At 41.8% G+C, this 68,867-nt stretch overlaps 1 protein-coding gene and 1 long non-coding RNA gene across 5 annotated transcripts; one reads left to right on the forward strand and one right to left on the reverse strand.

Annotated features, from left to right (window-relative positions):
* Positions 1-30,347: 30,347 nt before the first annotated feature.
* TFRC (transferrin receptor) lies at positions 30,348-59,086 on the forward strand. 4 transcript variants are annotated; one of them, XM_036444777.2, is made up of 19 exons: positions 30,348-30,403; positions 36,628-36,687; positions 37,464-37,671; positions 38,162-38,360; positions 39,334-39,483; positions 39,629-39,731; positions 43,591-43,704; positions 44,282-44,380; positions 45,234-45,373; positions 47,854-48,017; positions 49,617-49,736; positions 51,614-51,699; positions 51,865-51,928; positions 52,909-52,976; positions 53,749-53,807; positions 54,005-54,086; positions 55,017-55,238; positions 56,373-56,513; positions 57,557-59,086. In XM_036444777.2, the coding sequence occupies exons 2-19, from the start codon at positions 36,652-36,654 to the stop codon at positions 57,797-57,799; spliced, it is 2,298 nt and encodes a 765-aa protein (XP_036300670.1). In that variant the 5' UTR covers positions 30,348-30,403; positions 36,628-36,651; the 3' UTR covers positions 57,800-59,086. The 4 variants fall into 4 exon arrangements, with proteins under 4 accessions (XP_036300670.1, XP_036300671.1, XP_045439830.1 ...); XM_036444778.2 differs by lacking the exon at positions 30,348-30,403 and having other exon boundaries at positions 36,629-36,687; positions 47,860-48,017; XM_045583874.1 differs by lacking the exons at positions 30,348-30,403; positions 57,557-59,086 and adding an exon at positions 55,738-55,795 and having other exon boundaries at positions 36,629-36,687; positions 56,373-56,484.
* Positions 58,696-60,692, reverse strand: LOC118722786. The gene is made up of 2 exons (XR_004989125.2): positions 59,898-60,692; positions 58,696-59,765 (listed from the first exon to the last, which is right to left on the reverse strand). It is a non-coding gene; the product is annotated as an uncharacterized LOC118722786 (long non-coding RNA).
* Between the last annotated feature and the right edge of the window lie 8,175 nt (positions 60,693-68,867).

Raw genomic sequence — 68,867 nt, forward strand, 5'->3', positions numbered from 1 at the left:
AAATGGTGGTGGGTTTGATTCCCGGTCAGGGCACATACCTAGGTAGGGAGCAACAGATTGATGTTTCTCTCTCACATCAATGTTTCCCTCTCTCTCTTCTTCCCTCTCCCTCTCTAAATCAATAAAGAACACCCTCGGGTGAGTATTAAAAAAAGAAAAAAGAAAAGCTAGTTTGATATTTAATAAAGTATATGTACAGAGGAATGGTTAACATGCTACCCTATTTAAGTCGTAAGCACATTCTAGGTCATATACAAGTAAAGTGAACACATATGTGATTCTGATGGGGAGTTGGAAAAAATAATAAAATTATGTTATATCAAAATAAAGTCAGTCTAATCTTAATAGCTAGGATAGTTTAATGCGTGAAACTCCATCACGCATGATGTCAATTGGAACTCAGAACATTTCTCATCTGACAACAGGTAATCATGATGACCTTGTCAATAGATCCAGCACCAGATTCCTCTAAAACTAGAGGAAGCTAAAACTGGCAAATAGACCAGAGGAAAGTGAGCCATTTCCACAGAGAGGAGAGCCTCTCTCACCTGCTCCTCCACTTACTAGCAGCTGCCCTGCATCCCCAATAATATTTGGGAGAAAATTTTCCCAGTTAAATAACTATTGCCACCCCCAAAGTGGTAAAATATACAGTTGAAGACGCACTCACACTTTATGTGTGCACAATTATAAACTGGGTCAAGGACCTCTGAGGTCCCTCTTTAAAAATCTAGGATAGTTGCCTCTGGTTCCCATAAGATTTATTGTGTTAACCAACTCCTCCCAAACGAACCTATAGAGGCATTCTTTTTAAATCCCTATAGCTGGATCAGTGACCTGCATTCTTTTTAATATCTATACCTGAATCAGTGGCTTGCAACTTACCCAGGAGAACAAGCATGAGTTTGTGTGTTTTTAAGGCTTAAGCCCTCGCCGGTTTGGCTCAGTGGCTAGAGTGTTGGCCTGTGGACCAAAGAGACCCAGGTTCGATTCTGGTCAAGGGCACGTACCTTGGTTGCAGGTTCCTCTCCTCCTGGACCCTGGTTGGGGCGTGTGCAGGAGGCAACCAATCAATGTGTTTCTCTCATATCGATATTTCTCTCTGTCTTTTCCTCTCTCTTCCACTCTCCCTAAAAAAATAAAATAAAATAAAATAAAATAAAATAAAATAAAAATAAATTAATGAAAAAATAGCCTCAGGTGAGGATTTTTTAAAAAGGGGGTGGGGATTAGGCTTCATTTTGCAAGCTGGATTTGACACCTCTATGTGTGTTCTCTCTCTGTGTAAGTCCCTGAAGTTAGAGCTCCATTAAGAAATTCAGCATTATTAACATCTACAATCTTCATTAGCCGTGAAGATTTTTTAACCCTTTCTTAGAACAAAAGGCTTTTTCCTTTTTGCTTAACTTGAGACTTCAGGGGGAAACAAAAAATCCCAGTTTTGACTAAAGAGCCTCTCAGGAGGAAGCAGCTTCAGTGCCAAGTGCTTCTGAGAAGCAGGATTTGGATTGTTCCTCTTTAATGGTTTGTAGGATTTCTTCTTTTTTTATTCCATCAGTGTTGGAGGAAACATTAAGATTTCTCTGTCTCCCCCGCCCCCCTCCTAGTCTCTAACTTCGATGAGCTTCCATAGATGACCAAATCTACAGGCAACCCTGAGGAGACAGCCCCTGTCAGGGGACCAGGAGGGTACATGCCCATTAGACTGTCAGAAATGGGGCCACTTAACAATCAAAGCTTACAACTGTTGCAGGCAGGGTGCCTGGGACACAGACCCAGAGGGAACTGTGTCCCCAGAAGTTGATTAGAAATGCCCTCTGAATTCACCCGTGTGAGGAGGGAGGGCAGCAGGTGGGCCTGGGTGGCAGGTTCAACACCGCGTCAGCTGGTCCTAAATGACAAGCTCTTGGCTGGGGTAACTTTTCCCTCAGGAGGGCCTGATGTTGGGTAAGGCAGGTCTCTTTAGCCTCGGTGCACCTTCGGAGACAAGTTTCTCTTGTCCTAAATCCATCCTAACAGGCACCCTTCTGATTACATTTCCAGTTTCCTCCGTTTGTCTGACAGGGACGTGGGAAAAGCCTGGAACACCTGAGAGTTTTATCTTTATAATCGCTTTTATCCCTGTATCATTCCACACGTGGATTTGAGGTGGCAACAGAGAGCAATGCAAGTTTTAAATTCTCACACGGGCTACCATTTATTGAGTACTATTGTAAACTGTATACTGGGCTAATTGTTTTACATAGATTATTATTCATCAGAACAAACCCTGAGAGGGAGTTACTGTTATCTCGTAGATAAGGACGCAGACTAGGCTTCTTGGCTTGGGTCGCACCGTTGGTTAAAGGCAATGCAGAGGGTGGGACTGGCTCCCCGCCTGCAGTGTTAACCATTCGGCCCCATTGAAGATGTTAAACCAAGGAGGGCAGGGCCCCTATCTCGAAAATGCACGCCTTGAAGTCCTCACAGTTGCTGGAATTGGGCCCCAGAACGGATTCTGACTTCCTGGGGCTGCAGCAGAGAGAGAAACACGACCAGGAGCCAGAGTCCCAGCAGCGCTGTGCACTAAAAGCAAACCTGTAATGAGGGAACTGTGGTGGCTCCTGGGTGCTGCAATGTTCTCCGCTGTGAGCCAGGAGGTGCAAGCATGTACGAGCAATTCAAAAGTTGTACACTTAAGTTTTGTACTTCAGTGTGTTATACTTCTGTTTAAAAAAAAAAAAAATGTCATCAAAATTGTGTTGCCCTGCCGAAACTGGTTAGGGTGGATAGGGTGTCGGCCTGTGGACCGAAGGGTCCCGGGTTCGATTCCGGTCAAGGGCATGTCCCTTGGTTGCGGGCACATCCTCAATAGGGGGTGTGCAGGAGGCAGCTGATTGATGTTTCTCTCTCATCGATGTTTCTAACTCTCTATCACTCTCTTCCTCTCTATAAAAAAAAAAAAATCAATAAAATATATATTTTTTAAAAATTGTGTCAAAAATAAAACAACCTAATTGGTCAGGCGGACAGCCTTTTCTGGTACTGAAACCTTAGGAAAATCCCCAGCACCTCGTAAGCTGGATCATGTGTGTGATGTGGTCATGGCCCTCCTCCTCAATAATGCCTTCCTTAGTTACATGTGACTTTTCATTGTTGTTCCTCAATGAAGGCAGATGGAATGATGCTTAGGAAAATTCTAGTGCAGGCTTGAGGTGCCAGCAGTGTGGTTGGCAGAGCTGCTTTCTTCTCATTATGGTTCTGTTGGCACTCACAGGACCAGTGTAATTTCCTCAGGGGGACTGCTCTCTCCGCGGTGGCTGCGTGCCCGGGGTTGTCCTGGGTCCCTGGCTTCCCCCACACTGGGGCACAGGGGGTTCGGTGGTTGGGAAACCTGTGTTCACTTGTCCCGCCCGAGCCCAGGCCGCCTGCCAGGACACCCCTTCTCCTCCCTCCCTTGGGACAGCCCCCCCTTATCTCACAGACTGCCACCAGCCACCTTCCTCTGCACGGCACAGCTCTGGGGAGCACCACTCTCCACTGCGAATGACACAGTGACCCTGTCAACAATGGCCCCTTGTCCCCCTCTCCACTCTCCTGCGAGGGAGGGAAGGAAAGGCTTCCCCCCAGCCTCATAGCTGGACTGGTGGTTGGCCTGCGTGGTCGCCAGGCGGAGTCGCTCGGACCTGATCACTACTCTTCTGCCATAACTCTGAGTCTTGGCTGCTAACCCACACCAGTCAGCCCTCAGGCTCCGGGTTTCATCGTACCAAAGGTCAACATGGCTTCGGAGTCAACATACCTGGGTTCAAATTTGGACTCTACCCCTTACCCATTGGGCAAGTTCCGAGTCACTCTAAGTTTTCCCTGGTGTGAAAGGGGTGTGATGATTACATTAGAGCCCACTTCATTGAATTATTATGAAAACTGATTGACACAATATATGCACAATGTGTAACGCCTTGTATGTGCTCAGTACGCATTAGCTACCTGTTATCCATTACTAGAGGACTGGTGCACGAAATTTGTGCATGGATGCAGGGGGGTGTCCCTCAGCTCAGACTGCACCCCCTCCAATCTGGGACCCCTCAACGGATCCCACCAGGATCTGGTCTAAACAGGCAGTCAGACATCCCTATCTCAACCCAGGACTGCTGGCTCCCAACTGCTCACCTGCCTGCCTTCCTGATTACCCTTAACCACTTCTGCCTGCCAGCCTTATCACCCCCTAACCACTCCCATGGCAGCATGATTGATGTCTAACTGCTCCCCTGCCAGCCTGTTTGCCCCCAACTTCCCTCCCCTGCTGGCCATCTTGTGGCGGCCATCTTCTGTCCACATGGGGGCAGGATTTTTGACCACATGAGGGCAGCCACATTGTGTATTAGAGTGATGGTCAATCTGTATATTACTCTTTTATTAGATAGGATAGAGGCCTGGTGCATGAGTGGGGGCCAACTGGCTTGCCCTGAAGGGTGTCCTAGATCAGGGTGGGGGTTCCCTTGGGAAGTGGGGGGCCTGAGCGAGGGGTCTATGATGGTTTGCAGGCCAGCCACACCCCCTGGCAACCCAAGCAGAGGCCCTGGTATCTGGAATTTATTTACCTTCTACAATTGAAACTTTGTAGCCTGGAGTGGAGGCCTGGGCCGGCCAGGGTGTGCAGAAAGATTTGCTGCCTCCCACTGTGCCATTTTTGTTTGGATTTGTTTACCTTCTATAGTTGAAACTTTGTAGCCTCGAGTGGAGGCTTAGGCCAGCAAGGGCAGGTGGAAAGCTTGGCTTCCTCCATTGCGTGGGAAACCAAAGCCTCCCTCCTGCTCTCTGTGGCCATCTTGGTTGGGTTTATTTGCATACATGCTCTGATTGGCTGATGGGCATGGCTGGTGGGTAGAGCAGAGGTATGGTCAATTTGCATATTACTCTTTTATTAGGTAGGATTATCTGTATTCTGTTCAACATAGGATGGTGTTTCTGTTTTATTGGGATATATTTCTAGAAGTGGTATTACTGAGTCAAATGGCAGTTCCATTTTTAGTTTTTTGAGGAAACTCCATGCTGTTCTCCACAATGGCTGCACCAGTCTGCATTCCCACAAGTAGTGCAAGAGGGCTCCTTTTTCTCCACATCCTCGCTAGCACTTGTTGTTTGCTGATTTGTTAATGATAGCCATTCTGACAGGTGTGAGATGGTACTTCATTGTCATTTTGATTTGCATCTCTCAGATGATTAGTGACTTTGAACATGTTTTCATATGCCTCTTGTTCTTCTGTATGTCCTCTTTTGAAAAGTGTCTACTTAGGTGTTTTGCCCATTTTTTAAAATTAGATTGTTTATCTTCCTTTTGTTAAGTTGTATGAGTTCCCTGTAAATTTTGGAGATTAAACCTTGTCCGAGATAACATTGGCAAATATGTTCTGCCATGCACTGGGCTTTCTTATTGTTTCGTTGATGGTTTCTTTTGCTGTGCAAAGCTTTTTATTTTGATGTTGTCACATTTCTTTATTTTCTCCTTAGTTTCCATTGCCCTAGGAGCTGTATCGGTAAAGATATTGTTACGACATATGTCTGATATATATATTTTTAAATATATTTTATTGATTTTGTACAGAGAGGAAGGGAGAGAAATAAAGAGTTAGAAACATCGATGAGGGAGAGTCATCGATCAGCTGCCTCTTGCACACCCCCTATTGGGGATATGCCCACAACCAAGGTACATGCCCTTGACCGGAATCAAACCCGGGACCCTTCAGTCCCCAAGCCGACGCTCTATCCACTGAACCTAACCGGTTTCGGCATATGTCTGATATTTTGTTGCCTGTGAATTCTTCTAAGATTTTTATGGTTTTCCATTTTCTATTTAAATTCTTTATCCATTTTGAGTTTATTTTTGTGTATGGTGTAAGTTGGTGGTCTAGTGTCTTTTTCTTTTTCTTTCTTTCTTTTTTTTATGTATTTGTCCCATTTTCCCAACACCATTTATTAAAGACACTGTTTTAACTCCATTTTTGTCAAATATTAATTGAGCATAATGGCTTGGGTCAATTTCTGGGTTCTCTGTTCTGTTCCATTGGTCTATATGTCTGTTCTTGTGCCAGAAACAGGCAGTCCTGAGAACAATAGCTTTGTAATATAGCTTGATATCTGGTATTGTGATCCCTCCAATTTTGTTCTTCTTTTTCAAGATTGCTGTGGCTATTTGGGGTCTTTTTTTATTCTGTATGAATTTTTTGAGAGTTTGTTTTAGGTCTATGAAATATTCTGCTGGTATCTTAATGGGAATTGCATTGAATTTGTAGATTGCTTTGGGTGGTATGGACATTTTAATGATGTTGATTCTACTAATCCATGAACATGGTATATTCTTCTATTTGTTTATGCCTTCCTCTATCTCTTTTTTTCAATGTCCTGTAGTTTTCCAAGTACAAATCATTTACCTCCTTAGTTAAGTTTATTCCTAGGTATCTTAGTTTTTTTGTTGCTATGGTAAATTGTTGTGTTGTTTGTTTTTTGGGGGGGTTTGTGTTTTTGTTTTTGTTTTTGTTTTTTTTAGTTTCTCTTTCTGTGAGTTCATTATTGGTATATAAAAAAGCCATAGATTTCTGGGTGTTGATTTTGTATCTACTACCTTACCAAATTCATTTATTAAATCTAGTAGTTTTTTTATGGAGTCTTTGGTGTTTTTTATGTACAATATCATGTCATCTGCGAATTAAAGTTTTTTTTTCCCTCCCCTTTTCATACTATTTGGAAGGAAGTCACTGCATAGCCTATACTTTAGGGGTGTGGAGTTATGCTCCATCTACTTAATGGAACAATATCTACATCCTGTATATTAATTTGGAATTCTTTTGTACAGGAGATTATTTTTTCCCACTTATTTCTTTAGTCTATCACTCATTTATATCAGTAGGGTCTAATGGATGTTTATTTTATACTTTTGGTTATAATCCAATATTATGCTATTTACTTTGTTGCTTAAACTGTTCCAGCTTTGGCCATTGGGAGCTCTTTCAGTTAGCCCCTGTGCCATACACATATCTCATGATTTTGCTCTTTGTGCACTTCTGGAACTAGCAGATGCTCCAGACTCACCTTGTACAATAGATTCCCTGCTCCAGCCATTTCTCCAAGAAGCCTGGTTTCTTTTTCATCAAAGAATGGTCTCAGAAATGATGATCTGGGCACTGGGTGTGCTCATTGTACTTGGGTGTTGTTGCTTCTAGCACCTCTAGGTAAACAGAGCTTGGAAATATGGGTGTGTATACTAATAGTTTCTAATGAAAACTGTCTATATACAAAATTATACTATCTGCAAATAGGGATAGTTTTACTTCTTTTACAATCTGGATATTTTTCACTTATTTTTTTCCTTAGCATGCATTCTGGGATAAATATCATTTGGTCCTGGTGCACAACTCTTTTTATGTGTTGCTGATTTCAGCTTATTTGTATTTTGTTAAGGGTTTTTACATCTATATTCATAAAAGATATTGCTCTGTTTTTCTCTTGTAAAGTCTTTTGTTTTTATATCAGGTTAATACTAACCTCATATCATAGAATGAGTTGGATAGTATTTCAACCTGGGCTGCTGGGGAGGGCAGTTAGGGGCAATCAGGCTGATAGCAGAGCAGTTAGGTGTCAATCAGGCTTGCAGGGGAGTGGTTGGGGGTGATTAGGCTGAAGCGGTTATGGACAATCAGGCAGGCAGGCGAGTGGTTGGGAGCCAGCAGTCCTGGATTGTGAGAGGGATGTCCGATTGTCCGTTTAGATCCGATCCCACTGGGTCCCAGATTGGAGAGGGTGCATCCTCTGAGGGACACAACCCCCCCCATGCACAAATGTTGTGCACAGGGCCTCTCAAATATATATATATATACAGCTGTATCTATTTTAAGCTAAACTCAGGTTCATACTGATAATTCCAACCCTAATCTAGTATTACATGATTTTTCTAGCTTTCCCCCTTGCTTATCTGTAACTACATACTCCAAGAATGAGAAGTCTGACTCCCACTATCTGCCATTCATTTACTAATTTACTTATTTACTCAATCCCAGTATACATGAGTAGTAGTTTCAGAACTGTTAACCCATACACCCATGGGAAACAACTTTACCAATTAGAGCACAGTGCTTTTGTCCAGTTCCTTTTGTCTTTAGTCTTATAGTCTCCATTTATTTCCAAAGTCATTTAGGCCAACATTTTCCCTCCACTCCCTTCAGTGAGATGCTATCATACATTTTAATAACAGTTGTTTGTTTGTTTGTTTTTTGCAGCCCATATTCTACTCTGGGATTCCCTCAACTTCTTACTTCATTTTTAAAAAGAATTTGCATACCATAAGGTTGGTGGTTCTTTATGCTGTAAAGTTCTCTGGGTTTTTATAAATAATGTCATGTGTTATACAGATTAGTTTTACACCCTAAAAGACAGTTCACCTATTCAACTCTCCCCAGAGAGTCCCCAAACCTCTTGCAACCACTAATGTATTTTTTAGCTATATAATTTCCTCTTTTTTAGAATGTCACATAAATAGAACCATGCTGTATATAGTCTTTTTTAAAATTTCTTTATTGATTAAGGTATCACATATTTGTCCTGAGCCCCCCATTCCCATCCCAAACCCTTCCCCATGTAAGTAGTCTTTCTTTTAATAAATATATTTTTTTTGATTGCGAAGAGGAAAGGCGGGGAGAGAGAGACAGAAACATCAGTTATGAGAGAGAATCATCCATCAGCTGCCTCAAACACCCCCCCCACACACACACTAGAAATCAAGCCCACAACCAGGGCATGCGCCCTGACCTGGAATTGAACCGTGACCTCTTGGTTAATAGGTTGATGCTCAACCACTGAGCCACACTGGCCAGACTGTATGTAGTCTTTTAAGATTGGGTTCTTTCACTTAACAGTATTTAACGTATTTGGTCATATTTTTCATGTTTTTGCATGGATTGATAGCTCCTTCCTTTCTATTGCTGAATAGTATTCCATTGTATGGATGTATCACAGTTTGTCCCCTAGAATTTTTGGAATTCACCACATTCACCTTTTGAAAACTATCTTGGTTTCTTCCAGGTTGTGTGTGTGTGTGTGTGTGTGTGTGTGTGTGTGTGTTTTGGGTTTTGTTTTTGTTTTTTTGAGATTATGAGTAAAGCTGCTTCAAACATTGATGTGTGAATTTCTGTGCCCATAAGTTTTCAAATCAGCTGAGTAAATGCTTAGGAATACGATTGCTGGATTGCATGGTAAGATAATTTTAACTTTATAAAGCGAGCGTTTCCCCACCCCCCACCCCCAACATCCCGTATGGTTCAAGATTCAGGTTCAAGGGTATGTATGGGGGGGGGGGGGGCAATGGTAAGATATGTACACAGATAATAATTTATTTATTTATTTTTAACATTAATTTTTTAAATTAAATTATTATCTGTGTACATATACCATTGCCCCGCCCCCTCCCATTCATGCCCTCCTTCCCCAGAGTTTTGTGTCCATTGCTTGTACTTATATGCATGTATACAAGTCCTTCGGTTGATCTCTTATCTCCCCCAGATCTCCCTACCCTCCCTGCTGTAATTTGACAGTCTGTTTGTTGCTTTACTGTCTCCATATCTATCTTTTGGTTCTTCAGTTTATAATGTTCTTTATCATCACAGATAATAATTTAATTAAAAAAGAAAAGAATGATTCAGGTTCAGGTTCAAATTCAGTGTTCGGGTTCTGGAGGAGGCTGCACACAAATGAAAGAGACAAGACAAAAAAATACGAATTTGGGAATTGGGGGCCAGGAGAGAGGACTCCGCTTCCCTCTGGCCTTTCGTAGATCAGGCTGGCAGAGGAGTGGTTGGTTATGTACAGTTTTGTCTTTAGTCTTATAGTCTCTATTTATTTCCAAAGTCATTTAGGCCAACATTTTCCCTCCAATCCCTTCGGTGAGATGATATCATACATTTTAATAACAGGTGGGTTTTTTTTTAATTCAGGTTTGGGATACACCCTTGGCCCTTAGGCAGGCAATTCCAGTAACAGGCAGAGCATTTTATCAGTAAGAATTTATGTAAGACTAAAAGGTGGAAGTTGCTTCCGCTACCTTTGTCTCAACTAAACCATGGGCGTCTGGCTCTGCCCTTCGCCAGAGCTCAAGGTCTCCAGCCTTCCGGGTTCGTTGTCCATACCTCTCTGCTGGTGAAGACAGTGGGCGGCTTCTTGCTTTATAAGACACTACCAACCTGTCTTCCAGAGCGGATCTACCAGTCTGCATCCCCAGCAGCAATGAGTGAGAGTTTTTACACACTGCAGGACTTTTCAGCTAGAATGACCCAAGATCTAAATTTATGGCCCTCTGCTAATCTTGCTCTTTATTTCTCTGATGGATCCAAGGCCATGGGAAACCATAGGAAACTAAAGGTGTGCCTGGGAAGGTGATAAGAACCCATTAATTAATTTTGCCAGATGTCAAGGACATTATATCCTGCTAATAGTAAAGGACTGTCACACAGGGGAAGGGTTCTTTTTGTGAACTGGAATGGCAAAGCCTCTCTAAGGGGTTTTTCCCAGGCCTTGTGTATCTTGCTCCCCTTTCCAAAAATCCAGATGGTACCATTTTATAGGGCACTACAGATACTCGGTTTCTCATAAAATGCTTAGCTATTCCTGTTGATTTTGCTGTTTAAAGTAGGGAAGCTATACATTTGAGTTGAAGTGTCATAGATAAGATGATCCCCTTATTATTATTTTTCGAATTATAAGAGGTTTATTTAGAAAGTCACAGAGATAGAAGAAGTAAGCCATAAAAGAAATGAGCTTAGGAAACAAGTTACAGAGGCCAAAGAAGGGGCGTTGGAGCTTAGGAGAAAGAGAGGCAAGGAAAACGTGCCTGCGGGAAGAGGGTAGGGAAAGGCACGGCATGCTCCAGAGAGAGAGCCACCACGGTCCCTTTATTATAAATTCTGAATTCCAATTGGATGTAAATCTTAAGATATAGCTGTGACACAGGCAAATGAATATGGCATTGGGATTGTTGGTGTTAAGGAGACCTAGAGGGACTGACTGGTATTAGGACAAGGGTGGGAAAGAGGGATAGGAAAGAGGGATATGGAAAGAAGCCACCATATTCTTCCATTTAGTGGGTCTATTTTCATTTAATTGGTGGTTTCCTTTGCTGTGCAAAATCTTTTTAGTTTTCTGTAGTCCTATTTGTTTATTTTTTATTTCCCTTACCCGAGAAGATACATCAGAAAAAAATAACTCTAAAAGAAATGTCAGGGATTGTACTGCCTAGATTTTCTTCTAGGATTTTTAGGGCATTGAGTCTTACATTTAAATATTTGGTCTCTTTTGAGTTTATTCTTGTATATGGTATAAGGAGATGGTCTTGTTTCACTTTTTTTTTTTTTTTCATGAATCTGTCCAATTTTCCCAATAGACTTTACTGAATAGACTGTCTTTACTCTGGTATGTTCTTGCTTCCTTTGTCAAATATTAATTGACCATATAGGCTTGGGTTTATTTCTGGGCTCTCTATGCTGTTCCATTGATCTATATGTCTGTTTTTATGCCAGTATCGTGCTGTGGCCTTGTAGTATAGTTTGATAACTTTGTTCTTTTTTCCTCAGGATTGCTTTGGCTATTCAGGATCTTTTGCTAGTCCCATATAAATTCCTGGATTATTAGTTCTATTTCTGTGAGATATACCATTGGTATTTTTAAAGATTTATTTATTGATTTTTAGAGAGAGAAAGGGAGGTGGGGGACAAACATTGATTTGTTGTTCCATTTATTTATGCATTCATTGGTTGCTTCTTGTATGTGCCCTGACTGGGGATCAAGTCAGCAACCTTGGTGTATTTTGACGATGCTCTAACCAACTAAGTTACCCTGTCAAGGCATATTATTGTTATTTTGATAGGAATTGTGTTGAATCTATAGATTGCTTTGGGTAGTATGGACATTTTTACAATATTAATTCTTCCTATTGATGAGTACAGTATATTCTTCCATTTATTTGTAGTTTCTTCAATTTATTTTTTTAATTAAAAATACTTTTTTTCAATTGCAGTTTACATCAATATTATTTTGTTTTAGATTTAGGTGTATAGCTTAGGCAATTATATACTTTATAAAGTGTTGCTCCTGATATTTCCAGTATCCAACTGGCACCATACATAGTTATTACAATAGTATTGATTGTATTTCCTATGCTTTCCTTTACATCTATTTTGTAACTAACAACCTGTACTTCTCAATCTGTTCACCTTTTTCACCTAGTCCTCTAACCTCTCTACCTTCTTTAATTTCTTTAATTTCTTTCTTCAGTGTCTAATCATTTTTGAGTATAGGTCTTGTGTTTTTTTCTTTTTCTTTTTTTTTATGTTTTTATTGATTTTAGAGAGAGAGGAAGGGAGAGGGATAGAGAGAGAGAAACATCAATGAGAGAGAAAAATCATCAATTGGTTGCCTTCTATATGCCTCCTACTGGGGATGGAGAATGCAACCCAGGTATGTGCCCTGACTGGGAATCAAACCAATGACCTCTTTGTTCATGAGTCAATGCTCAATCACTGAGCCATACAGGCTGAGCTTAGTATAGGTCTTTTAACTCCTGGGTTAAACTTATTTCTAGGTTTTTCCGATTTTTTTAATGCAATTGTAAAGATATTTTCTTAATTTCTCTTTCTGGTAGTTCATTATTGGTGTATAAAAATGCAGCTGGTTTCTGAATCTTTATTTAATTTAAAAATATATTTTTATTGATTTTTTTACAGAGAGGAAGGTAGAGGGATAGAGTTAGAAACATCGATGAGAGAGAGACATCGATCAGCTGCTTCCTGCACCAAAGTACATGTCCCTGACCAGAATCGAACCTGGGACCTTTCAGTCCGCAGGCCAACGCTCTATCCACTGAGCCAAACCTGTTTCGGCTGAATGTTTATTTTGTATCCTGATAGTTTGCTGGATTTATTTATCAGTTCCAGTAGTTTTTTGGTAGAGTCTTTAGGATTCTCTGTATGCAGTATCATGTCATTTACAAATAATGACAGTTTTACTTCTTTCTTTCCAATTTCAGTTCCTTTTATTTTTTCTTCTTGTCTGGTTGTGTGGCTAGTACTTCCAGCATTATGTTCAAATAAGAGTGGTGAAAAGTGGACAGCTCTGTATAGTTTCTGATCTAAAGGGAAATGCTTTTAGTATTCCCCATTCAGTATGATAGTAGATGTGGTTTGTCATATATGGCCTTCATTATGTTGAGATACCTTATCTCTATTCCCACTTTGCGGACAGTTTTTATCATAAATGGCTGTCAAAAGCTTTTTCTGCATCAATTAACTAATTATATAACTTTACCCTTTATTTTATTTATGTGGTATATCATGTTAATTGATTTTCTAATGCTATCCCAACCTTGTATCCCAGGAGTGAATGCTTTTAATGTTTTGCTGAAGTTGGTTTGCTAATATTTTGTTAGGATTTTTACATCATGTTCATCAGGGATATTAGCCTATAATTTTATTTCTTTGTAGTGTCTTTTCGTGGTTTTGAGGTCTGGCCTTATAAAATAAGCTTGGGAGTCGTCCCTTCCCTTAAACTTTTTGGAATAGTTTGAGAAGGATAGGTGTTAGTTCTTCTTTGAATGTTTGATAAAACTCATCTGTGAAGCCATTCAGTCCAGGACTTTTGTTTGTTGGCAGTTGTTGTGTTTTTTTATTTTTATTTTTTATTACTGCCTCAATTTTATTAGTTCCAAATTGTCTGTTCAGATTTTCTGTTTCTTCTTGAATCAGTCTTAGAAAATTGTATGTTTCTAGGAATTTATCAATTTTTTTCTAGATGGTCCAATTTGTTGACATATAGTTGTGTATAATATTTTCTTACAATTACTTGTATTTGGATTCTTTTTGCTGCTCTGACTGGGTGTTTTCTGCTACCTTGTCTTCCAAATCACTGATTTGATCCTCTCCTTCATCTAGTCTGCTATTGATTCCTTCTAGTTTACTCTTCATTGCAAATATTGTATTTGTTATTTCTGACTGGTTCCTTTTTTATGGTCTCTGTGTTCTTTTTTATGCTTGATATTTCTTTTTTTTTAATATATTTTATTGATTTTTTACAGAGAGGAAGGGAGAGAGATAGAGAGCTAGAAACATCAACCAGCTGCCTCTTGCACACCTCCTACCGGGGATGTGCCCGCAACCAATTCACATGCCCTTGACCAGAATCGAACCCGGGACCCTTCAGTCTGCAGACCGACGCTCTACCACTGAGCCAAACCGGCTTCGGCCATGCTTGATATTTCTTTGCAAAAGATGTCACTAAGTTTCTTGAACATTCTGTAACAATTGTTTTGAACACTGCATCTGCTACATTGCTTGACTCCATTTTATTTTGTTCTTTCTTTCTTTTTTCTTTCTTTCTTTCTTTCTTTCTTTCTTTCTGGGGATTTCTTATGTTCTTTTATTTGAGACATTTTGGTTGCCTCTCTGTATTTGTTTCTGTGTATTAGATCTGTTATGTCTCCCAGTCTCGGTAGGGTGGCCTTATGTCATGTGGGCCGAGTGGTGCAATCTCCCTGGTCACCTGAGTTAGTTGCTCAAGGAATGTTCTTGTGTGGGCTGATTCCTCTTGCTGTAGTTCAGTGTTGATTGCTATTGGCTTGTCTGTGGTGGGGTTCCCCTTAGGCTGCCTGAGTGTGAGGATTAACCCTGTCCACAGTGCCTGAGCTGCAGTGCGGGGGCTGAGCTCACAAAGCAGAATTTGCTCCAGAGTCTGGTGCCGCTGAAATCTCCCCTTGAGTGTGCTGGAGTGGAACTAATCCAGATGTGCTCTGGTCTGAAACCAGCCCCTGGGTGTGTTGGTTCGGAGCCTCTTGGGAGGTACTCCAGTGTAGATCAATGTCAGATGCTCCCTGTGACCAGTCCTGGGCTACCTGTTAGCAGCTACAAAGTGATCGAGCCATCGTTAGTACCTTCCTTTGTTGGGCCTGGGTGCATATGGAGTGGACCAAGCTGCACACTGAGACTGGCTTCCAACAGTACCAACCTGGAGCAGGTCAGCAGAAAGGCCAAAGGCATCCCACAATCCTCCACCTCCTGCTGGCTGCCTGCTAGGCTCAGCCTCTGAAAGCATCTCTGGCAGTATTTAAGTTCTGTGAAGCAGGCAAGTTCTGAGTCACCAGGTAGGGGCGAGTGGTGTTCACCAAGTTGATACAGATTGAAGCTTAGCATGAGTCCTGGCTCGGAGGCCACTCAACAAAAGTCTCAGGGTACACCAAAGCCAGCAGGCACTGGCATGCGGCCTGTGGACTTTTGTGGTGGGGTGGGAATCTCAGGGAGTTGTCAGTAGAGTTGTCAAGCTAAAACTGATTAAGATTTGGCTATGTGAAGAAAGGGCTCTACACAGGAACAGCGATCAAGGCACCGGGGTGGCGGGGGAGGGGGGGGGGGGGGGGGGGGAGAGAAAATGGCCCTCTCCACAAAGCTACACACTCATTCTCTCCCTGTACAACTGCATTCTGCCCAGACCTCACTGAGGGCCTTCCAAGAAAGTCTCTATGTGGGCTCAGGCTGACTGTAGCTAGCTGATTTCTTCACAGGGTAGGTAGGGACTTGGAAAGCAGCACCACAGGGATCAGGAGGGTGGGGTTATTGCACCCCCAGGCTGCTGCCCTATGGAGAGGAGTGCTCAGCCCAGGAAAGAGTGTGTCTGTGAGCTGTGGTGGAGAGGGCGCAACTGCTGAACTCTTAGCAATTCACTTTTTATGTCATTTTTGTTTCTAACGTTTTTCTTTTTCTTTTATTTTTTAATATATTTTATTGATTTTTGCCGAAACTGGTTTGGCTCAGTGGATAGAGCATTGGTCTGTGGACTGAAAGTTCCCAGGTTCGATTCCGGTCAAGGGCACGTACCTTGGTTGTGGACACATCCCCAGTTGGGGGGGGAGGGGTGCAAGACGCAGCTGATCGATGATTCTCTCTCATCGATGTTTCTAACTCTCTATCCCACTCTCTTCCTCTCTGTAAAAAATCAATAATATATATATATAATTGATTTTTTTACTGAGAAGAAGAAAGAGGGATAGAGAGCTAGGAACATCAATGAGAGAGAAACATCGATCAGCTGCCTCTTGCACCACCCCCCCCCCCCCAACTGGGGATGTGCTCACAACCAAGGCACGTGCCCTTGCCCGGAATCGAACCTGGGACCCTTCAGTCTGCAGGCCTACGCTCTATCCAGCATCTCTGGTTTCTGCAACATTTTCCTTTTTAACTACACTTTGTTTTTTAGAACAGTGTTAGATCTATAGAAACATGTTGAAGAGAGTGCAGAGTTCCTGGATATCCCTCGCACTCAGTTTTCCTTATTATTTACCTGTTAGTGTTATGTTTCTTCCTTTCGACCATTTTATTTTCTTTCACCTCTGTATACATCACATCACTCTGGAAACACGTGAAAGGGCAGGGCAGGGTGAAGGGGCAGGGCGGGGTGAGAGGGCAGGGTGGGGCGGGTCCAGCTGCTGGTAAATGGACCCTAGGCCTAACCCAACCAATCAGGTCAGCAAAGGTAGCGGCACCACCCTCCCTATAAAACCCATTGATATGTTAAGTTCTCTCTCTTTCTCGCCATGCCCTCGTTGGTGTAAGTGAGACTGAGCTCGGACTAGTCCGAAATAAATACAGGCTTTCTGCAATTGCATCGGATTCGGCTCCCTGGTAGTCCTTGGGGTTTAAGACACTTGGGCATAACACACGTTTCTGTGTGGTGGCTCAGCCTCCGCGGAGCTCATCATGGTGCTCGGCAGAGAACCATCACTCAGCACGGCCGAGTCATGTGGAGCTGGAGCCAAACCACGGTGAAGTCCTCGTTCTTCACCCAGAGGAGGTGTTAATGTCACCTCTCCTTCCTTCAAGAAACTTAAAACTCTCCCAGGAGTGAGCTCTGATTGTTTGGTGTTTGTTTGCTCGTTTTTAAAGAATGCTGGAATCTACTGGCTACTAGCCACCAGCACCACCCACCCAGCTTCGTGATTCTAGATCAGAGCAGCAGAAGTTATCCAATAAGTGAGCTGGTTTCATCCTAGCTCAGGAACAAACTAATGCCAAAGGAGCCTCATCCAATAAACATTTATTCAGCACCTACTAGGTGGGCATGGGGAGAGGGCCCAGAGCTACCAGCACTGTCCCCTTAATCTGTAAGGCACAGAGTCATAGGGCCAGGAAGAAAGGAGGCAGGAACATCAGCTTTGGGGAGGAGGGTGTTGGTTCTCTTTGGCACAGGCTGAATTTGAATGGGTCATCCAGGTGGAGGTGTCCCTGAGAATAAAGAGCTGGCAGGGAGGGAGGGGGAGAGAGAGAGAGAGAACAGAACACAAACTGGTATGTGAACAATGAGCAGAAGGAATCTCACGCAGGGTCCAGATGGATCATGTGGGTACCTGACCTTTAGCTCATTACGTACCTTCTCTCAGATAATTCATGGCATTTGCACATCTGTTGTCTCGCTGGCTTTTACAGAAATTCTTGGAGCTCTTCTATGCATGCTTTGTGCTAGCCATTTGTCTGTTTTTAGTGATATCTAACTATGAAACAAGGATGCTTATCTTAATGTTTCAGAGGCTTTTGATGCTGTCCAAGTGGAATGGCAGGCTTCTGGAAGACAGATAAGTCGTCAGTAAGAACCCAAGAGAAGTCTTCTAAGGCAGCTCTTTATCCCCAGGGTTCAGAGCAGCGCCTGACACAATAGATTCCACGTAAACTTCAGGCAAAATACCCCGGGAACAAGGCGAGAAGACCCACAAAGGATCATTCATTCACAGACTCGGTCTTCTTATGTGAACATGTGGAAAATCAGAGGTAGCCCTCAGACCGGGAGTAGGAACTTGACAGATGGCCCCAAAGCCGGCTCAGGACAAGGTAATGCAGTCTCTCTGACAGAGGGAGCTGACGCCATGTAGACAAGCACCAAACAGGTGCCCCCTGCTCCTCAGGCAGGGTGCTGGGTTCGGGCCATCCGTGATCCAGCCCCGAGAGTGTGCTAAGTGAACAAAGAGAAATGGGTCAGAGCAAGGGCTGGCCTTCCAGGAGCTAACCACACAGATATGCAGAGAGGCCGGGGTGGTATCTGTGGGCTCAGAGCAGAGAGATGGAGCCTTAGGGGAGAAATTGGGGCTGTGTAGATCAGTGCCATCCTCACCAGCGTCTCGTTCTCTAGGGGAGGGACACATCAGGTCAGGACTACCCTGGGCAGAGAAGAGCCTTGAGAGCCCATTCCAAGGGAAGGGCCAATCCACCTGCACTGAGCCAGCACCGACCCCCTCATCCTCCTCACTCTCCCCCCCACCCTGAGTTCCAAGTATGAGTGTCCTTTCCCAGAAGCCACCGCTCATTTCCAACTCTGAGAGGTGCAGAAGGCACAGGTCAAGGCTGGTGTCCACACAAGCTGACCTTTAACTAGACGCCAATATTAGGTTCCCAAATGCACATTCTGTCATGTGTTTGTTTTATATCTTGTGAGCCGTGAGTGGGTGTGTGGGGGAAGCAGGCAGGGGTAGTAGTGATTTAGCATGTTTCCTTTTAGTTTCTCAGTAAGAAATCTTGTTGCTTGTGGGTGTTGTTTGTGTTTGATTGTTTTTTTGGAAAACCCTACCCTTGCTCCAGCCCTGGCCCCGTCCACAGGAGACGTTTCCAGAGCAGAGTCTGCAGGGACTGGCTGTTCAGCTGGTCTTCCTGGGAACTTGGTGAAGGTCACAAATAAGTCTAGGCCGTTCCTCTATTTCAGTTTCAGGAACTCAATTTTATCAGTTCATCCAGAGTTATCAGGCAATCTGCTACCCAAAGGCACAAAACATTGATTCATAAGGCCTGTTTATTAATTTGAGTGGGGCAAGGTGACTGCTCTCTAGGCCAAGTCTAGTATCTTCTCAGGAGCAAAATCTTTTCAAGAATTAGGATGAGCCCTAACCGGTTCGGCTCAGTGGATAGAGTGTCAATCCTTGGACTGAAGGGTCTTGGGTTCAATTCCGGTCAAGGTCATGTACCTCGGTTGCAGGCTGGATCCTTGGCCCTATCAGGCCGCTTACAGGAGGCAACCAATGAATGTGTCTCTCCCCCTTCCTTCCACCACTCTGTCTAAAAGTCATTGAAAAATGTTCCCCTGGTGAAGATCAACAACTAAAATAATTAGAATGAGTGGGTTGCTTGGCAGAGGAGATGGATCATCTTAAGGGCTGTTTCACTTAAGCTGTGATGGCCCCCGGAATGGCCCTTGTCCCCTGAAAAACTTTGTAGAATATTAGGCCATTCCAGCTGCATAAAAATAGCTGCCAAGCGGAAACCACCTTCATGCCAGTGTGCCCTCTTTGTGTGGAGTGCTAGAGAAACAGCTGGTAGGAACTTCTCTTCAAACTTTACTCGATTGTGATCTGAAGCCAGCAGCCTGGGCATCACCAGGGAGCTTTTTAGAAATGCAGAGTCATGGACCTTCTGAGTCAGAACGCATATTTTAACAGACTTCCAGGAGACTCAGTGCTGTACATTAAAGTTTAAGAAGCCTTGAGATAGTGTCTAGACTCCATGTGGATCTCAGAATCCACTTGAGTCTGATCCATCTCAACACCTGCAGGGACCCTGCCTGTCCCTTAATAAAGTCAACACCAGACATGGATCTCCCATCTGAGATGAGCTGGAGGTGGGGCACACTGGGCTCAGCAGGACGACCTTCTGTTTCCCAGAGTCTTTCTCTCTTTGGAGCTCCTTGCTGCCATTGCAAAGCCAAAGTTCTGGGTTTGACTGGACTACAGAAGCCAGTGGGTCTCTTCAAATGCTCCCTTGTTTAAACCCTGTCTCGGAAGCAGTCATCTTACAATGTTTGTAGATGGTTTATCATGATTGCATTTTTTTAAAAATGTGTTTTATTGATTTTTTACAGAGAGAAATGGAGAGGGATAGAGAGTTAGAAACATCAATGGGAGAGAAACATTGATCAGCTGCCTTCTGCACACCCACTACTGGGGATGTGCCTGCAACCAAGGTACATGCCCTTGACTGGAATGGAACCCGGGACCCTTAAATCCTCAGGCTGAATCTCTATCCACTGAGCCAAACCAGTTAGGGCCATGATCGCATTTTAAACTGTCTGCTATTTAATTCCTGGTTGAGGGATGTAGACCTTCATCTCATCAGTTAAGCAAATTCCAGTGCCATTCCCAGAAAGCATTTCTGGAAGATAGTTATTCCAGGCACATTGCACCTAATGACTTGGTCTTCATATGTATGCCTGTGGCAATAGATTCTATTAAAAACTGGCTCAGCCCTAACAGGTTTGGCTCAGTGGATAGAGCATTGTCCTGTAGACTAAAAGGTCCCAGTTTCGATTCTGGTCAAGGGCATGTACCTTGGTTGCATGTATCTTGGCACATTCCCCAGTAGGTGTGCAGGAGGCAGCTGATTGATGTTTCTCTCTCATCGATGTTTCTAGATCTTTATCCCTCTCCCCTCCTCTCTGTAAAATATCAATAAAATATATCTTTTAAAAAACTGGACTCAAACACCTTCCTAAATTGGTTAGTTATGGTTATAATATCCAGGATGCATCCTGGCAGAGAGTCATTCTACTTGGGGCACAGAGCATCAGCCATCTGCCTGCTGGGTAGTATTTCAATATTTTAATACCTGAGAGGCAGTGAAAGGTGGCTTTCAGACAGAAAACTGAATAGAGATGATGTTAGGCTGTGCCTTTAAAAGCTGTGCCACTTGGAGACCATTATTTTGTATTTTTGCACTTCCATTCATTCATTGGTATGGTACCTATTCCACAGAATTCTTGGGAGGCTAACATAAGATGGCACAGTAAAAGCACCGAGTATCTGGGCAGCTCCGGGGCTCAGTGAGCGTTGGTGGACTGACACCTGGGAAGCCCCGCTCTGGGATGTGGCCTTCCCTGCCCTTTGGGAACTGAGATGACAGGGGAGCCAGGCAGCCCTCACAGATGGAACCACCGGAAAGCTGCCTCCTCGACCACATGTCCATGTAGGAGAAATAAAGTTTTTGGCAGTATCGTTTTCCAAATGAAGAGAAAATTTGTCTTGGGTACATTAAGCCAAAGAAACCAAAAGGTTTCTGTCAACATGGTATTTTTCCTGACCACAGGATCTGCTGACTTGGGATTTAGGTTTAATTATCTGTTTGCAAGTTTTTCTTTACACATTTGTTCATTTTCTCCATCTATGTCAGCAGCCACCCGGCACTTCACACAGTTCTTTCAAACCCCCTTCTTTAGTCTTTTTTTTAAGTTTTCAACTTAGTGTTCGGTCAGATGGCAGAAGCTTACGGTGCCAAATTTGCACCATAGAGGAAGGGAAACTCAGATATAAGCAAAAGAGTTGCCAGCTACAGATGTTAAAAGGAGGAAGGCAAAAATAAGAAAAACCAAACTGATTCATTGATGTTTCGGAAACAAAGTTAATAGAATGTTTTTTAAAATTCAATAACTCTTCTTATCAAAGGTAGGTATATACAGTCTGAGAATTTAACAAAATTAGCTATCTGGTAGAGACACCATGAATGCACTATAATTCTGTCAGATGTGTATCTAGGTATCTGGAGGACCAGTGAAATGACAGTCTTATTTCAAGAATTATATAAGGCTTCCTCCTCAGCATGAATATAAATCCAACTTCTGAGTCTTCTCCATTCCTTCTTGGATGGTCCCTGAACCTCTTTAATGAAATTTCTGCCTTGGGCAGAAGTCTGTAGAGTTGTCTGTGCAGATAGTCTGTGTCATGGTTAGATTTGTAAAGAGGCAGTATAGTGGCATTGTTAGGAATGGGTTCAGAAGCTAGATTGCCTAGGTTTGAATTTTGGTTGTCACCGATTATTAACCACACAACCTAGGGTAGTAACTCCTTATAATGCCAGTTTTCACACCTGGGAAATTGGGATAATATTAGTTCTTATTTTTAAGGATTGTTATGAGGGTTACATGAGCCAATACTGTAAAGGGTGAGAATTGTTCCCAGCACACAGTAGATGCTCAATAAATTTTAGCTGTTGTCATTCAACTATAATGGCAAGGATGTTCCCAGCCAAATAGACTGAGCTCTTTTCCATTATTGGCTGTCTAGACTGGTGATAAATTGGGAAAGGCAGTCAACATACCGTATATCAGACTACAACAATGTGTGGATATCACATTATCCGCAGAAAGGAGAGAGAGATGGGAAATTGGTACAATGAGCAAGTCAATGGCAAAACTAGATTTTGAACCCAGGTCTCTGCTCCCAAGGGCACTCTGTTCCCATTGGACCCTGCTGAAATCTCAACATGAGCTGACAACATGCATTAGCTATTAAGGTAGAGAATGTGGTAGCGAACACGTAGGATTCATAAAGCCATAAACTTAGAACAGAGGAATTGCTGGCTCCCTCCAACTGGAGTGGTAAATCTATGCTCCCAAAAGCAACCAGTGGGTGGGGGAGGTGTGGAATCATGCCCAATGGCCCTCCTAAGGATATTTAGGATATTTAGCCTGAAAACAGAAAATAGCTGTGGACATAAGAGCTGTCTTCAAGCAATAACCAGTGTACAGAAAGCAGAGGGAGAGAGAATTCACGTTAATACAAGTAACGACTTTCTAATAGTCGGAGCTACCCAAGGCGGTCTGCTTTGGGAAGCAACAGATTTGCCCCCTTGGAAAGGTTAAGGAGAAGCTGGATAACCACTTAATGGGGGGAAGTAGTGGGATTTTGTTCAATGAGCTCAACATATGTTTATTGCATGTTTATTATAGGCCAGAGATAATATATGAGTTAAAGTTTCTCCTACACTTGAAGTTCTATTATGAAACTGAATTCTATTTTGCCCAGATGGGACTCAACAGAACCTCATATGCTGTTCAAAATTCTAACTAGGCTACTATCTTCGTTGGCATAAGTATCATCCTAATTAATGTGAAAATTAATTATTCTCCTTCCCTGCCCTGAGTAACCTTTGCCACTTGCTATAAAGTAGGGGCAAACTCCTCTCTATTAACCTGGATCTTGCTCCTGTCCCATGTCCGCCACGTGGGCTTCCTATTCACACAGGAGAAACAAAAATTAACTGAGTTCACAGTATTAGGACAGGAAACCCAAGGTTTCCAAGTACATTTTTTAAGGGGGGAAAAATGCAAAATAAAATGGAAAATAGTACCAACCTCAAATATATGAGCTGACAGTCCACCTCCAATCTCTGGAGTGCATCCTGTTACAATGTGCAGAGCTCCGCATTTTTATTTTATGATCCTAGTCTTAAAGTGATCGCCCTAGGCTTGGGGTTCCGAGGTTAAGGACAGGCCACAGCTTGTCCATAGGAACTGTGGTCAGAGCTGAGTGCAGGGGAGAGTGGTTTCTGCAGTGGCTGCTGTGAGGACCTCCCATAGGGCGGGAAGAGTCCTGCTATGACTGAGCACAGCGCAGGCCAGCATTTGAAAGCATTGAGAGAGACTTTATCTGTTTTCTAACTCTGCTTCCCAACTCATAAAAGCTCAATCAATATTTGTTGAAGGGTAGGGTGGTAGAAAGTTGAAACAGTGGACAAAGTAACAGGGAGAAACCTCAGGAGTTGAAATTTAACTTTGAGCAAGTCGTTTGTCCCCTTCACTAAAACGACTTGCACTCTGAGAAAGATGACCTAAGACTGTGCTTTGCAAATATAGGTCACAAGGCAGTGAGAAGTCAAGCTTAATCGATTGAAATCAGCATTTTAGAAATTAAAGAATTCCAGACTGCTTTGCACACAGCAAGGGTGTAATTTCATGAAATTTTTGTTTCAATATCATGTAAACACGCGCACACACACACATATACTGAATTGTGAAATAAAATGGACATTTTACCATGGAGCGCAGTTAAAAATGTTTGTGAAATGCTGACCTAACAGACCCCACTTAACATTTAGGCCACAGATAGGACCCCAGAAAGAGCAAATGGTTTTGAATCCTTTATTACTGAGGTGACAGATTAATGTTTTTTGTTTGTTTGTTTGTTTGTTTAAATATATTTTATTGATTTTTTACAGAGATGAAGGGAGAAGGATAGAGAGTTAGAAACATTGATGAGAGAGAAACATCGATCAGCTGCCTCCAGCACAGCCCCCACTGGGGATGTGCCCGCAACCAAGGTACATGTCCTTGACTGGAATTGAACCCTGGACTCTTCAGTCCGCAGGCCAATGCTCTATCCACTGAGCCAAACTGGTTTTGGCGATGTGTGTGTGTTGTTGTTTTTTAAAGTGATGAAATGTACATAACAGAAACAGATTAATGTTTTTAAATGTAAGGGACAAAGTACTAAATTTAATGCCTTTGTCTAAAAACTAAAAACCTCCCACCTTCAACTTCCATCATCTTGTAGGTTTGGATTTACAATGCCTTCCCCCTGCCCCATTCCCCTATTTTTCCAGCTGGGTTCCTGGCCTGTAACTAAGGGAAGAGGTGTATGTTTGGGCTGTGACCTTTGGGACAAACAGCAAGCTCCTTCTTGTAGCTGTGACTGAGTTAGAGAGGAGAATGTGTTTACACTCTATTGTACTTTTACATTAAAAAGTAGATCTTTAATTAAAAACACACACACACACACACACACAGGTAAGCAGGAAGATTAGCTGGAATCTGAATGGGCATCTAATTTGGAACAAGATTCAAAAAACTCCGAGCGTGCCTGGTGAGCACACCAAAGCCGCGCCTCTGCAGATCTGGCACTTGGCTCTCACAGACCCTGACTCGCTTTTATGTTTGCTTGTATTTAACATTTGCATCCCTGTCATTTGTCCTGTAAATATAAATTCTGTTTTCCCACCGGCCTTGTTTGCCTTTTCAGCGGTACAGATTAACCTCCTATCTTTCTGCATGTTTTTGCCTGACACAACACTACTCAGTACTAAATGTTAATAACGATGGCAATTAATTATCTTTTTTTCTTGGCCATTATCAATCACTAAGACTGCCTTTTTTTTCTTCTTCTTTTCTTTCTGGAATTGGGGCATTCAAAAACCGTTAAAGACAACTTCCCTGCTCTAGAGCAATAATATTGTTGTTAGTTGCTTAGAACTTCTGTTTCTGGGCTTTTTTTCTCTCAGAGCCACATTTACTCACTGGCTTGGGCTTATATTTGTATAATGGTGTCCTTTAAGAGCTTTCCTACCTTTTTTTTTCTTTTTTCTTTTTTAATAATTCATCATCCGTATATTGTATCCTGTGTTTACCACCCCAGGTCAACTCTCCTTCCATCACTCTTTAGGCCCCCTTTACCCTCTTCAAACTCCCTCCACCCCTCCTTCCCTCCAGCAATAACTGGTGAAGGAAAAAGAAGAGATATTATCTTCATGTGGCCAATGGGGAAACTGAGGCATGCAGCCATTTAAGCCCATGGTTACGCAGCACAATTGGTGACAGCACTGGGACCAGTTGCTGACTTCTAGGCCGATTTCACTACTACATTAGTGGTGAGGCCGAAAGCGGCCACATGCTGACTTGAGCAGCTCAGGGGAGGCCTGCATGGCGGTCTTGCAAACTCAGAGACCTAAAGGAACCACAAAGGATGGTCTGAAATTAAACTTGAACTAAAAGCAGTTACATCCTAAGCCGGTATCTTCACTGACAAGGTCACCCTCTACCTTAACTGAGCCTATCTGGTCTGTTTGTTTGTTTGTTTGTTTGCATCTTTGATAAGATACCTTTGAAATGTCTGGGTAACTTGTAACTTCCATTTTTCTGGCGCCCCTGGGGCGCAACCAAATATGATGGGTGCCAGTACAGGTACCACAAATTGCTTCATTATCATGTTAATTGTTCCTGCACCCACCTAAGTATGTGTCCATCATTTTACTTTTTATCCAATCCCAGGGTTCCCCCCTACCTTGCTATCTAACCACCTCCTTAATCTATCACCAATGAATTTCATGTAACCCATCTATGTCCCTCCTTTGATTGCAATGTATAAATACAGATGTAACCAGCCATTCTCCAGAGCATTATCTCAATTTGTTGAGGTTCTGCTTCCTGGCTTCTGTCGACAATTTGGCTCAAATAAACTCACAAAAATTCTTTACAGGTTTCAATATGTTTTTGTGTGTTTTTTGTTTGTTTGTTTGTTTTTGTTTTTTTATGTTACCAGTGGCTTCTCTGACTTGTTCTTTCCTGCGATTCCTCCCAAATATCAAGTCTTGCTTTCATCTCCAGGTGAAGAGGAAAGAGAGGAAGGGAGGAAGGGAGGATTTTGCAGCGGACTCCCATACACTCTCTTCCACCGGTCATTGCTCTGAAGAAGCGGCCAGGTAGAGTGGAATCTCAAACATACACCACAGGATCATTCTCCCGTCAGCCTTAGGGCAAACCTTTCTGCTAGAATCAACAGCTTGTGTCTTCCTCTTCATCAGCCTCAACCCTCCACAGGTTCCCCACCCCACCCCCACTGCCGCTTTCCAAGAGTAGAGCATTCCTATGAAATTTTTCTCATAAGCTGAGACGGTGCAAATGAAGACCCAATTACCATGAATTTATATGGAAAAAATGGGGGCATTTCAGCCTCCCAAAATAACCTACTAAGTCACACCAAATACACTTAATTATGTCCAGATTTTGCTAAGTATAAGACCTTTATGAGCTCTCGTAGGCTTTTCCGATACTTTAGAACACATCCTGCTAACGATGCACAAAATAAGTCAAAGTGAAGCACAGAGGCTCACAGGCACCGTTCAGAGTCATGGTGGCTTGAAGCCAGGATGCTGAGTGTCCTTCCCTGGGAAGGAGCTGGTGGGGCCACTCTTGGCACTGGAGTGAGCACTGCTCCTATATTGGCTCTCTGCAAAACAAATGCTGATCTTAACCTCCCTCCTCCTCCTCCTCCTCCTCCTCCTCCTCCTCCTCCTCCTCCTCCTCCTCCTCCTCGCGTTCCCCACTCCCCCACCACCACCACACACACACACACACAACTCCCATTTCAGATTTCCTTTGAAAATATTAATAGATGTTACCACAGAAGATGACCTGGCCTTTACGTGGGTCTGCCTACGGCTGACAGTGTGTGGGTTCTTGACTTTGTACAGGAAAAATTTCACAACGGGAGTCTAGATGAATTTTAGGAGTAGATGACGTTTCTTAAAGCTGGGGATGGTGAAACAAGGAAGGGCCTGGATAATAGGAGAGGGACCAGGTGGGGAAATGCGCCTAGGCGAGGCTGCTTTGGCTCACCAGGAAGTCAGAAAGAAGAGGGTCTTGGGTCAGGTTCAAGGGTTTCCCCAAGCTGAACTGCAGATGCCTATTGCTGCCCTGGTTGTAAGCCACTAAGCCTCATGGGGTCCCTTAGAGTTTAGGAAATGCATGCCGTGGAGGAGCAGGAGGGAGAGGGAGAGACACAGGCATGCTTCTGGGAGGGAGGGAGCCCTGGGACATGCGTTTTGAGGGGTTTAAAGGCTGGGAGATCAGGGGAGGTCTTAATGGAGAATCTCAATAGAATATTCGTCAGTTTTATGTTGATATGTAAAAATGAGACTTATTTCCTTAACTCGATCTGTCTATGAGTGTGGTTGGCAAATGGGACTAACTGGATTTCTGCTATTTAACTCCCCGAGTAGGATGACTTAAGCTATTTAACCTCTGGTTGGGGAGAAGTGCAAACCATTCTCTCTCCCTCCCTCCTTCTCTCTCTCTCTCTCCTCCTCCCTCCCCCTCTGGTTTTCTGTATAATGGAACATTTGTATAGACTGCCAGACAATGCAAAAGTACTTCTCAGTGTGTATAGATTCAGTAACAAAGCAAGACATATTTGTTTTCATCTAACTTGAAATTACAGAGGAGAGGGAAAGGGATAGTAAAGGGAATTTAATTGCTTAGTGTCTATTACTAACAAAAGCATGAAAACCTTATATAATAAAGAGTTAATATGCAAATTGACCCTCACACCCTCACATCACAAGATGGCCACCCCCACATTGTCACAAGATGGCCACCCCCATGTCATCACCAAATGGCCGCTCCTATGTCATAATAAGGTAGCTGCCCCACGTCATCAGAAGATGGCAGCCCCCATGTTGTCACAAGATGGCCATCACAAGATGTCTGCCCCCCACATCATCACAAGATAGCCATCCCCACATCATCATAAGATGGCCAGCAGGGGAGGGCAGTTGGGGAGGACCAGGCCTGCAGAGGAGGGCAGTTGGGGGTGATCATGCTGGCAGGCAGAAGTGATTAGGGGGTGATCAGGCAGGCAGGCAGGCGAGTGGTTAAGAGCCAGCAGTCCTGTATTGTAAGAAAGATGTCCTATTGCTGGTTTAGGCCCAATCCCACAGTCAGACATCCCCCAAGGGGTCCCAGATTGCATAGGGTGCAGGCTGGGCTGAGGGCCATCCCCGCCCCCCCCCCCCCAACATGAATTTCATGTACGGACCTCTAGTAAAAATATAATTGACACACTTTAAGGTGATGTCCTTCCTCTTTATTGTTTCATTGTAGTAATTAAAAAATATTTTTATTCATTTCAGAGAGGAAAGGAGAGGGAGACAGAGATAGAAACATCAATGATGAGAGAGAATCATTGATTGGCTGCCTCCTGCATGCCTCCTACTGGGGAGAAAGCTCACAACCAGGGCATGTGTCCTGACCGGGAATTGAACCATGGCTGGCAGGGCTCGTTGTAGTAATTTTTAAAATTTGGGTTTTCATAGGTTTTGTCTGACCTCCATCTCCTAAACTCTCTTTCCCCCCACGTGGCTGTAAGATTATCACCAGGACACTAGCATTGTTAGCAGACACCTTGTTATGACATAGGAGCGGCCATTTGGTGATGACATGGGGGTGGCCATCTTGTGACAATGTGGGGGTGGCCATCTTGTTAGATCCCACCAGTCTAGGAAAGGGAGAGGGGACTCAACAGGCTTATTGTCTGAATTTCAAGGCAGCTCTTCATTTTAACTTTGTCCTGTGTAGATCCACAAAGGTGCAGAAAGAGATATTCCGGCTTACAGGATTTTAAAATAGTTCTTTGGGAGAGATGTTAAGGAACGGGAATAAAAGGAAAGTTTGTGGGTAGAGCCCGGAGTATTTTCTCTATTATAGTGCCGCATAAAGGGAAGAGCAGGAGCAGAAATTTGCATTTTAAAAGAATAATTGTTCTACATCCCTCAGGGCTTCTTATCATTTTTTTATTGAATCTTTATTGTTGAAAGTATTACATATGCTTCCCTATATCCCCCCATTAATTTCTTCAAGCCCACCTCTACCCCTCACCCCAGGCCTGACACCCTATTGTCTGTGCCCATGGGTCATGAATATATGCATAACAAGTTCTTTGTTTGATCTCCCCCCCTTCCCTCTGAGGTTCTGCAGTCAGTTCTATACTTCCACGTCTCTGAATCTTATTTTGTTCATCAGTTTATTTTGTTCACTAGATTCCACATAGGAGAGTATGTGATACTTGTCTTTTTCTAACTGACTTATTTCGTTTACTATAACACTCTCCCAGGGCTCTTATCTTGGAAAGGCTTTATCTAACATTTTTATAGCCCCTGTCGTTTTTTCCCTTTGTACACTTGTCTAATTTCCCTCACTAGGACCAGAGGTTACAAAGAGGCCGGGAGAGGGTGTGAATGTTTGGAAGGTGTTTAATAAAGTGGCCAAGAATTCAATTTTATTTATTATGCACTGAAGAATCCTATAACAACGGCAATGGACATACAAGTTCATCCTCCATTCTATCGTCCTAATCTTTTTTCTGTTTCCTTCCCATTCTCTCACGCATTAAACATTAATTAATAATTCCCTCACGGCCAGTCTTGGTTTATGAGTCGCTTTTCCACATCCCAAATACAAATTTGCATTTTGGTTTTCATTATTTTTCCTCTTTGCTTAGCCCAAGTATCCTCGAGATTGCAAAATATATATCTGTACAATATGGCTTTATATTCCATCAAGGACATATGCTTTAAAGGAATTATTTCGGTGTAAAAAGTCAACAGTGAGGAGTAAGCGTGAACACCATCTGACCTTGCAGGGCAAGGTCTGGCGATCCGTCAAGGTTAGACTGCAGGAGCTGGGTTGTAGAGCTGCGGGCCGCACCCCAGCAGAGAGAGAGAGAGAGACTCCGCGCCCGCAGGTGGTGTCAATCACTCCCCCCCCCGCGCGCCCCGCCCACCCCGCGCGCCCCGCCCACCCTCGGAATTGGCGCCTTTTTCTCTCACCTGACCCGCCCCCCGCCTGGCCCGCGCGTGTTCCGCCGGGGGCGATCCGTTCGCTGCGCGACTCGCTAGGTGTACGTGCGGCAGGAAGTGACGACAGCCCGCGGGGGGTCGCAGGGGGCGGGGCCAGGCTATAAACGGCGGGCGGGGCCGCCGCGGGCTCGGAGTGTCAGCTTCAGTCGGCGGAGGTGCGGCTCACTGCGGCGGAGGGGCTCCCGGTGAGTGGCCCGCCGCTCCGCGTCCTCCTGCGGCCGCTGCCTCTGCGGGGCAGCCCGGGCGGTCGGGGGGCGGCCCCGCTCCATGCCGCCCCGTCTCCTCGGAAGCCGCGGGCCACGCGGGCCAGCTGCCGCGCCTCCCGGGAGCGGGCGGGCGGGCGGGTGGGCGGGCGGGAGGGAGCGGGGCCGCGTGCGGGTGGGAGGAGGAGGAGGAGGGGGCCGCCTCGGCGCGAGGCGCGGGCGGCAGGTGCCGCGGGGCGGCCGGCTGGCGGGCGGAGCGGGGCTGCCCCGGCCTTCTCCTCTACTCCCCCGCTCGCCTCCGTCGCCCAGAGCCGCGTGGCTTCCCCGTTAGGACTCTGGTGAGGGCGAGCTGGACGGCTCCCAACTGTCACCGTGCGCCCCGCCATTGTGCTTCCGGGGCCTCGGGCCACGCGAGCCCGGGTTCCCACCGGCGGGCCCTGAGGAAGGCGCGGGCCCCGGGGGCAGCCCCGCGCCGCGGGCTCGGGAGCGGGGTCCGCCCGGCGCCGCCGCAGGGGTGGCCCGCGCCGAGCACGTGGCGGCCTGGGAAGCGGCCCCCGGGAATGGCTGCCTGTCGGGGTGCGGGGGTGACCTTGAGCCCGTGAGCCCTCGGCGCCCCTTGGCGCTCGCCCCGGAGCCTGGGCTCGCCGCGGAGAGGAACCGAGCGGCGGCCCCGGGTTCGGTTACCGGTCTGCCCCGGGCGTGCAGGTGGGGGTTCCTGTGAGCTGGTGCACGTGAACTCTCCGCAGAACCCGATCTTCCTGGCCGCTCGCTGCTCTTGGGCTTGTGTGTGTGTCGGGGTTCTCAGTTTTCCCCCCCAGACAGAAGCCAACTGGACACCGGCTGGCTTGCCTCTCCTCGCCTCACTGTGAAATGGGAGACCCTGGGAATGAAAACGCGTGCTTTGTGAGAGCTGTGGTCTGAGAGGCTTAGTGAAAGTTTTTTTTGTTTGTTTTTAGTGATTTTTTTTTTTTTTTTTTTTTTTTTTTTTACAGAAGGGAGAGAGACGGAGAGCTAGAAACATCAATGAGAGAGAAACATCAGCTGCCTCTTGCACAACCCCCACTGGGGATGTGTCCTTGACCGGACTCGAACCTGGGACCCCTACGCTCTATCCACTGAGCCAAACCGGTTTCGGCTTAGTGAAAGTTTTATTTGGATTGGGATCAGTTTGCACAGTTGGGGCGATGTGTGGTCAAAGGTCCACGCTGTCTCTGTTTGCGGCCGTCGACGGCTCTCTTAAGGTGGTCGCTGGGAGAACACTTTGTGACTTGACTCTTTTCGTTTAACACTTGACCTCTGCACACTTGTTGTTGACCTTGGGTACCTCAAAGAACTTGACTGCTATGATATTTTATCCTGTTTTCTTGGCTGGGTAGAAGGGGGGGTTAATAGGATTGCCGTAGGATATAGTCCTGTTAGAGGTTATTTAAATACCTGATATCTCTATTCTGTGCTTACACATGAGTTTGGAATACTAGATGCTGATTCAGTTGTTTCTGAGCTGGGGAGCTTGGCCTCGGACAAATGTTTCAAGTGATTTACAAAAATTGATTTTTACGGTGAAAATGTAGGCATTTGCTGGCCCTGCTGACCTCCCGCAACTACCCCCCCCCCCCTCAGTTTTGGATTATAATAAACTCAGTATGCTAAAAAAAAAAAAAACAAAATTAAAACATTTTTGTCATTGATATGAAATTTCCCAAAAGTCTATTAATAGCGTAGCACCCTTTAATTTGTCTTTGAGCCCGGCCAACAAGCGCTGGCACGCACATGAAGGCACACACACCTGGGATCCAGGGTCCCTGGGCCCCATGCAGGAGGTAACCAATAGATAGCTCTCTTTCTCTCCCCCTTTTCCTGCCCCCTCCTCTCTCCCTTCCACTCTGAAAATCTATAGAAAAAATCCTCAAGTGAGGATTCGCTACAATAAGTTGTCTTTTTTCTTCTTTTTTTAAAATTTTTTTATTAAGGTATTATATGTGTACTACCTTACCAATCCCCACCACCACCACCACACACACTCCCATACAATAAGTTGTCTTTGATGCAATGTTCTTTGTCAGGTAATGGCGTGCTTCTAGTCTGAGCTGAAGATTGTTGGATAGGGAAGAGCGCCTTGGCTAATTCTGCCCTCAGGGGAGGCATTTATTGCCTCTGATAATGTACATGTACTTATTAAAAATGAAGCAAGGAGCACAGCTGAATTTAAATTAGACAACAATGAAAGCTAGTTAAAAATGATCTTGCCCTGGCTGATGTAGATGGAGCATTCTGCAGTACACCCAAGGTGGCGGGTTCAATTCCCGGTCAGAGCACATACTCAGGTTGCAGGTTTGATCCCGGATTGAGGCTCTGTGCGGGAGGCAACCAGTCTGTGTCTCTCTTCTCTCTCTCAGGCCTTTTTTAAGTCCTCTGAGGCCATTTGGAACTCTTCTTGTGTATGCTTTCCTTGAGCATTGCAGGGTAAACTGCAATGACTTCAGGTGGTTCTGACCTTCCAATTGGGCAATCTTTTTTAAGAAAGCTGAATGGTAATCAAGATACTGCTTGGTTTTTTGTTTGTTTGTTTTTTTGTTTCTTAATTTCCTCCACTGCCTTTTCAATTTAGGCTCTTAAAGCTAGGAAAGACCTTGACCTTGTCTTTACAAGTCATTCTGTGTATAATCAAGTATGAGTTCCAAAGGCCCTGCAAAAGTTTCATAAGTTCATGTAGTCTTATTTTCACTGGCAAATGCATAGTTGTCTAGGGAAATATTTTGCAAAATGGGTATCAGTTATCAATTGCTTGAGGTCTTGGAGCCTTACCCATGTAAGCATTAAAGTTTTCTACTTTTAAACATCTCCCTACCATCCAAGCTTTGCTTAGTGATTTCGGGATAAAATAGAATAGTGACGTATAAGAAAAAATTCCAGATATCAGGTTTCATTATATTCTTATCATTTCCAAGTGATATAACAAACGAACTTCATACATTAGGCATGCCCCTATATTAAAAAATGGGATCTCAGTACCATGTAATTCCATTTCAAGTATTATTTAGGATAAGCAAAACAGAAGAGGCATTACGGAGATGGCCCATGAGTAGGACTTCAAGAACAGGGAAAGAATGTTAGCGGGTAAAGGCATGACTGGCATCTGTTTCACGTGCAGAAAATAGAGGGCAGGGAAGTATTGGGTAGTGAAGGCCTCTAGAACAGCGTCAGCAGGCAAAGGAGCTTCACTTTATCTGGCTCCAAGGACTTTGGAACTGGGGCCTCTTTTCAGTGATAACAAGTGTCTTGTTTTTATTTCAAGTAAAATGGAATAGCAGCTTTGAGTGCTGTACATAGGCGAAAGTATAGTTTAGTTCCTGCCTTCTGGTTTTGAGACACCCCAGAGGAGCTTAAGACCTCAAGATAATTACTGTATTTAAAAAATTAAATATAAATTAATGCCACATTAAAGAAAGTGGGAACAATGTTTGAATTTTAAAGAAGTTTGAGATTGTAGTCGACTACCTTTGCCTGTCTCCTGCCTTCCATTCCATGGATCAGTTGAAAACATTTCAGATCCTCTTTTCCATTTCATGTTCAGAAACAAGGGGGCTCTGTTTTGCTTACCTTAATTATCATTATTAATGTGAGCAACTGAGTAGTTGTCCCATTTATTGTTAACACCAAGGTATACCAGGTGCTCATCTGAATAAAAATCAAGGTAATGTTTGGTTTATTTCTTTTTGTTAATCCTCACTCAAGGATATTTTTCAATTGATTTTTAGGGAGTGGAAGAGAGGAGGAGAGACATAGAGAAACAACATGTGAGAGAGACATGTCAATTGATTGCCTCCCATCCAGTACTAGGGATCCCTGACCAGTGCTAGGGATCGAGCTTGAAACCGAGGTACATGCCCTTGACTGGAATAGAACACAGGACCCTTCAGTCCTTGGGCTGACTCTGTCTACTGAACCACTGTTTAGGGCTGGTTTGTTTCTTGTAATAGATTATCAGCATTGGTGGTGATATCTTGAAATAAGCCAAATAAGAGTTTCTGCATGTGCTTATAGATATGATAGTGTTATTGCAACTAGTTTAGAAAGTTTCTCTCCCATGCTTTTAGAATATTTAAATTAATGATTTCAGTTGGAATAAAATTCATTAAGGGGTTCTTTTAAATAGAAGTCTTTACTCTGTTTTTGGCAGTTTTTATTTTTTTATTTTATTTGAAACAGAATGGGTATGTGAGGTAATTTTAAAAGAAGGACTCAAATTTGCTGTATGTAAAACTTCCGGGAATAACTTTTGTGGATATAGCATTATATTCTTCACAGGTCGTTAAAAATAGGAATTGCCTAGGTCATAATTATTTTCTCTGACTTGATTTCTTTTGTTATAGCCTTAATTTTGTACCTGGGGATTGAAATAGAAATACCTGTTTTCTCAGTAAAAAATATGCTTTGATTTTAATTATATACAAAACCGTCCTTAGATGTTTTATTAATGTAGACTTGGAACCAATCTCATTATTTATTTAAATCCTTTATTTAGATCACTTTAAAAAATATGTTGTCACTTTAGTGTTAAAATTAATTTCAAACTAGAAACTTTGAGGAATGGCTGATGAGCATTAAAGTAAGCTGCTTTTTCCTAGAAAAGGATGATTAAAATTGGTTCAGGGTGGGGCCTTCTAGTTCTGGCTCTAGTGATTGGGTTAGGGCAGTTCTGGTGCAGCAATAGTGATAAGCATTTTGTGCCAGATGGGGCAAGAGATGGTGCTTCTAAGAATATGATCTATTTATTGGTTATTGGCTCTGGTCTTAAACCTATAACACTTTATTTAAAGCTACAGCCTTAAATAAAATGTGTTATAGGTTTTGATAGGAGACTTTTTCTAATTTAAATTTATATAATATCTTTTGTTTTACAGTCTGCATATATCTCACAACTTGCTTTGTGTCATGTAGGTGTTAAATGTGCTGTAAGTGTACTGATAGTATCGAAAAAGCCATAAAATAGGTAGTATGGTATAAATGTTCATTTTATACATCTCAACATAAGTATCATTTTCCAGTGTGTAGATGCACTCAAACCAAATTAAAAATCCAGATTTCAGTTAATAATCATGTTTTAACTTAACATAGGATTTTATTGGCTACAGAGGTGTTTTTCTTTGGAAAAAGTTAAGATTAGTTTCTTAATATTTTTAGAAGCGAGAACACAATTTCTATAACCCAGTAACACATTGAATTTCATTTTTAGATTATAATTTTTCAGTCTTGAACAAGTCACTTAACCGCTCAGATAATTTGGCTCTTCATCTAGGAAATAGCATACTCTATGTTTTTCCTTTTGTGTATTCTTTTTGCATCAAAGATCTATATATCATTTATAGGAACTGTTCATTTAATCAGAAGGATCAGGTTTTCTCTCCTTTTCTATTGGAGATGCTTTGTTGGTTTTTTTTAGGTGCCAGTCTTATTTCTTTTGTATTGTCCCTTTGATTAAATTCAGTTACATAAATTTACATACCATAAATGATAGTCAACTAGTTTTTCCCACGTTTTTTATTTTTGAAAAAATTTCAAGCCCACAAGAAAAAATGAAATAGCAGTAATATGCATATTCATACACCCTTTACCTAGACACATCAGTCATTAACTGTTTCCACATTTGCTTTAATTCTTATATACTTTTTAAATGAAAGTTACAGGCATTATAATACCTCATCCTTAAAATTTTACCCATTAATCTCCAAAAACGCAATACCATTATCACATTCCCCAAATCTAAGATGCAATACTGTTCCAGTATATGATATATATTGACATTTCTTATCTCTCCCAATAATGTTCTTGAGGCTGTCTACCCATTGTACCTCAATTTGATATCTGATCAAAGATTGCAATAAGCTTAGTTGTCATAAACTAAATATCTTGGTGAGAAGCCCTTTCTAGAAAGGTGATAATATTTAAAAGTAAATTTGAGCCTGTTTGGCATGGCTCAGTAATTGAATGTCGATTATGAACCCAGCAGGTCATGGTCAGTTCCTGGTCAGGGCACATGCCTGGGTTGTGGGCTCAATCCCCAGTTGGGGATGGGTGGGAGGATTAAAATACTTTAAAAATTTTTTAAAGTAACTTTGATACATAATTTAGTGTGGTAATAAAAAGCCTTTATTATTTAGATACAATGGCATCTATCTCATTAGGATAATTCTATTTTATTACTAGGCTCTTCTGTGTGGCAACTCAGAATGATGGATCAAGCCAGATCAGCATTCTCCAACTTGGTAAGATATTTTAAGTTTATATTTCTGTCAATAGTTTGTAAGAATGTGAAGTATGCAATAATGACTTTGACCAAGTAAGCATGAAATACAATCCAAAGCTGTTATCAGGTATTCATTTACATTTGAAATGGTAATCACCAGGCATAACTCATCCCACAAAAGAAGAATATAGTATTTAGTATTGGGTAGAATTAATTATGGAAAATCTTGTCAGGACTTTAGGGTATTTGGGGCATTGTGGAGGGAACTGCCAAGTAGAACTAAAAGCATAAATCAACATGTATTTACATAACCAAACCTGAATGAAAAGGCTGAAGGAGATGAAGAAGGCCAGTATATGTTCTAGCCATAACCTGCCATTGACAGAACTGGGTGCACAGAAGAATATTGGTTTGAAAAGGGAACTGCTTTTGTTGTTGTTAATCCTCACCCCAGGATATTTTTTCCATTGATTTTTAGAGAGAGTGGAAGGGAGGAGAGACAGAGAAGACAACATGAGAGAGACATATTAATTGGTTGCCCCCACACCCCTACCAGGGTCAGGATTGAGCCTGCAACCCAGGTATGTGTCTTTGGCTGGAATTGGCTGAGGACCCTTCAGTTCCCAGGCCGACTATCCAATGAGCCAAATCAGCTAGGGCAGGGACTTCTTTTTCCTTAAGAACATATCGTAAGTCATAGTAATGGCCCAATAAGTATATTGTTTGACCAAATGTTTTTGTTAATGTTCCTACTCCCTTCTTAATGCTTTCTTTATTTTTTTAAAAAAATCTCAGTTTGGTGGAGATCCGTTGTCATATAGCCGGTTTAGTCTCACACGGCAAGTAGATGGCGATAACAGTCGTGTGGAGATGAAACTAGCTGCAGATGAAGAAGATACTGACAATAACATGAGGGGTAATCGTGCTCACACTGCAAAACGGAAAAGGCTTAATGGACTTCTCTGCTGTGGGACTATTGCTGTAATCATCTTTTTCTTGATTGGTAAGAGTGCCATTTAAAACTTAAATGTTTCTTGTCACCAAGTTGTTAATTCAATTCAGCAAACATTTATATTGTACCTTCTTGTGTGCCATTGTGCAAGGTAGTAGAAATACAATAATTAAGACTCTATACCTGTCTTTGAGTTTAGCCTGGTCAGAGAACGAGGCACATGAATCATTTCAGTGTAATGTGCAAATGTTAGACTAGAAATGCGCTCAGGATATTTGTAGCATAGAAGCTTGGCCTAAGGATTCAAGGAAGGCTACTGGGAAGAAAATACTCCCATGCTTTAAAAAGGTAACTTTAAAATAAAGTTCTTGTAATTTATTAGATTAAATGATTTAAAATATATAAAACATACATTGATTCCTTTCTAACTGCTTTAAATTAGATTAAAAACAGTATTCTCAAAACATAATATTTTAATCCCTATAGGATTAGATTATAAATAAAATTCTATGAATTCAGCTCTGTAATTTTTCATCTTTAGGATTTTTGATTGGCTATTTGGGCTATTGTAAACGTGTAGAGTCAAAAACTGAATGTGAGAAAGCAGAGCCTCCAGAGATAGAGACTGAAGGGGAAGTTGAAGAGAGCCGGCCTGAAGTATCTCCCCAGTTGTTTTGGTCAGACCTCAAAGCAATGTTGTCAAAGAAACTGGATACCATAGAGTTCACCAACACAATCAGGTAAGTTTGAGCAACTTCACAAGTTCGACCTTAGTATCTAAACAAAGGTGACCTTCTGGAGGAAAGGCTTTTTATAGAGTAGGGGAGACTTCCCATGTTTTGTTAGAGGGTAAAGGAATCAGTAAAGTAGTCAAACTATGTTGATAGGGAAAAGAGTAGAACTTTTGTGGGGACTCTCCTTTTTCTTAAAAAGAATTTACAGGTCCACCCTAGCTGGTTTGGCTCTGTGGATAGAGTATCAGCCTTTGAACTTAAGGATCCCAGGTTTGATTCCAGTCAAGGGCACATTCCCAGGTTGTGGGACCGATCCCCAAGGAGGCAGCCAACCGATGATTCTCTTGGTTGAGACTAATTGACATGTCTAGTATTCCTTGATTTCTTCTGGTTCTCAGTCATTAATCCATGCCTTAAGAAGTATTGTAAAGGTTTCTGTCCTTAGATACTTTTAAATTGATTACATATAGAGAGGAAAACATCATTTGGCTGCCACCTGCACCCTCCTACAGGGAATCTAGCTCACAACCTGGTAGGTGCCCTGACAGAGAATCAACCAGCAACCTTTTGGTGCATGGTCCATGCTCAACCAAATGAGCCACAAAAGGGCGATCCTTAGATTTTTAAATTCTTCCTTACACACATATCTAACACTGTAAAGGACAAATTTATATTTTACCTTTTTCTAGCTTTACTAACTTCCAATGGTACAATAGTTTTTTTTAGTTTTAAATTAGAAATATTGGCATTTTTATCCCATCTGATGAATACTTTTGTATATACTGTACATTAGGCATTATGGTTGAAGTAAATATTGTCATAATAAGCAGTTTTGCTTCCAGGGATTTCACAATACTTTAAAGTAGTTAAAAATAATGGTCTATACCTGAAACCTATGTATGTTCTCTCAATTAAAAAACAATTTATTTGATCATTTTTAGTTTAATGTTTATTTTAACAGTGACATTTTTTCATCCAGGCAGCTGAATGAAAATTCTTATGTTCCTCGTGAGGCTGGATCTCAAAAAGATACAAACCTTGCTTTTTATATTGAAGATAAATTCCGTAAACTTCAATTCAGCAAAGCCTGGCATAATGAACATTTTGTTAAGATTCAGGTCAAAAGCAGGTATGTTGAAAGATGGTAAACTTATTTTATAGAAGTAGCTACTTTAGTTAATGATAAATATAGCAAAGACTAAATGTATTAAAACTATTTAATTTTTTTCCCCAATGCTGGTCTTAGCTTCATTTTAACACAATCTTTTAAACAGTAATCCAAACTCAGTGACACTAATGAATGGGAAACAAGACTCAGGATTCCTTGTGGAGAACCCTCAGGGTTACGTGGCATACAGTAAGGCTGGGACAGTTACTGTAAGTAAAACAAAATACTGCATGACTTTTTTTTCCCCTTTCTGTTGAATAGCTCACAAGCTCATTGTCTTTACTGTTCTTAGGAGTTATAGTATAAATTTACTTATAAAATGTAACTGGTCATGAGATATTCTTATTCTTAACCCTCCTATGCCATGGTTAAAATGAAATTCCAAATCTTCATCTTGGTTGGCAAGGCTCTAAGTAATCCTACTTCTCCCTTTTCTTCACTGTGCTCTTGCTAGGGTTCTTGTCCCACCCTTACAAAGGGTTCACCAATCAGGAGAAAGGGACTGATGCATAGATTCAAGAAGGAATCCAAAGACGAAAGATAATTTTGAAAGGCATTGGGGGTCAGGTAAAAGGAACTTCAGCTAAAGGAACTGAAGACTACTCAACTAAGGAGCCCGTACTTTTTTTTTTTTTTTAATTTATTGATTTTTCACAGAGAGGAAGGGAGAGAGATAGAGAGCTAGAAATGTTGATGAGAGAGAAACATCGACCAGCTGCCTCTTGCACACCCCCTACTGGGGATGTGCCCGCAACCCAGGTACATGCCCTTGACCGGAATCGAACCTGGGACCTTTCAGTCCGCAGACCAACGCTCTACCACTGAGCCAAACTGGTTTTGGCCCGTGCTATTTTCTTTTTCCATGCTGTTTATTAACATAATTTGTCCTAAGGCAAGGTGGAGATAAAACATTTCAAAGGGTAGGGTACAGATCATTGTCAGTTTGGGGAATAGCCTACAACTGTTCAGGTATTTGGCCAACAGGAGGCAATAAAATGCCCTGAGCTGTCTAGCAGCAGACAGTCCTATTCAGGGTTGGGGGAAGTGCCGTTGAGCTGTTCTCATATCTAATACCAGAGGCCCAGTGCACAGATTCGTGCACCAGTTGGGTCCCTTGGTTTGCGCCCTCGAAATCCAGGAGCCCTCGAGGGATGTTGGACTGCCGGTTTTGGCCCGATCCCTGACCCCCCGCAGGCCAGGCCGAGGGACCCCACTGGTGCATGAATCTGTGCACTGGGCTCATAGTATGCATATAAGATCTTTAGTTAATGTCTTCTTGCCTTCCCCTCTTCCCTCTGAGATTCATCAATCTGTTCCATGTTTCTATGCCTGTGTCGAGCATCTGCCCCCTGGTGGTCAGTGTGCATCATAACTACTGATAGAATGGTCAGACACAGCATATTAGCCTTTTATATGTGTATATATAGAAGATTACCTCCCTATAGAAGTCTTCCTTGATTACCTTATCAAAACTGTCTTTCCTCTAATCACTTTCTCATACCTTGCTTTATTTCTTCTTTATGTAGCACCAGACATTTATTTGATTCTACATCCTATCTAATAATCTAATAAAGAGTGATATGCAAATTGACCATCACTCCAAGACACAAGATGGCCTATAGGGGAGGGCAGTTGTAGGCAGTTAGGGGTGACCAGGTTGGCAGAGGAGGGCATTGGGGAAGACCAGGCCAGCAAGGGAGGGCAGTTGGGGGGGAGACCCAGGCCTGCAGGGTAGGGCAGTTGGGGGTGATCAGGAAAGCAGGGAGGGCAGTTAGGGATGACCGGGCCAGCAGAGGAAGGCAGTTGGGGGTGGGGGGGGACCAGGCCTGAAGGGGAGGGCAGTTAGGGGCAATTGGGCTGGCCGGGGAGCAGTTAATTGTCGATCAGGCTGGCAGGGGAGTGATTAGGAGTGATCAGGCTGGCAGGCAGAAGTGGTTAGGGGCAGTCAGGCAGAGGCAGGTGAGCAGTTGGGAGCCAGCAGTCCTGGATTGTGGGAGGGATGTCTAACTGCCTGCCTAAATGGGTGGTTGGACATCCCTTAAGGGGTCTCGGATTGAAGAGGGTGCAGGCTGGGCTGAGGGACAAACAACCTCCACCCCCATGCACAATTTCATGTGCCCAGCCTCTAGTTGGAATATAAAGAGCTAGGAGTTAGTTTCATTTATTTCTACGTCCTAGAGCTTTGTACAGTGCCTGACACATGGTAATATTATTTGCATATATGTATTTGCAGATATGTATTTGCATATATCCGATTTCTTCTTATGTGGGGACAGATCAATACCATCTTGGCTACAACCAATCTTAGCTTGATTCTTTCTTTTTCTTTTTTTAAATGTATTTTATTGATTTTTTACAGAGAGGAAGAGAGCGGGATAGAGAGTTAGAAACATTGATGAAAGAATCATCAATCAGCTGCTTCTTGCTCACCCCCTACTGGGGATGTGCCCGCAACCAAGGTACACGCCCTTGACCGAAATCGGACCTGGGACCTTTCAGTCCACAGGCAGATGCTCTATCCACTGAGCCAAACCGGTTTTGACTTAGCTTGATTCTTTAATGCTTGATATCATGGAATTTAGGTAAATATGGCCCAACTATTACAGAAATTAAAAAACTGCTTGGTTGAATAGTTCTGTCTATGTTTTTCATGTTATAAGGCCACATATACATATGTCAGGGACCTTTCTAGTAGATGCCTTTTAAGCCAGATGAAGTTTTATTGTTCTCTTGTCTTCCTGCTTAACTTGTGCTGTGTCGCTTTGCCTGGTTACCTATGAGTTTTTAGTCTGGGGTTTAAGTATGAGACCATTATGTAATTGGTGTTGCCATGGCTAGCCTACAATATTTATATTGTATATATCTCTGTGTTTAACGTATCTTGCTATCCTTTCTTTTCCCCCAAGATGTCTGAAGAAATGTAAAATAGATTACTTTACTTAATCTAAATATATCAATGTCGATTAAAGATAGCGTGGGATAATGAAAAAATGAATGTAGGAGACCAGAAATGTTGATTTCATTCCTGATAACCCTTACTACTTTTTTAGAAAATATGTTTTTATTGATTTCAGAAGAGGAAGGGGGAGAGAGATAGAAACATAATTGATGGCAAAGAATCATCAATATGGCTGCCTCCTTCTGGAGATCATGCCTGCAACCTGGGTATGTGCACTGACCAGGAATCAAATCATGACATTCATGGGTCAATATTCAACCAGTGAGCCACAATGGTCAGGCATCCCTGACTACTTTTTTTTTTTTTTTTAATTTTTTTTATTTATTAAATTATTATCTGTGTACATATTTTAACATTGCCCCCCCCCCATACCCTCCCTCCCCAGAGTTTTGTGTCCATTAGTTGTACTTATATGCATGTATACAAGTCCTTCGGTTGATCTCTTATCTCCCCCAGATCTCCCTAGTGTAATTTTACAGTCTGCTTGTTGCTTTACTGTCTTTATATCTTGGTTTGTCAGTTTATAATGTTTTTTAATGTCCACAAATGAGTGAGGCCATGTGGTATTTCTCTTTTATTGACTGGCTTATTTCACTCAGCATAATGTTCTCTAGTTCTATCCAGGTTGCTGCAAATGATGAGAATTCCTTCTTTTTTATGGCAGCATAGTATTCCATTGTGTAGATGTACCATAGTTTTTTGATCCAATCATCTGCTGATGGGCACCTAGGCTGTTTCCAGATTCTAGCTATTGTAGATTATGCTGCTCTGCCTGACTACTTTTTAAAAATATATATATATATATTATTGATTTTTTACAGAGAGGAAGGGAGGGAGATAGAGAGCTAGAAACGTCGATGAGAGAGAAACATCGACCAGCTGCCTCTTGCACACCCCCTACCGGGGATGTGCCCGCAACCAACGTACTACATGCCCTTAACCGGTTTTGGCTCCCTGGCTACTTTTGACTTTAGAAGTCACATGTGTCCTTTCTAGGTCCTGGTCTGCTTTTACCCTGTCTTGAGTTTGATTTGTAAAACCATTCTGCCTTAGACTCTGTGGCTGTTCTAATATCCTAATGCTCATTAAGCTTAATGTCTTTATTTTAGGGTAAACTGGTCCATGCTAATTTTGGCACTAAACAAGACTTTGAGGCTTTAAGCACTTCTGTGAATGGATCTTTAGTGCTTGTTAGAGCAGGGAAAATCACCTTTGCTGAAAAGGTAAGTATGAGTTATATATTGGTGTCATCTTTCTCAGTTAAACGTTATTTTATTACATTCTGAAAACAAGTGATCTTAAATGCTCATACCTGATAATATAAATTATTAAAGTACTCAGTGAATACCAATTATCTAAAGTCAGTAGGATACTTCAAAACTGGCATATCCACTTGGATTATTTTGTAGCCATTATCTTTCAGTGAAAATGAACTCATCAAAAATGCTTCACTAAAAGCTGTTTAAATTACCTATATAACAAAGTTTTATATATATATATATATATATATATATATATCATCAATAATAAGTAGGTTTTATGAAAATGAAAATTAAAAGTCATACTCAAGGAGCTAGAATGGAACATATCAAGACAGCAACTATTTTGGATGGGTTTTTATTATTTCTCTTCTAAACTCTTAGTTACTTAAGACATTTTTTCTAAACATAAGCCATTTTGAATATAGGGAGCGTGGATGTTACCTCTGTAACCCTTTGTCAGATAGCATGAAGTCTAGTATGTATTCTAAATTTATATGATTAGTTCTTCGTATTCTGAGCTTTGTGTTTTGTTTTTTAGGTTGCAAATGCTGAAAGTTTAAATGCAATTGGTGTTTTGATCTACATGGACTATACTACATTTCCTGTTTCTAATGCAAATCTTCCACTCTTTGGACATGTGAGTTATTATTTTTGAGCAAATGAGTTCTTGGGTTCTCTAAATTACTGCTAGATTTCACTTACATTAGTAGAAATAAAACTGTGCCTTCCTTAAATACTTTTGTCTGGGAGAGTTTTAGCAGTAAGCAAGAAGGTAAATTATATGACATTGAAACCTAGTTGCTACTTATTGCTAAATGTACTTTATCAGTATAATCTAGTCCCTTAGTATCCACGGTTTTGCTTTCAGTTATCCACTGTCAGTTGTGATCTGAGAATATTACATGGAAACTTCCAGAAATAATTCATAGGTTTTTAATTGTGTGTGCTGCCCTGCGTAACATAATGAAATTTTTGAGTTATCCCAGTCTGTCCAGCCTACTATTAGAATCATCCCTTTGTCCAGTGTATCAATTTTATATACACTGCTTGCCCATTAGTCACTAAGTAGCCACCTTCGTTATCAGCTTGACTGGCATGGTATTGCAGTGGTTATGTTCAAGAAAGCTTAATTTTATTCAGTAATTGCCCCAAAGTGCAAGAGTGGGGATGCTAGCGGTTTGTATATGCCAAAGAGGAAGCAATAAAGTATATGTATATAGTATATGTAGGATTCAGTATTCATCCACAGTTTCAAGCATCCACTAGATCCTAGTCACTAGGGTCTTAGAATATATTTCCCACTGATGAGGGAGACTTGTAGTGTCTTGAATTGAATTTGGCACATGCCATAAAAAGCAAGCATCATGTATCATAGATCCACTCACACTTAGGGACTTGAATGTGATATAGCCTCACACTCAATCTGAATCTTACAAGGAAATGTCTTGAATAAGTACCTAATAGAGATGATTATTCTTTTGTTTTACTAGGCTCATTTGGGAACAGGTGACCCTTATACACCAGGATTCCCTTCTTTCAATCATACTCAGTTTCCACCATCTCAGTCATCAGGATTGCCTAATATACCTGTCCAAACCATTACCAGAACTGCTGTAGAGAAACTGTTTGAGTAAGTTCTTATTTGAAAACTGCCTTGCAGGGTGAGACTTGATGATTAAGGAGAATTGATAAAGTTGATTTGATAAAGTCTTAAATCAATTGGCTATTGTTCTTCACATTTGGGACATTTTGGGGATGGATAGCTATTCACTTGGTATAGATAAAAAACTGAAATTTTCCAAGATAAAGTGATATTAATGATAGACCTTGGATTTATAAACTCAAGGAGTCCTTGTTCAATTCACTCAGTGAATTCCTTGTACAATATACCTAGCATAGCTCTGTTTGAATATTTACTGTGTTTTGCAACCCATTCAATTATTGGAAAAGATCTGTTGGGATTCATGTTGAGCTATAATACTCATTAGTTCTGGATTTTCTTTCTCTTTTTTTTATGTTTTAGTTTTTAGAGAGGAAAAGAATAGGGAGAGAGATTGAAACAATGAGAGAAAAACATCCATCAGCTGCCTCCTGCACACTCCCTTCTGGGGATCGACCCTGAAATCTGAGCATTTGCCCTGACCAGGAATCAAACTGGTGAACTCTTGGTACATGCCCCTACCCACTACCCAGACCTTTACACTATTGTCTGTGTTCCTGGGTTATGCATATATGCATACAAGTTAATTGGTTAATCGCTTCCCATTTGCCCACCCTCCCCTACCTTCCCTCTGAGGTTTGACAGTTTGTTCGGTGCTTCTGTGTCTTTAGATCTATTTTTGTTCTTCAGTTTATGTTGTTCATTAGATTCCACATAAGAGTGAGATCATGTGATACTTATTTTTCTCTGAGAATACCCAATATAATAAAAGCCTAATATGCTAAGTGTCCAGTCATCCAGTTGGCCGTTCAACCAATCAAAGCATAATATGCTAATGATATGTTAAGGCCACTCAACAAGTTGCTATGATATGCACTGACCACCACGGGGCAGACAGTCATTTGGTCGACCAACCACTATGACATGCACTGACCACCAGCAGGTAGACACTCCGACCAGTAGGTTAGCTTTCTGCTGGGATCTGGCCAATCAGAACTGAGCAAGATTGGCTGGACATACCCTAGAGCCCTCCCATGGTCCCTTCCTGGCTGGCTAACTTCCTGCATCCCTCCCCAGCCCCAATTGTGCACCATTGGGGTCCCTCGGCGTGGCCTGCACCCTCTCACAATCTGGGACCTCTTGGTGAGTGTCGGAAAGCTGTTTTCAGCCCAACGGTGGAAGGACTGGTCACCATGACATGCACCAACCACCAGGGGGCAGACACTCAATGCAGGAGCTGCCCCCTGGTAGTCAGTGTGCTTCCACGGGGGGAGTCCTGCTCAGCCAGAAGCTGGGCTCACAAGCACAGCGTCAGTGACAGGAGCATCTTCTGCCTCCACAGCAGCACTAAGGATGTCTGATTCCAGAGGGAGCAGGCCTAAGCCAGCCATCAGTTAGACATCCTCCAAGGGCTCCTCGACTGAGAGGGTACAGACCAGGCTAAGGACACCCCAACCCTACCCCCGAGTGCACAAATTTTGTGCACTGGGCCTCTAGTTCTTTTATAACTGAGATAGCCTCTATACATATACTACCCATGTTAGTGGAGTTAGTAAATGTGGGGATACATTACATATATATATATATATATATATATATATATGTGTGTGTGTGTGTGTGTGTGTGTGTGTGTGTGTGTGTGTAAATTTTAAAGGTCTTTCAAGTCACTCTTTTATTTTAAAATATATGTTTTATTGATTTGAGAGAGGAAGGGAGAGGGAGAGAAATAGAAATATCAATGATGAGAATCATTGATTGACTGACCAACTCCTGCACACCCCCTTCTGGGGATTAAGCCCGCAACCTGGACATATGCCCTTGACTGGGAATCAAACCTGGGACCCTTCAGTCCACAAGTTGATGTTCTATCCACTGAGCCAAACCAGCTAGGGCAAACATGGGAATATATTAATGGACTTTTATATAAGAACTTCATTCTGAGTCCATCTTGGTATATATTTTAAAAGTAAACTATAGCCGAAACCGGTTTGGCTCAGTGGATAGAGCATCAGCCTGTGGACTGAAAGGTCCCAGGTTCGATTCCGGTCAAGGGAATGTACCTTGGTTGCGGGCACAAGAGGCAGCTGATCAATGACTCTCTCTCTCATCGATGTTTCTAACTATCTCTCTCCCTTCATCTCTGTAAAAAATCAATAAAAAAATATTTTTTTAAAAAAAAGCTGATGATTATTAAAAAAAAGTAAACTATAACTACTCTCTGGCAGAAAGGAACACATCAGAAGAAGAAGGTAAGAATATTGTACTTAAACAGGAAGTAACTCATGGTTGTCTACAGGTCAGAATAAGAAACATAGCCGCTGGAGAGTAAATTTTGTATGTTCTCTTATACAGTATGACCTTTTAACCTAGAACTATACTGGATATAAGAAGGACTGATTTTGTAAACCTGGGAAAAGCAGCAGTAACTCAATGCTGATTTGTTTTTTTACTTCTAGAAATATGGAAGGAGACTGTCCTTCAAATTGGAAAGCGGGTGCTATATGTAAGCTGGAAACCCCAGAGAATAGGAGGGTGAAACTCACTGTGAACAATGTACAGAAAGAGATAAGAATTTTTAATACCTTTGGTGTTATTAAAGGTTTTGAAGAACCAGGTAAAGACCCCTGATTTCTCTACCTAACTGTGTCTATTGCTCTACTTATGTATTTCTGGTTTTCTCCCTATTAAGCATGTGGCCAGAGGAGGGAGTGTATGAAGGCTGGTTTGGCTTTGTGAAAAGCTAACTCTTGTATGTCTTAAAGTGAGTCATGTAGCTATCAGTTTCCTTGGGAGCTAAATAAAGCCCCAGGAAAGTAACTTGTCAAAAATTGACCATTGTGACTTAATAATTCAAATCGTCATATCATTGAGTATTGGAAATCCTTGGACTTCAGTTGCTTGTTAAACTAGAGACCTGAAATTTGTCCTTCAGCCCAGCCTGCACCCTCTTGCAGTCTGGGAGCCCTCAGGGGATGTCCACCTGATGTGGAGGCAGAGAGGCTCCTGCCACCACCATTGTGCTCACCAGCTGTGAGTCCAGCTTCTGACTGAGTCGCACTCCCCGTGTTGAGGTGCACTGACACAGCATTGAGTGTCTGCACCCTGGCCATCAGTGCACTTCATAGCAACAAGTCGTTCCTCCTTTTGGTCTATTTGCATATTAGCCTTTTATTATATAGGACTTCAGGCCCAGTGCACGAAATTTGTGCACGGGGGGTGGGGTCCCCTCAGCCCAGCCTGCACCCTGTCCAATCTGGGACCCCTCTCACACTCTGGAACCACTGGCTCCTAACTGCTCTCTGCCAACCTGATCCCCTAACTGCTCTCCCCTCTTAGCCTCATCCCCTAACTGCCCCCTTCTCCCTTCTCCTGCATCACTGGCCTTCTCCCTCCCACAGCTGACCTTCTCCCTTCTTCCTTCCCCCTTCTCCATTCTCCCTTCTCCCCCGGTGCTAGCCTTCTCACCCCATTCGTGCATGGGGTCAGCCTTCTCCTTTCTCCCGTGGCACCACCTTCTGCCTTCTCCTGCGGTGCCTTCTCCCGTGGCTTTTACTAAAGAGACCGTGGAGCTGGAGGGCCCTTGCAGCTGCTGTGGCTTTGTCTGGAAGGACTTCTGGTTTAATTAGCATACTTACCCTTTTATTAGTATAGATAAGTGAGCACAAATACTTAGTTGATGAGTAAACTTACTGTATTTTTCGGACCATAAGACGCACCAGTTTTTAGAGAAGGGAAATGAAGAAAAAAAGATTCTGAAACAAATAGTGTCCTAAAATATTTTATGTGCATTAAAACCCAACATCACAGTCATAAACACATGTAATCAACCCTGTAAAGTAAACAGCAGCATTTAGAACCATTTTAGAGCCGGGCAAGCACACAGAGACCACACAGAGCCGGGCAAGTAAAAAAACTTTTTTTTTAAAGTATATGTGTAGGCTATATTTGGACCATAAGACGCAGGAACTTTTTCCCCCCACTTCTGGGGGGAAAAAAGTGCATCTTATGGTCCGAAAAATACGGTAATTGATAATGTAAAAAAAGAACCAGTACTAATAAGGAAAAATATTAATATTGTCATACGAATTTTTAATCCCAAAGTCCTAAGATTCTCTTACCCTGAATGCATATACTTAATTTTTACCCTTCTATGAATATGCTTATTAATAATTTAAGAGCTCATTGTATTTTTTTTTTTTTTTTTTTTTTTAAGGTCGCTATATTGTAGTAGGGGCCCAGAGGGATGCCTGGGGTCCTGGAGCTGCAAAATCCAGTGTGGGAACAGCCCTTCTATTGGAACTTGCCCAGACATTCTCCGATTTGGTCTTTCAAGGTAGAGTGCAAATGTTGAGAATATCTATGTGCTACATATAGTTTTAAATGGTATAGCATGCTTTGCTCACTTTTACCTTTGTCACTCCTTCTAAACATTGAGTTCTTTAGTGTAAAGCAGATCTTCTGTTGTATCTTCTTTTGATTTTCAAAAATATAGTTAACATACAAATTGATTCCAGGTGTTCCACATAGTGAATTGACATTTTATGTCTGATGAAATAATTACAATGATAGGTTTAGTAACCATCTGTTACTTATTAATGCATTATTGGTTGATTCTTGTATGTTCCCTGACTGGGGATTGAACCTGAGACCTTGGTTTACTGGAATGACAGCTCTAACCAACTGAGCTACCCAGCCAGGGCCCACCCATTTCTTTTGAGATACTGAAAAGTGTTATATTTGGCACTAATTCTGAGTTTGACATACCCAGAATGATGTGGTAAATCTATTGATAACATGGCCCCCAAGGAATCTATTTGAAAGCAAGCAATGACATATCTCTGTATTAATGTTTTATAGTTTCACTAGTTTCACAATATTTTTGCACTGGGGAGGTGGGAGCTCCCTTAGCCTGGCCTGCCTTTTGCAGTCTGGGAACCCTTGGGGGAATGGCTCAAGGTGCAGTTGGACATCCTTTAGCACTGCCATGAGGCGGGCTGCTGCACTCGCCATGGATTGGGGGGATGGAGGGAGGAGACAGCTCCTTAATTGAGCATCTGCCCCCTGGTGGTCATTGTGTGTCATAGCAACCGATCATTCTGCCATTTGGTTGATTTGCATATTACTTTTATTATAGGATTGTAAACTTTTGTATAATTTGATATATTTATGAATATGGGAAAACATTTGTATGTTATAAACAAAAGCTCACTTTGAAGCCTTTTTCCTATGGTATTTGCCACTTCTCTATATCTACCCACACACGTCAAACCTTCACCACATTATTTAATCTTTTTTATCTTATTTTATACAGGGGTCTTCAAACTTCTCTCATTATGAGAATCACCTGGTGGAGTTGTTAAAACACAGATTCCCGGATCCCAACTATAAGAAGTGTTATCAGGAATCTGTGTTTTAACACCTCCACCAGGTGATTCTCATAATGAGAGAAGTTTGAAGACCCCTGTTTTATAACAACTGTTTTTTGTTTTGTGTGTGTGTGTGTGTGTTTAAATATATTTTAATGATTTTTTTTTTTTTACAGAGAGGAAGGGAGAGAGATAGAGTTAGAAACATCGATGAGAGTCATCGATCAGCTGCCTCTTGCACGCCTCCTACTGGGGATGCTCCCACAACCAAGGTACATACATGCCCTTGACCAGAACCGAACCCAGGACCCTTCGGTCCCCAGGCTGATGCTCTATCCACTGAGTCAAACCGGTTCCGGCAACAACTGTTTTTTATGCAATTTTTAAGTTACACACTTTTAAACAAATTATTCTCAAATAAGATACACTGATTTCAAATATTCTTGGTCCACAAGGTTAGGGACTCCAAAGAATGGAGCTGAAAAAAGTGCCTTTCAGTAAGCTGGTTCCTGCTGCGAACTTAAAGTCTTATTTGCAAATGATTACCTACCTTTTTCTTTCTAGATTACTTTGTTTAATTTGTAAACATTTATTTTTATTGCATATAGTTGACATACAATATTACATTAGCTTCAGTGTGCAACATAGTGATTCAGCAGTTATTATTTCCTTATAATGTGATCATGCAGATCACTTTCAAAATTTATTTGTTCTCACCTGGGGCCTTAAAAGGAAAATAATTTTTTAATCTGTCTTGAGTTAGAAGTTTCTGATTTTATCTTTAAGTCACTTTGTCTGCCTATACTTTTCCCCCAAATGAAGCTAACCTTTTGTTGTCTTGCAGGCGGGTTTAAACCCAGAAGAAGTATTGTCTTTGCTAGCTGGAGTGCTGGTGACTTCGGAGCTGTGGGTGCCACTGAATGGCTGGAGGTATTAATGACACCCAGACTTGTGCTGTCTTAACTTGTCTTCCAGAAACCATGCTCTCAATAGAACATTAGTCCCAATAGAATCCAAATTAAAAAGAAACTCCTAATAATGGCTACTTTGTGTGATAATTAGATTGCTACATGAGTATTTTTCCTTCTCTTCTAGGGATACCTTTCCAGCTTGCATATAAAGGCTTTCACTTACATTAATCTGGATAAAGCTGTTCTTGGTGAGTATACATTTCATTAGCTATTCATGAATTTAGATAAACTAATTATAAAACAGCAAAAGAAAGCTTTCTAAAGCAACACTTACTATTTTTTACAATTTACATTGGCCATTTCCAGATCAAAAGATTCACGTAGCTTTCTCTTAATTGTCCATTAAATTATAGTAATCAGTCATTAGCCAACATTGTAGTTTGTTATTAATAATTATGTTTAGCAGGATATTGTAAAAATTCAGTTACAAAATTATTATTAAAACGTTTCTTGCCAAAACCAGTTTGGCTCAGTGGACAGAGTGTCAGCCTGTGGACTGAAAGGTCCCTGGTTTGATTCTGGTCAAGGGCATGTACCTTGGTTGCGGGCACAACTCCAGTGAGGGTGTGCAAGAGGCAGCTGGTTCTCGCTCATTGATGTTTCTAACTATCCTTCTCTCTTCCTCTCTGTAAAAAAAAATCAATAAAATATATTTTTTTTAAAGTTTTTGATATTGTGGCATCATAGATAGAGATACCAATTAAAAGAAGTTAAATATAATTAAAAATGCAAGTATAGCCAGTGGATATATGAGAAGCATAAAATGTTTTTCCATTGGAACAAAAAAGGAGGGAGTTAACAAAATCTTACTAGATTTATTATTGTCATTTAACTTGTACAGCAGAATGTTTTAAATATAACAAGCTTACTTATAATTAGCAGATGACTGCCTTAACATGGATGAACAATAACAAAACAAAAAAAACACAAAAAAATTAACATTAAAGTATGCAAACTCAAACAGTAAGAGATTCAGTTGAGTCAAATTAATGTTAATGGTCACTAAAGAACTTTTATCTACTTCATTAAGAGGATAGGTTGTATATGCCACTCATCTTGGTTTTTATCCTCCTGTCTTCCTATTTGCTAAGTACTTTTAGTTGTCGAAGTAGCAGTGTGAAAATTGCTTGACTAGAGAAAGTGCAATGTTAGAATAATCTCTTTGCAGGTACCAAGAACTTCAAGGTTTCTGCCAGCCCATTGTTGTATTCACTCATTGAGAGAACAATGCAAGAAGTAAGTGTATACCTAATTATGAAAATATATAACTTTAATTTTTTGCTTAATTCACATAAAGTGAAAAATATTGATAGCTAAAGTGAACTTAGAATTTTATAGCAGCGTTATTTCAGTCATGCTCTTGGCTTATTTTTCCCTAGCCTATTGAACCATAAGAATGGTATACAAAGGGCTTTGATCACAAACAATATGTAGTCTGTTTAGGAATACAGAGAACTATCCCTAAGACTTAAATCAGATGATCAGATAAGATATTCATTGAATAGAGACAGACATGTGAATGATCATAGTTCTGAAAGAGTAAAGAACCAAATTTGCCTGCCACAGTTAGAGGTTACATATTGGGGTGATTAAAGTTGGAAGGGAACCAGGGTCAGGGAACTTGACCTTGCTCCCAGGGGAAACTAGGGATTACAATCGGGTCTCCAGTGAGGCAATCGTGTGTTTGCAGGTTGGGCTAGCAGCAGCAGTATGAAATGTGCTAGAAGGAAGAAATGAGATAGACATGCCATGAAGGTTAGGAGAGGGCTTTTAAAATTGTGGTTAAACCACCTTTAAAATGTTAAGTTTTTTTTCTCTCACCTTAACTGAAAGATACTAGCAGGGTAAGCTTTAGTAGGAATAACTTCAAAAATTTGAGATTGTTTTGACCTAAAATTTTTTAAAGGAGATAGAATAAAAATGTAATATATTTTAATAAATGTTTGTAAAAGAGAAATATATTTCAGAAAGGTTCATTTTAATGATAACTTAATTTCTTATTTAACAGGTGAAACATCCAGTTACTGGGTTGTCTCTATATCGGGATAGCAACTGGATGAACAAAGTGTAAGTTGAGACAAGTGAATGAACAGCTGATAGAAAAGCAATAACAATCATGCAGTAGCATCTACTGTGTTAAGACAGAGTCTGTGTAACTTTGCAGTGAACTTACCTAAACCTAAGGAGATTCCTTTTAAGACTTTTGGGGTGGGTAGCACTATCCGTTCAGAAAACTTTCTAAAAAACACCTTCTTTCCTTGCAGGGAAAAATTTTCTCTTGAAGATGCTGCTTACCCTTTCCTTGCATATTCTGGAATCCCAGCAGTTTCTTTCTGTTTTTGTGAGGTAAGTGAAGAACTCTGAAGTGTTGTATATTGATTTTCTTACATCAAATTTGAGAATAAGTTTCTTAGAGTGCTTACAATGTTTTTAGGAAGTTATACACGTGCAGTTGTTGTATGCTACCTTATCAGTTTTACAATAGAATTGTCTCAGTTAGCCTAATTAGCATTTGATTTTATTTGCTAAAACTTCAATTAAATAAGAACCCTTAATAACAGTCTACTTATTGGCCAATAATCTAAGAGTAGTAACACTTTATATTGAAAGAACATTTCACATATGCTTTCCTCTTTCCTCATTAAAATGAGTCAAACTTTCCAAAACAAATATAACAGGATATAACCCGAGAAATCTGGCTAAAAATCTCTTCTGGGTATCCTACCTAATAAAAGAGTAATATGCAAATTGATCATCACTCCGATAGCCGACCCCATGTGCACACAAGATGGCCAGCAGAGAAGGGCAGTTGTGGGCAATAAGGCCTGCCGGGGAGGGCAGTTAGGCATCGATCAGGCTGGCAGTGGAGTGATTAGGGGGTGATCAGGTTGGCAGGCAGAAGCGGTTGGGGCAGGCCGCAGGCAAGCATTTGGGAGCCAGCCGTCCTGGATTGTGAGTTGGGTCGCAGATTGGAGAGGGTGCAGGCTGGGCTGAGGGACACACACACGCCCGTGCACAAATTTCATATACCAGGCCCCTAGTCTGATATAATACATAGAACATGAATTCTTTGTAGCCTGGAAGAAAGTAGTCATCTTGGAGGAGTAGGTTAGGTTAAAAGAAAGTAACCAAAAGTGTTGGTTTTTAAAGTAGAGTATAAGAAAAACGGGTTAGAAATATTTTAGAAACAAAGGAAGAATTATAATTCCTATTACCTTGATAGTGTAACTGGAATGTTACACTATCTGAGTACATTAACCTCGCTTTGTTTTTCAGGACTTAGATTATCCTTACTTAGGTACTACCCAGGATACCTATGAGCTTCTGAATCAGAACATCCCTCAGTTGAACAAAATGGCCCGTGCAGCAGCAGAAGTTGCTGGTCAACTCATAATTAAACTTACCCACAATGCTGAATTGAACCTGAACTATGAAATGTATAACGAGAAAATGCTTTCATTTGTGAGGGATATGAACCAATTCAAAAGAGACATAAAGGTGAGCACTAATTATGCCAGGACCGGTTTGGCTCAGTGGATAGAGCATCGGCCTGCAGACTGAAGGGTCCCGGGTTCGATTCCGGGCAGGGGCATGTGCCTTGGTTGTGGGCACGTCCCCGGTGGGGGGTGTGCAGGAGGCAGCTGATTGATGATTCTCTCTCATCGATGTTTCTAGCTCTCTATCCCTCTCTCTTCCACTCTGTGAAGAATCAATAAAATATATTTAAAAAAAAAAAAAAAAAAAAAAAAAAGGTGAGCACTAATTAAAACCCGGTTCTTAATGCTGCAGTAATAAGCAATTTGAAGAATGATGTTTGACTGTTCCTGGGGAAAGACTTGGTTGGTAACTAAAATACATTTTAAAGTGAACTGAGGTATATTTTCCTTAGAATCCATAATTCATTTGAAAAGGATGGTGGGAGTTAATAGATCTGGTATAGACCATGGCAAGTATATCAGTATCTAGAACTATGTTTTCTATTGTTCATGTATTCCAAGCAAGCCATAAAGAGCTAGGACTCAGAGAATAAAGGTGCCAGCCATGACTTTGAACCTGAGTTTAGATTATATGTGCCTTTGGAATGACACGATGAGAGAGAACATAGCCAGTAGTTAGTTACAGTCCTATTTAGCATTCGTTCTGTATTATAGTTAAACTTTTGATAAAATCAAAAGTTTTCAAACTGATAACCAAATCTTATTATGGCTTTCCTTTTAATTTTTAAAAATTGAGAGAGGAACATCAATTTTTATTCCACTTCTTTATTCATTTATTGGTTGACTCTTGTATGTGCCCTGACCGGGGATCGACCAGCAACCTTGGTGGACAACACTCTAAACAACTAAGTCTTACTATGGCTTTCTTGAAACAAATTATAACTGATCAGAAAATAGAACTAATCAGATGGAAATAACTAGATTCTGAAGTTTGTTGAACCAAAATGCTTCATGTGTTCTCCCATAGGGAAGTTGAACTGGAAACAATATACTACACAAAGTTATATACTTGGACTAAGTAGATTATGTTAAATTTTTTTTTTTTTTTTTTTAGTATGGGTTTCTTTTGATACCGAGAGTGATACTCCCTTAGGAATATAATATCTAATAGTGAATGCAATGTCTTTTGCTACAGGAGATGGGTCTGAGTCTACAGTGGTTATATTCTGCTCGTGGAGACTTTTATCGTGCTACTTCCAAACTAACAACTGATTATAAGAATTCGGATACAACAGACAGACTTATCATGAGGGAAATCAATGACCGTATCATGAGAGTAAGTAACCTCTTAGAAAAGGAAGAAATATGTTAAATTTTAGTTGGTAAACCTTGCATTTCTAAAAAGTACAACTTCAGAAGCCTAGAATCCTTTGCTGCTTTAGAATTCACAGATTTTAACTCATCAACATATCAAACTTGGAAATATAAGAAACATTTAACCTAGTGTTTACTTTTTTTTTTTGGCTTGCGAAACATTTTTATTTTTTAATATATTTTATTGATTTAAAAAAGGAAGGAATCGGGGGTGAGGGAGAGGAAAGAGAGCCATTAATTGGTTGCCTCCTGCATGCCCCACACCAAGAATCGAACTCGAAACCCCAGGCATGTGCCCTGACTGAGAATCTAGCCATGACCGCCTGGTTCATAGGTTGATGCTCAGCCACTGAGCCACGCTGGCTGGGCTATGAACACATCTTTAAAGAAGAGATCATTAATTATTTTAGCTGTCATTTTTTTCTACATTTCTGTTGTCTAATCCAGCCTTTAGGCTGCTTGGAAGAAGCAGAAGCAGAAGATTCTTTTACAGCAGAAAATTGTAAATCTTTCAGATGAGTGCTCCAACAGCAGAAAAAAAAAACAACAAAAAAATACAACTAGAGTTCACTTTTACAGAGGAATTAACATTTAGTTTTACAGGGGTTTTTTTGTTTAAATATATTGATTTTTTATTTTTATTTTTTTTAACAGAGAGGAAGGGAGAGGGATAGAGAGTTAGAAACATCGATGAGAGAGAAACATCAATCAGCTGCCCTCCTTCCTGCACACCCCATACTGGGGACGTGCCTGCAACCAAGGTACATGCCCTTGACCAGAATAGAATCTGAGACCCTTGAGTCTGTAGGCCAACGTGCTATCCACTGAGCCAAACCAGTTAGGGCATAGTTTTACACTTTTAATAGAAGATTAATAACCTAGTTCTCAGCATTCTTAAATTAAGGGAAATTGAACATTTGGAAGTGGGATAGTGACAGTGACTTTACTGTATCAGGTTCTTTCTTCACAATCAAAGTCAACACTCTTGTATGTTTTGTTTTTTAGGTGGAATATAACTTCCTCTCACCCTATGTATCACCAAAAGATGCTCCTTTCCGACACATCTTCTGGGGCTCTGGCTCTCACACTCTCCAAGCTTTAGTGGAGCACATAAAACTGCGTCGACAGGATATCAATGCTTTTAACGAAACACTGTTTAAAAACCAGTTGGCTTTAGCAACTTGGACTATTCAGGAAGCTGCAAATGCCATCTCCGGTGACATTTGGGACATTGACAATGAGTTTTAAATGTGATACCCTTAACTTAGGGTACTTGTGAATTGTGCTGGTTGTGCTAAATTTTCAGTAGGGCTACAAAACCTAATATTGTTAAACTTCTACCCATTCATCTTGGTACTACTAGATGTCTTTAGGCAGCAGCTTTTAATACAGGGTAGGTACCTGTTCAAATGAATAACCACTGAAAAATGTTCATGATAGAATGTTTTTCTCTAAAATGTTAAGTGCTTTGTAATGGTAATTGCCTCTTTTCTGTTACAGTTATAAAAAAGTCATACCAGTTACATGAACTATTGCTCTAAATCCTAAAGACATTAACACTGATGGCTCTTGAAGGGAGGAGGAAGGTGATAAACATGGTCTCTTAGTATAATCCTCCATCTGCATTTGATGCTAAATAGCAGATATCAGGTTGTAAGAACTTATCCTCCAAGTGAGATCTATGCCTTCTTTAAGGATTTAGCTGGTTTCCTCATCCCTGGGTGAAAGTTAACTTTCAGAAGAGATAGGACTTCTCTCCTATACAGCTAAAGGACCCAAATGAGGTCCTTTAGCTGCATAAAATAAAGTTTGACTGTTTATCGCAGGAGCAAGGCCTTAATGTGTTAACCTCAAGACTATTTATAAAGAGAGGAGACCAGAAGCCAAAGACCTAGTATATTTTCTTTCCTTCTGTCCCTTACCGCATAAGCCTTGTTTAGTTTTTTTGTTTGTTTTTTTTCCAAGATATTTTGAAATAGAACCAGTTTTAGCTGTTTAATTTCAAGCTCAGTTTGTCAGACTTTAAAGAACACACTGCCAAATTTTGGTCAAAGTGTTACTTTTTTTTGGAAAAGCTTCCTATCATTTTGGCTCAAGATATTTATTGTTTATTTATCAGTGACAGAGTTCACTATAAATGGTGGTTTTTATAGAAGATAATTATCGGAAGCAGTGCCTTCCATAATTATGACAGTTATACTGTCGTTTTTGTTTTGTTTTTTTAAATAAAAGCAGCATCTGCTAATAAAACCCAACAGATACTGGAAGTTTTGCATTTATAATGGTCAATACTTGTTTTAGAAAATGGGGTTTTAGAAAACAGCCTCAAATAAAAATGTAAAGCTAAATATTAGAGACTTAAATTTAATTAGAGATTGCTAATCAAGTTAGACTTTTATTTAGCCAAGTAGCTAAAAATGGTTGTTTCCCTAAAATACTGAGTTGTGACCAAGTTATAAATTAATTTCACTTAAAGGCTGTGATAGCACTTACAAGGAAAATTTTACAGATCAGTTTATTCAAAATATAATTTTAGTTCAAAATTTGCAAAATTTCCAGTACCTTTGTCACAAACCTAACTTACATTATCGGGAGCAGTGTCTTCCATAATGCATAAAGAACAAGGTAGTTTTTGCCTACCACAGTGTCTATATCGGAGACAGTGATCTCCATATGTTACACTAAGGGTGTACGTAATTATCGGGAACAGTGTTTCCCATAATTTTCTTCATGCAATGACATCTTAAAAGCTTGAAGATCGTTAGTATCTAACATATATTTCTAGCTCCCTATAATTCTCTATCTTTTAGTTTTAGTTGCAGAAACATTTTGTGGTCATTAAACATTTGGTGGGTAAATTCAACCATGGTAAAATAAAACTACTTCCTTCAAGATTCTTTTTGTTGATTCAAAGGTTGTTTTTAAACCTGATGTGGTGTTATGTTACATTTATGGTTTCTCTGGGTCTTCTGTTTAGCAGAATAGTAGCACACATTTATAATGTTTGCTATTGACAAATGAATTTAACTTTATCCCCTATATGCATGTTATCTCCTATAACCTTAGTTCATTCAAGCTTGAATCCAGAATTGACCTTTCAGCTTAAAGCAGGGGAAATTTGCATAGGAGGTGGGGAGGGGGGAGGGGAGAAGGAGAGTGAAGGATGTGGGGAGCTGGCTTGCAAAAGGATCTTTGATCATACCTACCTATCTACCTACCCACCTTTCTACCTTCCTACCTACCTACCTACCTACCCACCCACCCACCCACCTTCCTTCCTACCTACCTACCCACCCACCCACCCACCTTCCTATCTACCCACCCTCCTTCCTACCTTCCTACCTACCCATTAGTACATGGTGGTCATAAGTTAATGTAGATAGGAACAAAAAGTTTGAGACTACGTGAGTAAAGGCTTAGTTTTCTACTCTAATCAGCTGTTTGTTACCTGGGCAGTTCAATATTGTCACCTAAGAAAAAGTCCAGAGGGTCTCTTAAGGCTCTTTAAACTTGGTGTCACTTACCTAAGTTAATAATAGAACTGGATTATTACAGCATCACTGAATTATTTCACTACTCGGGTCTATTTAGTCTTTACAGTGTTTTATCTTGAATGATATTTAGTGTAGGTAAGTAAAAAGGTCATTGCTGGGATTCCTGGTTGAGTATCATGCTTCATCATCATACTTTAATAAAAGCTCAGTGACTTCAAGGCATACTATGAATAATGGGCATACATTTTACAGCAGTAAATTGCTTTTAAGAACTCTTTCTATGGTTAAGGTGGAGTTCAAAGAGGTAGTAAAAGGCTTACTATTCCTGAATGAAATGTAGATTTGACTGGTGATACTTGCTGGTCTTCATATTTTTTTCTGGTTATAGATATGAATGTACATTTCTAGGGTAAAGGATTAAAGGAGTGAACTGTCATGATTCACTATTCTAGAACTTGTATAACCTTTACTGTGTTTCCTCTTTGAATGTTCTTGAAATCTTACTTGGCTAATGATGGCTTAATTAAACTTCTCAACCTATTGCTCAGCTATATCTTGTGAACAAGTGATATGCCATTATAATTGTATACAAGCTGGAATGTGCAACAATGTGGATATTCCTTATCTTGTATAATAAAATGCTTGAACACTGAGTTGTCCTTTCTTTTTTTCTTTTTTCTTTTCTAAGTAAAGGAGTTTATTGAAGACACATTCCAAACAAGGAGCAGATTGGGGGGACGGGAGGGGAGACCCAGACGGACAATGGTCGGGCTGCTTTGACTCACTGGGAAGTCAGAGGAAAGGGAGCCTTGGAGACAGATTCAGGGGGTTAGCCCAGGATGCACTGCAGCTGCCCATTTCGCCACTGGTTGCAAGTCTCATGGTGTCCCGACCCGCGGGGCAACAACGGGGGCACGCAGGAACCACCTAAGAGAGTGAAACAAGGAACGCGAAAGAATGGAGGCAAGACAAGGTTCTGATCAAGCCTCAACTTTATTCTTTGAAATGGCTGTATATATACAGCAGCAACAAAGGGGGGCAGGGTTGCCTATGCAGAGGGGTGTTTGGCAGTGTATAATTGGTTTAGGCACTGAGTGGCAAGGTGGTAAAGTATCTGACAACACAGGATTGGCTAACTGCCAGGGGGCATAACATTCCAAGGTGTAACATTCCAAGGCTGGGCTAGCTGGGGGGGGGGGGGGGGGGGGGGGGGAAGATCAGGAAGGGGAAGTTGCAAAGATGTTAAGCGGCAGGTTAATCTTCTGGCCAAACCCTCTGGACACCGCATAACTTCTGCTAGAAGGAACTTAATTCTATTTCCTTAAGACGGAGTTGCTTGTCTCAACTCTGATGGCTCCCAACATCATGGGGCTCCTTAGAGGTAGGGATATGTGCCTGAGGGGGAAGGAGAAAGGGAATGGCATATGAGTGTGCTCCTTGGAGAGAAGGTGCATGGGAGAGAGCTGAGTTGTCTTTTTTTTTTTTTTTTTTTAAGTATTATGTATAGTACTACATATATCTCCTCCTCCCTCCCCCCACCTTTCCCCAGCCTCCCTTACCCTGTCGCATGCCAGTTGTCATTTTTAAAAAATGTTGATTTTTCACAGAGAGCAAGGAAGAGGGAGAGAAACATAGAAGAGAAAAACATCAACTGCCTCCTGCACACCCCCTTCTGGGGATGTGCCCGCAACCAAGGTACATGCCCTTGACCAGGATTGAACCTGGGACCTCTCAGTCTGCAGGCCAACGCTCTATTCACTGTTCCAAATCCATCAGAGTTGTCATTTTTAAAAATAGATTAAAAAAAAAAAAAGTTTTAGGCCGAAACCGGTTTAGTTCAGTGGATAGAGCCTTGGCCTAAGGACTGAAGGGTCCCAGGTTCAATTCTGGTCAAGGGCATGTACCTTGGTTGCAGGCACATCCCCAGTGAGGGGTGTGCAGGAGGCAGCTGATTGATGTTTCTAATTCTCTATCCCTCTCTCTTCCTCTCTGTAAAAAATCAAAATTAAAAAAAGCAATTTTAGGTTTGCAGCAAAATAGTGCAGAAAGTAGAATTCCCATATATTCTCTGCCTGCACCCCACCCCTTAGATTCCCCCACTGTCAACATCTCCCACCAGAATAGTACATTTGTTGCAACAGTGAACCTACAATGACACATCCTTATTGCCCAAAGACCATAGATTACGTTGAGATTCACTTTTGGTGTACATTCTAGGTGTTTGGACAAATGTATAATGGCATGTATCCATCATTACAGAATAGTTTTACTGTTCCTGAAGTCCTCCGTGCCCTGCCTCTTTGTCCTCCCTCCCTCTTAACCCCTAGTTAGACACAGATCTTTTCCATACTGTAGTTGGGCTCAGTTTGTAGCCTTTGCAGGTGGGCTTCCTTCATAGTAATATATATTTAAGGTTTCTCCAGTCTTCATTGATGGCTTGATGTTTCTTTTTATTTTTAAACTTTTCCCCCCTCAAATACATTTTTACTGATTTCAGAGAGAGAAACAAGGATGAGAGAATCATTGATTAGCTGCCTCCTGCACACCCCACATGGGATCAAGCCAGCAACCCGGGCATGTGCCCTGACTGGGAATCCCAACCATGACCTGGATCATAGGTCAGCATTCAACCACTGAGCTATGCCAGCTGGGACAAAGCTCATCTTTTTAGTGCTGAATAAATAATTGTCTTGATGTAGCATAGTTTATCCATTCACCTATTGAAGGACTTCTTTGCTTCCAAGTTTTGACAACTGAATAAAGCTGCTTTAAACATGTACAAGTTGTTATGTAGGCATAAATATTTAGTTCATTTGGGTAAATACCAAGAAATGCAGTTGCTAGATCAAATGCGTAAGAGTATGTTTACTTTTATGAGAAACTGCCAAATACTCCCAAAGTGGCTGTGGCATTTTGCATTCCTACTAGCAATGAATGAAAGTTCCTCACCAGGCCGGCTGGTGGTGGTTAGAGGTTGAGTGTCAGTCTCTGAAACAAGAAGTCATGCTTCAATCCCCAGTGGGAGCGTGGTTCTCTTTCATCATTGATATTTCTATCTCCCTCTCCCTTCCTCTCTGAAATCAATAAAAACATTTTAATAGTTCCTTGCCAGCATTTGGTGGCGTCACTTTTGGATTTGGCCATTCTATTAACTTCATAGTATTTTGTTTTAATTTACATTTCCCTGATAATATAATGTTGATCATGTTTTTATGTACTTATATGCAAGTATCTTTGGTGAGATGTCAAGATCTTTTGCCCTCTTTTTGTTAACCCTCATTCCAAGATATTTTTCCATAGTTGTTTTATTTTGGTTTGGTTTTGGGGGGAGAGGGAGAGACAGAAACATCAGTGTGAAAGAGACATCAATTGATTGCCTTCCACACCCGTCCTGACCAGAGCCAGGGATCAAACCTGCAACCTAGATAAGTGCCCTTGACCAGAATCGACCTCTACCCTTCAGTCCATGGACCAATGCTCTAACTGAACCCAAATGGCTAGGGCAAATTGGGTGGGTCTTATTCTTACTGTTTTTTTATTTTATTTTATTTTTTTATTTTATTGATTTTTTACAGAGAGGAAGAGAGCGGGGCAGAGAGCTAAAAACATCGATGAGAGAGAATCATTGATCAGCTGTCTCTTGCACATCCCCTACTGGGGATGGGCCCACAACCAAGGTATAATACATGCCCTTGACCGGAATCGAACCTGGGACCTTTCAGTCTGCAGGCGGAGGCTCTGTCTACGGAGCCAAACCGGTTTCGGCTCTTACTAAGAGTTTTAAGAGTTCTTTGCATAGTTGGATAACAGTCCATTATCAGATATGCATCTTACAATTTGTGGCTTATCTTCTCATTCTCTTGGCTGACTTTGCCTTGCGGCAGGACTGTCTTGCATTTTAATGAACCCTAACATCAATTCTTTCATGGTTTGTGCCTTTGCTGTTGTATCTAAAAAGTCATTGCCAAACCCAGCTGACATAGCTCAGTACTTGAACAACAACCTATGAACCAGGAGGTCATGGTTGGATTCTCAGGCTCGATTCCCAGTGTGGGGTGTGCAGGAGCAGCTGATCAATGATTTTCATCATTGATAACTCTCTCTCTCTCTCTCTCTCTCTCTCTCTCTCTCTCTCTCTCTCTCTCTCTCTCCTCTCCCTCTCCCTCCCCCCTCTCTCCCCCCTTCCACTCTGAGATTAATTTTTTAAAATTTTGTTATAAAGTCATTGCCAAAGATGGCATTATGGGTTAACATAGTACTCACCACCTCCCACAATCCCATCAAGATTACAACTGAGCCGGGACCGGTTTGGCTCAGTGGATAGAGCGTCGGCCTGCGGACTGAAAGGTCCTGGGTTCGATTCCGGTCAAGGGCATGTACCTTGGTTGCGGGCACATCCCCAGTGGGGGGTGTGCAAGAGGCAGCTGGTCGATGTTTCTCTCTCATCGACGTTTCCAACTCTGTCCCTCTCAATTCCTCTCTGTAAAATCAATAAAATAAAATAAAATAAAAAGATTACAACTGAAATACTGAACAACCATCATTCAAAACCACCCAAACTCAGGCTGAATGGAAGTCCTACAAATAGAGAAGTGAAGAAGAAAGCACATTGAGGCTGGAAGGAGGGGCAGAGGAGTGGACTGGGTGAAATATGGTAGCACTCATACTTGGGTAAAAACTGCTGTTTGAATTTTAACCTTGCTATCTGACTTCTACCTTCGATTGCTTGCTTAAACAATAGGGTAGTTACAGGAGATTGACTCCCACTGACTCAGTAGCTTCAGGGGTAGAAACTGTAGATAACCTTTAGTTCTGCTTTTGTATTATGGGCAAGATAGGGCCACATCCAATGTCAAGCAGAGTGTGACTGGGAACCAACCCTGCAGGCCGTCCCCAGTCTTTAGAATTTAGTCCTGAGGGGCCAATCAGGGTTAGCCGAGGCAGTGACATCACCGACCTGAATAAAACTCCTGGACTGGGCGAAATTCGCTCTCTCCCGCCATGCTGCCAGCGTGAGTGGGACAGGGCCCATGCTAGCATGGAGATGGCTCTTTTGTTTATTGCATCGGACTCGGCTCCCTGGTGGTCCTTGGGGATCATGACTGGAATCCCCAGCCAGGACCATGAGGGACCCCCATTCCGAAGAGCCTGACTGGCCGCGGTAGGTGTGTGTTTGTCTGTGTTTTTGTGTGAGCGCTCTGGAGGGACTGCCCCTCCATCGGGGCTCTTACCTGGGTGTTTACCGGCTGCTGCGTCAGCCATGGTTTGAGTCCAGATTCGAATCTGTAATAAATTCTAGCATGCTTAATCAAATTGGCTCCGGTGGTCCATCTCTTGGGGACTCGCTTCGTAACACTGGGCTGGTGTGATACCCATGTGTGCCATTTTTTTAATCGGGGGGGGGGGAGGGGGATATCTCCAAAGACTCCTGTGAGAAGCAGGGGGTCCCAGCCCCACACCAGACTCCTAGACCAGGATTCCAGAGTTGGGTAAGAGAAGTCCTCATAACTTCTATAAAAACCAGCGGGGATTGTGGCTGAGTGACATAGAGTCCCAGGTGTTCCTCTTAAAGGGCCTGCGCATGAACTTATATGATCCCACTTCCTCTGAGCTCCAGGGCTGGATGGTGGCTTTGGGGGAATCCAGGGACATATGAGGAGGAACTGGACTGTCTGGCATTGGGGCAGGAACTCGCAGCTTTCTCCCAGACGGGGGTGTTCATAGGGGTGGTTGTTCCTGTGCTGGGACCTCCCCTGTTGTAGAACTGACTGGCAGCCATAGCTGAGTTTCCATCAGGTTGGCCCATACTTTGTGCTCTGCCCAGGTGACTCCCTGAGACCATGCCCCAGCCTCACCCAAGCTGTTTGCAGCTGCTTTTCCATACAAATGGTCTGTCCTGTTTCAGGCTTCAGACTTTGCTAAAATATCTTAAGCAGCAGCTAGAAGCATTATGCCCCAAACCTATCAATAAAAGGCCCACCACCTTGCCTTGCTTCACAGTTGGGCTTTTCCTAGGCACTTCCTAGTTCAACATAAGTAGCAGCCATCTGTAGATCTCTCTGTAGCTTCTGCCGGTGGCCCCAGGCAGTGGCTGAATTTGCACCTCCTGGGAGGTCCCAGGGCCAGTGCACCCGGTGGACAGCTTCAGACCACACCAGATTACAACTCTACACATCCACAAGTGACACACTCAAGGGGCAGACTCAGTGAGCACCAAAGCTCCACTGAAGCAAGTCCTGCTCCATAGGGGTGTCCATTGTAGGCACAGCGGCTTTTCCATTGTAGGTACAGCTGGTTCTCAGAGCCAAATGGCCTGGAGATCAATTTCTCCCAGTGACGCCAACATCAATCAAGGCTCAACTACAACAAAACTGTGCACACAGCCCATACGGGTGCACCTGGAGTGCCCAGCTTAGGTGACTGGGGAGACTGAGCTACTGGGCCCTACAGGATACCTAATACATAAGGCCACTCTACCAATTCCAGGAGACATAACAGCTCTACCTAAAATACAGAAATAGATACAGGGAAGCAGCCATAATGCAGAAACAAAGAAACATATTACAAATGAAAGAAATGGAAGCAAGCAAATTTCAGCATACGGAGTTCAAAACGATGGTTATACAGTTACTCAAGGATCTTAATGAGAGCTTCAGGGCCTTAGTGAGACTTTCAAGCATCTTAGTGAGAATCTCAAAGACATGAAAAAAGACCAGTCAGAAATTAAACATACATTAACTGAAATAAAGAATAATTTACAGGGATTCAACAATAGAGTAGAGGATTCCAAGAATCAAATCTGATTTGGAATACAAGGAAGCAAAACAACAACACCCAATCAGAAGAGGAAAAAGAAATCCAAAAATATGAAGGTACTGTAAGGAGCCTCTGAGACAACTTCAAGTGTATCAATATTTGCATTATGAGGGTTCCAGAAGGAGAAGAGAGACATGATATTGAAAACCTATTTGAAAAATAATGACAGAAAATTTTCCCTACCTGGTGAAATAGACTTACAATTCCAGGAAGCACAGAGAGTCCCAAACCCAAAGAGGCCCACACCAAGACACATCATAATTAAAATGCCAAGGGTTAAAGGCAAAGAGACAATCTTAAAAGCAGCAAGAGAAAAGCAGTTACCCACCTGGGAGCGCCCATATGACTGTCAGCTGATTTCTCAACAGAAACTTTGCAAGCCAGAAGGGAATGGCAAGAAATATTCAAAGTGATGAATAGCAAGGACCTACAACCAAAATTACTCTACCAGCTGAAACTGGTTTGGCTCAGTGTAGAGCGTCGGTCTGCGGACTGAGGGGTCCCAGGTTCGATTCCGGTCAGGGGCATGTGCATTGGTTGCGGGCACATCCCCAGTGGGGGATGTGCAGAAGGCAGCTGATGGATGATTCTCTCTCATTGATGTTTCTAGCTATCTATCCCTTTCCTTTCCTCTCTGTGAAAAATCAATAAAATATATTTTTAAAAAAATTACCAGCAAAGCTGTCATTTAGAATTGAAGGTCACTTAAAGAGCTTCACAAACAAGAAAAAGCTAAAGGAGCCGAAACCGGTTTGGCTCATTGGATAGAACGTTGGCCTGCGGACTGAAAGGTCCCAGGTTCGATTCCGGTCAAGGGCATGTACCTTGGTTGTGGGCACATCCCCAGTGGGGGGTGTGCAAGAGGCAGCTGGTCGATGTTTCTCTCTCTCTCTCATCATATGATTAAAAAATATTCAACAGCCGATTGAAGGTTTGATTCTGGTATTAAAAATAAATAAATAAACAAACAAACAAACAAATAAATAAAAACCACAGGCCAATACTTTATGAATATTGATGAACAATCCTTAAGAAAATACTAGCAAACTGAATTCAGCAGCATATTAAAAGAACTATATAATATGATCAAGTGGGACTTATTCCTAGAATACAAGAAGAGTTGATATATGAAGATCAGCCAATATAACATAATACATTACTAGAAAAACACACACACAATTACCCCGATTTATGCAGAAAAGATGTATTTGATAAAAATTCAATGCCCATTTATGATTAAAAAATATTCAACAGTCGAAACCGGTTTGGCTCAGTGGTAGAGCGGCGGTCTGTGGACTGAAAAGTCCCGGGTTCGATTCCGGTCAAGGGCATGTACATTGGTTGCAGGCACATCCTCAGTGGGGGTGTGCAGGAGGCAACTGGTCAATGTTTCTCTCTCATCGACGTTTCTGGCTTTCTATCTCTCTCCCTTCCTCTCTGTAAAAAAAAATCAATAATATATATATATATATATATATATATATATATATATATATATATATATATATATATATATATATAAATATTCAACAAACTAAGAATAGAAATTCCCCAGTATAGTCCTTAAGGCCATATCTGAAAAACAAACCCACAGCTAATATCATATGCAATGGTGAAATACAGAAAGCTTTTGTTCCTAAGATCAGGAACAAGGGAAGGATGCTCACTTTTGCCACTTCTATTCAACATAGTGCTGCAAGTTCTAGACAGGTCAATTAGGCAAGAAAAAGAAGCAAAAGGCACTCAAATTGAAAAAAGATGTAGCCCTAGATGGCTTGGATAAAGCGTTGGTCGCAGACGGAAGGGTCCTGGGTTTGATTCTGGTCAAGGGCATGTACCTTGGTTGCAGGCTTGATCCCTGGCCCTGGTCAGGATGAGTTCAGAGGCAACCAATCAATTGTGTCCGTCTCACATTGATGTTTCTCTCTCTGTCTCTCCCTCTCCTTTCCACTTCCTCTGAAAAATCAATGGAAAAATATCCTCGGGTGAGGCTTGACAAAAGGTAC

This window comes from Pipistrellus kuhlii, unplaced genomic scaffold (genome assembly GCF_014108245.1).
Source record: "Pipistrellus kuhlii isolate mPipKuh1 unplaced genomic scaffold, mPipKuh1.p scaffold_m20_p_2, whole genome shotgun sequence".
NCBI lineage: Eukaryota > Metazoa > Chordata > Mammalia > Chiroptera > Vespertilionidae > Pipistrellus > Pipistrellus kuhlii.

Coding starts and splice junctions, on each gene's coding strand:
- TFRC (XM_036444777.2), top strand. CDS start 36,652: ATGATGGATCAAGCCAGATCAGCATTCTCCAACTTG. Junction 38,361..39,333: donor GAGTTCACCAACACAATCAG/GTAAGTTTGAGC, acceptor TTTTTCATCCAG/GCAGCTGAATGAAAATTCTT. Junction 39,484..39,628: donor AAGATTCAGGTCAAAAGCAG/GTATGTTGAAAG, acceptor TCTTTTAAACAG/TAATCCAAACTCAGTGACAC.